General features: G+C 40.8%; 1 protein-coding gene and 1 pseudogene across 4 annotated transcripts; both read right to left on the bottom strand.

The window, feature by feature from the left end:
- Positions 1–12,925: 12,925 nt before the first annotated feature.
- On the bottom strand, positions 12,926–59,075 carry GPR160 (G protein-coupled receptor 160). 4 transcript variants are annotated; one of them, XM_017848796.1, is made up of 4 exons: positions 58,817–59,075; positions 57,955–58,083; positions 21,552–21,675; positions 12,926–17,644 (listed from the first exon to the last, which is right to left on the bottom strand). In XM_017848796.1, exon 4 carries the CDS (start codon positions 17,570–17,572, stop codon positions 16,556–16,558), a length of 1,017 nt encoding a protein of 338 aa, XP_017704285.1. In that variant the 5' UTR covers positions 17,573–17,644; positions 21,552–21,675; positions 57,955–58,083; positions 58,817–59,075; the 3' UTR covers positions 12,926–16,555. The 4 variants fall into 4 exon arrangements, with proteins under 4 accessions (XP_017704285.1, XP_017704286.1, XP_017704287.1 ...); XM_017848797.1 differs by lacking the exon at positions 58,817–59,075 and adding an exon at positions 58,562–58,650; XM_017848798.1 differs by lacking the exons at positions 21,552–21,675; positions 57,955–58,083; positions 58,817–59,075 and adding an exon at positions 18,714–18,757.
- Positions 32,126–61,336, bottom strand: LOC108513134 (N-lysine methyltransferase KMT5A-like; annotated as a pseudogene).
- Positions 61,337–72,089: the final 10,753 nt, after the last annotated feature.

Below are 72,089 nucleotides of genomic sequence, written 5' to 3'. Positions count from 1 at the left end.
TTATACCCACTTTCTCCAAGGGGCTGGCTACTAAAGACAGCTGCACCTTTGCTCATGATGAGACCCACACTAGTTATATATGTTAAGACTATATATGTGTATATATATATATTTTAAATCAGTAAATCTTGTCATTCACTTTGACCTTATGCATATGGAAAATGAGGAGACTAAAACAAAAAATTTATTTCCTTTTGGTTTTATTGCGAATCATATCATTTCTCTTGATACAAGCTTTCTAGAAGAATACATTCTGTTTGAACTTGTCTACTAACTTTTTACAGTTTAATAAGCTAATTAGCTGTTGTTGCTAATTAGTCTTTCTCTGATGGCAGCTAAGGTCTTAGAAGCATACTTAGAGCTCACATGCTATACAAGAAAATATATTTAGAAATGACAGTTGTAAAGAATCTGTCACCCACTTTACTTCATATACAGAATTCTGTGAGATTTTGTTAAATTAGTTTATCAATAGCTTGTTTTAGAAATGCTAAGTTTAAAAAAAATATGGCCGCTTCTAAAGAAAGATGGAATTGTTTAAAGTGGAGATACTCTATGGGAAGATTTTAAATGTGTATACGCCCACAAAACTTAGGTGTGAATTAATTGCTGACCATGTGGATTTAGAATCTGTTTTAAACTGGATGTATTTAGAAGATACTGAGTCTTTATTGGTTGTGGTTTTAGTAACTAAGGAAACCAATTTTAGTTTTTGACCAGTATAGCTATCTTGGGAATTAACTTCAGAGTCTATATGGATGCGTGGGGCTGGGCTTTGATTCTGTCATCTTCAGAAGTAGTCTCACTCTTCCAAGTGGGCCACATGATCTGTTTGTGAGCCTGATTTTCATTTGGGGAAGTTTTCTTTTCCTTTGTAGAAGAGAGTTGGTTTATATCCTGAGGAAAGTAGTTGCCCAAATAATTAACAAATAATAGATACTGCTGATTCTTCTTTCACTTCTTTTTTTATTTAGGCTAATTTTCCCCAGCATCCATTTGCCATGTGGCTACTTTACTAGAACGAAGGCAAATTCCTTTGTCTCATTCTTGCTTCATTTGAGTTAAACAGAAAAACATAAAACTTAATATTCCTTATAACCTAAAATGCTTGTCTTACAGAGCTCATCTAGACACTTAATTTTGTTGCTAGGTATTTAGAAAACATTATATGTCATAAAAAGGACACAGCTATTATATAATTTAGAATTGCTTATTACTGTTTTAGAGTCTGGTTAATATGACTCTTCTCTTTACTTATGAAATGGGAGTGTTTCCAAACTGCTTTGACAGGCCAAATAATAAGCTTATTTGTGTGGTTAGTTATATCACCTTTCTGAAAGTTTTCTCTGCATAATGCCTATAGTTTAAGGTAATCTCATACCAGAAAATGCCTTAATGATCATTTCTTTCTGCTTCTCTGGACTTTGTAAATACCGTTTTGAGCTTTTTTTAGCTCTCATTCAGTGCTGTTTGTTTTCCCTGAGTAGTCTACTCCCAAGCTTTTCTTAAATAGAATGAACAAACTTGTAAATTTTGTAATCTCTTTTGTATTTTGTTTCTTTCCAGTTGAGATAGGCTTCCTTCCCTCTTTAATCAGGGCATTTATATTTACTCCTCCAGTTTTCTCTTCTCTTTGTATATCATCTTGTTAACCATCCTGTTCAGACTATGTTAGAGCTTGTATGCAGTAGACCAGAATCTCAGAGCTGTTACCAGAAAGAAAAATTACCACCTTCTAATTTTTTCTGCATTAAAAAGTTATCTATGGGAACAATTCTTATTTTCAATTTACTGCAGGTTATCTTCTTTAACCCTTCCTGGCTGTGGTGAACTGCCTTTTGGAGAGATCAGTTTGTCCTCTATTTATTCAAGTGTGAATGCACAGTAGATTTGATTTTTCTGTAGGCATAAACTAGGAATCATTTTTAAAAACATGACTGTTTACTGGTTTTTGTAATATCAGTATTGGGACTTGTTTATTCTGTAGTATTGAGTGGTGCGTGATACCTTTTCACCAACCTTACTGTGGTCAATTTTTGTGCAGGGTGTTTTGTTTTGAGTTTAGCTGGAGAAGTGATGCCAGACACTTGCAAGGTCAGTTGGGACCCACGTGCAGAGGTCCTTGCCCGTACTAAGAGCTGCACTGCACTTGCTTCTGGTGAGGTGAAGCTAGCTCAGCTGACTGGCTAGCTCAGTGTCAGTTGGTGTTTGTTTTGTACACATCCCTGGGATCCAGGCATTTTACCAAAGTAGATGTTAATGTCAGAAACTCAGAACTTTATCTCAGTATACCTTGAGCACTTAAAATTGTTTCTAAAATATATTTTTCTGTAATGAGTTTCTGGAAGCATACTTGCTTCCAATTTTTCTAAGTCACTTTATTTTTTTATTTCTATACTGATGTAACTACTCTTTTTTTGTGGTTAGCTTAAGAAAGTTGTGATCTAAAATGCATTCCTATTTGATCGTGCTAATTCCCAAAACACTTTTTGTTCTTTATTATTTTGCTAATACATTTACTGTCCACCTACAAGAGGATATGTGAAGAGGAATCTCACAATACAGAGGAACAGGAATGTGCTACATATTTTCCTCATGGAGAACTCCTTGTTTCTATTCCCAAATGTAGCTCTTATAATTCTCATTACTTCTCATTGCTCCTGTTTTCTGAATCTAAGTAAGTCCCACCCTATCTTTCTCTCTCTTCTTTTCTTTCCTGTGTTCTTGTAAGTAAGACTGAAGAGAGAAGAACATTAGTTATTTCATAAAAAGAAGGATGAAGTCACAACTAGATGCAAGATTAGTCAGTTTTGTCTGCCCAGTTTTGTTGAGCTACCTCTGGGAAAAGAAAAGGGGCTTTTCTATGGTGAGTAATCCCATTTCAACTATAGTTTCTTTTATAAGATAAATGAGCAAAAGCATAAAAATTTTGTAGAGGGTATTGAAATGTGAATTTTTCAAAGTCTGAGAAATTATTAAAATAGAAATTGAAAAGCTAGTTGTTATATAGGAAACAGTAAAGATACAACTAACAGAGGACATGAGAAAAGAAATAAGCAAGAGAAAAAATGGACACACAGCTGTACACAGGAAAAAATGTTTATATTACTCTTACAGATAGCTCTTCTGTAGCAGATTATATTTTTGTTTATTGTGTATTTACTAATTCAGTCCTTATTGACAAATATTATGTATTCAGTACCTATAATGCTTTGTGCTTTGTGCTGGGTTGTAAGACATAATCTTACATAAACAAGAGGATGATACATTTGCAAGTAGAAAGGATAATTGAACTAGCAAAATTGTGGCATCCAAAAGTGTAATGTAACTATTTTCATTTTTCATTATCTTTTCTTTGTGTTTTCCCTTAGAATGCTGATTTGAATAAAATAGAAAACTTAAGCTGTCAGTTTTATGTGTATTCTTAAATTCATCTTAAAATTTTACTGTATCTCAAGAAAGCTTCCATGTTTTGTATTCTCTCTTGTCTCAGCTGCTTAATTCATTACCTTTCCTATTGGTTTCTTTACCCTTAATGGGTAAGTTTGTTGAGTAATCTGGAATTGAAAATTTGGTAGACAGTAAAAACATTTGAGTTTCAGGTAGATACTGGCATTGTTACCTGCTAAAGCACCTGGTTTAGACTGAGAGCTAAAATATTGGTTATATGGCAGGAAATTCACCAGCAAGCTCATAATTTCAGTGAGAATTGTTTTCTTAACAAAAGTGGAGACAAGCCCAGTGATACTAAGATTTGAAGTTGAAGTTACAAGTCAAGCAGTGTAATACATTTCAGCAGCATTGCAATAGATTGGTAATACAATCTTGAGAGATTTGATCTGTCCTGAGTGAACAATAAAAATATTTTAAATGTACTTGTCAAGTGAAGGTTATAAATTAGGATAAGGTACAAATGATAATGAAAGTGGTACTTACTTGAGAAAATATTTCTAGGTTATTTAAATGGCAAAACATTATATTTTTGTTTCCTCTTTACCTATATGTGAAGGATGTATTATACAGAGATAAGTTCATGAGGTATAACTAGTTAACCCAAACCTGTTATGTGGCATGCTTTGAGGTAACACCATAGTCCTTTTTGTGAAGGCAGTATTATATCTAGACTTTGTACATTTTTACCTCTTATGAATTATTTCTATAACATTATTTTAGAGCAAGAATTCCAAACAAATTGCTTTACCTGGATTTTGAATTAATTCTTATTTTCAGAATGCAAATACTCTATTCTTCAAGAGTGAACTCAAGACTACCATAAATAAATTTCATTTGTTTCTCAGCCTGTATTTCAGATTCTCAGACCCAGTGAGAGCATAACTGTGACTGTTAGGAGTAATGTCTAATTGTTGTATATTTAATTCTAACTTCCATCCTCTGGTCAAATTCCAGGCTGCCAGGATATTGCAGATGAATTCAGAGCACAGGAGATTGATGGACAGGCCCTTCTCTTGCTAAAAGAAGACCATCTCATGAGTGCAATGAATATCAAGCTAGGCCCAGCCCTGAAGATCTGTGCACGCATCAACTCTCTGAAGGAATCTTAACAGGAACATGAAGCCTTGATAAAACAGCAGTTTTACTCTTCTCACACAAACTTGTAAGGTAAAGGCCTAACTTGGTCTAGAATATGACACTTACTGTAGTGGATAGCCAAGCACATTGGGATCTCCACATCAAATACTGACATTTCTTCTACAGGTATAATAATTCATCATACATTTTCATAATTAACAAACATTGGTAAAATTAATTTTACAGGTTACATGAAACATTGAAAGACTTGTTATAGAGGGCCATGATATTTTTCAAAGAAATGTGTTATACTAGATAATTTTTTTAAAGGTGATGTTTATCATTAATATAAAGAATCCTTTTAAAAGTAATTTAATGATTTACATTTATCCTCTTTTGATTCGATTTTCTTATACATTTTTTTCTACCCTATTAGTTTTCTAAAGGTTGTCATGAGAGGTATGTTATGGAATAATTTAGTAGTCCAGTGACAGAATCATATGAAATCAGTGTACATTTTAAAAAATATGTCTTTTAGACATATGCTTTACCTATAAAAAAGGAATTGTGTTCTGGTATGAACAATACTGATCTGGAAGTGAGAAGACTTAGTTTCTATTCCAAACTTGACCAAGAATTTGGTTTGATTGAGAAAGTTTTCCTCTCAGTTTTTGTACATTTATTTAGAGCAGTGGTTCTCAGTGGAGGTCAGTTTTGATTGCCAGGGGACATTTGGCAATGCTGAGACATTTTGGTTGTCACAGCTTGGGGGTGGGTTTAGGGGAGGGTTGCTACTGGTATCTAGTAGGTAGAAGCCAGAGATGTTTCTAAATATCTTACAATGCACAGGACAGCACCCCTCCACTATCAAGAATTATCAGTTCAAAAATGTCGGTACTGCCAAGGTTGAGAAACTCTGATATAGAAGGAGTGATAAATACTGTTTTCACCCAAAGGAATACTTTTAAAAGATGGAGCATGCTAAATATAAATGATGAAAGTATTATTCACATAACATTCATATTCTGCTGAATAATTTTTTCTAGTTTAATCATATTAGAAAAAGAAAAAAAGATCTACAAATTGTCCTATAAAATAAGGACTAACATGGAAATAATTTAACTCTCAGAAAGTACTAATTCATTCTGATTATCTTTCATACCTCTGTGCTCCTCTGCAATGATGAAGGCATAATATGATTATACCTATGAACTAGTGCATAGCCTTTTCTGGCAAGAAAATAGTTTGTAGCAGATATGTGGTTGCTCTTTGGATTTTTTTCTAATGTTGAACATGCTGGGACTAGCTAGAATGTACATTCCTACTTCCTTTACCAAACGTTTGCATGCTTCCTGCAAAGCACTTACCAAGTGATTTCTTTTAAATCACCAGATATAATTTTGTATGTACATGTTTGAGGAAAAAAATTTAAAGCAAAACCTTTTACTGAACAGTGTTCTATAGAATTATGACACTAAAACAAAATTGTTTGTGGAAGCCCTGAAAGCTTTATAGTCCTGGACATCAAAAATTTTATTTGAGATGATGAATGTTTTGTTTTACTCTTTTCTTATATTACCACGATTGAGATATTTTAGTAATTGAAGGAACATACACAGATATTTGGCAGAAGTCGAGTAAGGAGGGGAAAATAAAGAGTCCGTGAGTTTCAGTCATTTTCACTGCTCTTTTCAAAAAGATTGTGTTGAGCTAGTAGAAGACTAAAGATGTCACTGAAGACATCACAGATATTATATTTATCTTTTGGCTTTGTGTACATTAGAGAATGTTGATTATTTTATACAAAATACAGCGGGTAATTTTTTTAATCTTTAGATGCCTCTTGTTTGAATGTATGCTTTGTGGAATTCTTTGTGTAGTAATGTTTTGAAAAAAGATGTTTACTGATAGTTACATGTAGGATTAGAATATGTAATGTAATATAAGGCTCATGTTCCAGACCTACGATAGCTTGTAGTCTATGTTACATATTTCTTTATATCACATTTTTAATCATTGGATTAAAGTTTCAAGGAAAGCTAGGTACTCTATAATCGGTTTTCATTTATTAGCAGTTAATCATCATGACAGAATTGTCATATGCTTGACTTTTCCCCTCTTTTTGGAATTTCAGAACAAAATACAGGCTAAGCATTAGTAAGAGACGGCTCACAGTATGAGGGAGGGAGGTGCAATGGAAAATCTTGCCTGGAATTAAAACTTCTCATAGATTATCCACAGTTAATACAAAATTTATTATTTGGGGATAGACTCCTCCAGCAATAATGATTACCTCCCATAACTATATTCCTATGGCCTTTAAGGTATCAATTTTGAACTGTGTTGTAGGCTCTCCTTTTATTTATTTGCTTTCCTACTAGCAGCCATTCTGTACTTATTGAAAGCCCCTGTGCCTACTGCTGTCTTAAAAGTATTCAGGAGGGGCTTACAGGAGGGTTTTCTATTGGAGAATACCTTATAATCTTAAATCTAGTCCAGATCTCTGTTGTCCCCACTCAAAACATACCCAGAAGATGCACTTGCTTTTTTCAAGTGAGTTTTTATTTAAAAATGGCTTGTTTGCTATCACATTGGTACAGCTGTTTCTTCCAAAGCTGTTTCTTAATTTCAAAGCTTCAACTATGTATAATGGATATATAGACAACACTGAGCATCCACCTCTCTCCTAAGTTTTAAAGCACAGTTTCAGTATGATATAGGTGGGGAGAGTATAATTGTTTTCATATCCTTTCATACTACTACTAAGAGTTTTAGGATTTTGACTGGGGAGAGGTAATGACAAACAGGGAACATGAAGGTTCTTCCTACTTTTGCTACCTAAGTTTGCATTTTCTGACTTCCTTAAAGTGTTGCACTCTTTGTCCCATTGGGATAAAAAACCGTTAAGTTTGAAATTTTGCTTTAAGCCTTGTGTTCCTAGGGAAGTTAAACAACTAAGAGAGCTGATTTGTGAAAATTATTTTTTATATGACATTAATATTCATCAAGCCTTGTGTAGGCATGTGTAAGACACAGCTATGCAGCTTTGAATATATAGTATGAGATAGAGTGTTCCAAATCCTGTCATTTTTTAAGTAGCATATTATTGCCCTGATGGTACTGTTACTTTGCTGTTGAATGCTCTAAACAGAACTTTTTTAAAAGGTGTGGTTTAAGAGCAGTCACGCAGGAGTAGACAAGGTGGAATGGGAGGAAAGAAATGGTAATGCAAAAGCTTGAGCATGGGAAGAGTCAGAGGAGGAGGCCATCATCCTTGTTAGCTTAGCCTGCTTCAACACTGAGCACATTTCTGCACTTTTGAAGTGAATATTCATGTTTTACTTAGAAGAAATAATTTCCTTTCATTAGGGATCCCAGTTGATTTTTGTTTCCTGATGTATCAAAATACTTAGAACTATGAAACAAGTATTATTGTGATCATGCCTTTGAATAATTTTTGACATAGCTTATCTTCATATATCAAGTATAAAATTATAACGAGACATCTATTCACAAATACAAGTCTTAGATTGAATTGAAATGTGTTATAGTGCCCTGTCTCCCACTGACTTGTTCAGTTAAATGTCTTAAAGTACATTATGTACATCTTCAGGCTTTTGGTTCCACAATGGCACAAGTATGGTAGGGAGGCAATATAGTCTTAGGCTATATGCCTATATTAAATGTGTATAAACGATTTTTGAAAGAATACACTATTATAGATGTATGTGAGTGATGCTGACCTGACAGCCATATCCAGTAGATGAAACTGACTGGACACACTGTTAAAATGTTTTAAAGATATATTTTCAACCAGAACAGCCTAGTTTGTGGTTTAAAGATTCTCACCTTGATGAATTGCAGGAACACATGCAGCCTACTGGCATTGAGCATTAGCTAATGGCATGAAAGGGCCTCATCTCACTACCTCTCTTAAGGCCTCTAGCTCAAAGAAAACTGCATGAAAACTTACTTCTTAGATCTTTGTCTCAAAATCTTTAGCGAGGATTTTGTATTGGGGCTAACTTGAGGAAGGGAGGCAGCTGGGGCAGGACTTTCTGATACCTGACAGTCATGTTCCAGAGCAACCTTTGGGCAGTGGAAACTGGCCCATCTATGCAAAATGATCGCTCAATCTGTTTCTTGTGTACCACATATGTAACTAGCTGGGCCCTAAGGAAGGTTTTCTAGGGGGAAGGATAGGGAAGTAGAGGAGGAGACAAGTAGGAGGAACAAAGCATTCCAGACCCAAGAGGATAGAAGTTATGTAGGATAGATATGGCCTTCATCCATAGTTCAAAATAATACATTTTAATTGTTAGATGCCAGTGATAAATAGGCTATAGTTTTTATATGTCAAGATTTACCTGTAATCAGACTCATTCTGTCACTCTCTATACCCACTGTCTCCATGCTTGGGAGCATGGATATTAATAGTTCCAATGATATATAAGTTAGTGATTTTTGATTTCCGAAAATTTGACAACCTTTTATTATAGTTGGAGAGTATTTGTCAAACATTCAAAGGTTGTTTTAATTGAGTTGCCAGAATTACAGAGAGTTTCCATTTTCAGGTACCACAGTTGAATCACCTCTGTAGATTGTTATAAAGAGGCATTTTAAGATAGTATTTTATTTGTTAGGTTGTATCTCAGTCTAAGAATTGGGAAAAGAAAAGCTATAGGTTTCTCTTTCCTAGTCTGGATTTCGGTAAACACAAGCCTACCTCTGCTTCTTTGGTTCACAGCAGTGTGGATCATGAAATGAACTGTTTACCCACATTCATCAATATTGGTATTTTATAAATCTGCTTAGAGCATTTAATTTCATCTCAAAGATTGTGATCCAGTTTAGATAAGCACAAATACAGTATTAGGAAAAGTAAATATGCAATCTTACTAAAATTTCAACTTGTTAAGCTGTATATCTTAAAGAAAAATTATTTGGGGCTGGGCATGGTGGCTCACACCTGTAATCCCAGCACGTTGGGAGACTGAGGCGGGTAGATCACCTGAGATCAGGAGTTCAAGACCAGCCTGACCAATATGGTGAAACCCCATCTCTACTAAAAACACAAAAATTAGCTGGGTGTGGTGGCGTGCACCTGTAATCCCGGCTACTTGGGAGGCTGAGACAGGAGAATTGCTTGAACCTAGGTGGCAGAGGTTGCAGTGAGCTGAGATCGTACCCCCACATTCCAGCCTGGGTGACAGAGCAAGACACCATCTCAAAAAGCAAAACAAAACAAAAAATTCTTTGGGAAGATAGGTCCTCTTTTGTTAGACGTTCATAAAATGTATCCTTGTATAGTTTTGTTCACAGTAGTTTTATAAGCTTTCTTCAAATAAAAAACGTTTAAAATTAGATTACCTTCTTTGGAAAATAATTTCCTAAATTTTAAGAATTTTCCAAGTTTTACATATTAGTTTTTAGAACCTAATCCATTTTCAAATTGTACTATGAGAATGCTTTAAAAAAAAAAAAAGTTGTAAAGCATTAATACAAATATAATCATTACCATCACATTCCAGAGAATATGGCTTTTTTTAAACTTTCAATTTAGAAAACATACATTAAGGGGGAATCTCTGCCCTCCTTTTCAGCTCTGAGGACCAGCTTTTCTACTCAGACACATGCACACACCCCTTCCAAGTGTCATGTTTATGGGAACGTTTGGGAAATGTTTTCCAGATGTTTTATTTTTTCCCTTTTATAGTTTGTTGACATTTAATTTTATTTAAAGATGACAATTTTAATCTGAAATGTTAAAGAAGAGGTACAACATAATGAGGTTCTAGCTAGCTTTCTACTTTTGAAAAATATTTTTTTTCTACTGCTTTTTACAAGTACTGGTCCTCTCAGTGATACTGGTGGTGTTCAGTATGAATCCATAGAAAGAAAACAAAATGTGTTGTTTAAAAGAAGCAGAGTAATGAATTTCAATTTGGAGAAAACCAATATAATTTTAAAACACTGTTATACTACATAGCAAGGTTTTAATTAAATATAAGAGTAAGGTAGTAAGTTCTTTTAGAGCACCTGTTTAAATTTACTCCAGGAATCATCTTAAGGATTGATAGTCACCATCATTTATTGACCTAAAAGTTACATTTCATGGAATGTTATCAGTGTTAAATCCAAGCTTTGTGGAGCTTTAAATGACGATGGTGAAAAAGTTGGTGTTCGTGAGAGTGGTGGGGTGTTTAGTCATCAGTGAAGTTAAACATCAACCTGTTTTAGAAAGAATTTTTTAGTCTTGCTTCAAGTAAACCAGAAGTGTCTAGTATTTAAATCTTTATTTAGAATGCTTCCCTTAAAAGTATTTTTTTGTTTTGGGTAGCATTAAATAATCAGTAAATAATCTATTTCAGTAGTAAATAATAGATGAATTAAGATGATGATGAGTTAGGATTAACACACTGGTCTGGAGACTGGGGTTTTATGTCAGTGGGTTAGCTGTGTGTGACATGTTGGGCAATTACTCAGCTTTTTTAACAGCTTCCAGATATGCAATATGGTTCCTGTACTACTCAGAAGTTGATTTTGGTTTAATTCATCTTTGAGGTACCTCCCAGCTCTAAAACTATGATTCTAGGCCATGTAATGGGGTTGCTCCTACTTCATTCTCTTTCCCTTTTTAAGGGTTCGGTTTAGCATCCATTTCTTGGGTCACCTACAGTCTTTGTTCTCCTAAGGATTAAAACAGAAAATTCATACGTAACAAGCAAATGAGGACATTTTCCTAAATGCTCCTTATTGGTTAACCACTGAATATATGAACACATATGAATATTGTCATTCATGTACTTATATTTAGCAAAACATTTGAACACTTATATGTGCAGTGTGTGGTGATCATGACATGAGGAACTAGTAATAAGTAAAATCTTCCCCCCAAAATTCATTGTGGCTTAAATAAAAATGAACATAATCATTACTACTTAATAAGCTGACTGAGAGGGAATCTTAATAAACTTGGAACTGGGAGGGAGTATTTTTATGCATTGGGTAAAGGGTTAGGCTAGATGACATCTAAGGGGTCTGAGTGAATCATATCATAATTTTTATAACACATTTCACATACTAAACATCAGTTGGCCCTACACCTGATTAAGTTACAAAATTTAGGAGACTTAACATTAAGAACTTACAGGTTGAGACAGCCCATATTTCACGGCATTATTTTAACACTTGAATCTGTTCCAGAGTTGTTGCTATACAAGGCATGTGGCAGAACAAAAAAAAGCTGGTGTTGATATAAGAGCTTTTTACCTAGTATTGACAGTGTAGCAACTTTTTTTTTTTTTTGAGACGGGGTCGCTCTGTCGCCCAGGCTGGAGTGCAGTGGTGTGATCTCAGCTCACTGCAACCTCGCCCGGGTTCAAGCGATTATCTTGCCTCTGCCTTCCAAGTAGCTGGGATTACAGGTGCCTGGCACGACACCCGGCTTATTTTTGTATTTTTAGTAGAGATGGGGTTTCACCATGTTGGCCAGGCTGGTCTCGAACTCCTGACCTCAAGTGATCCACCCACCTTGGCCTCCCTAAGTGCTGGGATTACAGGCATGAGCCACCACGCCTGACAGTGTAGCAACTTTCTAAAACTGAAAAATCTCAAAGGAGATCACTGGAACAGACTCGTTCATTTATATTTTGTTTTTAAATTAAGAAAGATGACACAAAATAAATGTTACTGTATTTTAAGCTATTACAAATATCCACCTTTTAAAGATACGTAAGAAGCAGAAATATTCTAGAAAGCAGATAATACAAAGGGCATCCTTTAAAATGCAGAACAGGTAAACATGAAACAGTTCCATGCTTGAATTGGTAAGTATTTGGGGGGTAAACATTGAATGGGAGATTTATTGGGTTAAGGTCCCTTCCTGGTCACTCTGGGATGCTGTGAATCACATTGTACTTCCTGTTGACACAGCTTTACATATCAACATCAGTTGATACTAACATTCTCCATAAAGATATAGAATGAAAATATCTATTAAAAATAGTTTATCATTCTTGTGGCTTTTTGTTTGTTTGTTTTGAGACAGAGTCTCGCTCTGTCACCCAGGCTGGAGTGCAGTGGTGCGATCTCGGCTCAATGCAACCTCCACCTCCCAGGTTCAAGCGATTCTCCCACTTTGGCCTCCCAAGTAGCTGGGATTACAGGCATGCGCCACTACGCTTGGCTAGTTTTTTGTATTTTTAGTAGAGACGGGGTTTCACCATGTTAGCCAGGCTGGACTCAAACTCCTGACCTCAAGTGATCCGCCCGTCTCAACCTCCCAGAGTGCTGGGATTATAGGCATGAGCCACTGCGCCTAGCCTGTTGCAGCTTTTTAAAGCAGGAAATATCCAAATAAAATGTTGGATTAGAATCTTTCAGACTAATTGAAAACGGGAAGACTATCATCTAAGTAGCCAGATAATCTGGGTTTCAAAAAATTATTCCATGGTACTAGTTTAAAAAATACTAAGTGTTTTAATTTTAAAGTATAACTAATTTTCAAATATTTTATGCTGTTAAAATATGTATTACATAAATCCTTTTGTATATGTATTCTTAAATTTCAAAAAGTCAACTGAATGTGCAAAGATGATATAATTTTGGATGCATACATTTAAACTAGATTCCCAGTCCTCTCCTTCAAAACTTGGTCTTTGTTTTCCTATAGGGGAAAAGTCAAAATAAGTTCCAAAATTATCCTCAAAGTAGTATTATGCTTGTAGTAAATGAAGGTTGGATAGATGGATACTGACAATGGTGGCAGGCATTTCAAGCCTTTTATTAAATTAGTACTTTTTGTCTTCTTCCTTATTAACATTTTGTTGTTAATTTTAGCAAAGACCAATTGTTGTGATAAACTGGTGTTTTTTGGAAGTTTAAGCACATGTTAACCAATTTTGTAATTCCTCCTTTTGGTTCCTCCCATTGTTCTAAAATAGGACTTTCGTATTATTAAAAACTCAAAAGATGATCCACCCAGGATGAACAAAGATCACCAAGGGGAAAGAAAACATTTTTTATCTTTACAGAAAACAAATGTTAAGATTATATATAGATGTATTCTTTACATTGGATATTGTATTAGAGTCCTCCTTACAAGAAATGAAATAGTTTTTAGCACTCTTAGCATTAGAGTTCCTAGATTGGTGTTGATAGCTACAGTTTTAAAATGTATAACCTGAAAATGAAGGTTAATTTTGCATTGTAAGAGCACATTTGATCTATGTAAAAAGTGTCCATTTGGTGTATTTTTTTAAAAAAGAGAAAGCACTTTCATATTAAGTAGCATGTGTATGAATTTAGATTTTCATATTTGTTGTGTCTGTATTCAGTGAAGTAAATTGAGCATTTAAATGTTTGTTGATGGCAACATTAACTATTAAATTAAAGCACCTTATACTCTGCTGCTTAACTTGCTTGTAATTGCACCTTTGTTACCTGCACATTTTCATATAGAATATTGTTGTAACATTGCTTCGTGTGGGTCTGGATGGAAGATTAGTGGGCCTACAGGATCATTTATTTATATTGTTTATATTATAATAATATATTGTAGACCAGTTGTAAGTTCATTTCTTTACAAATAAAAGCCTCTTCCATTTGGCTGGTCTATTGAATAATTTTTTTTCTTTAAGCTTGTGAGACATGGGGAATCCTGTGTTAAAAAGCTTAGTGAGGTTTGAAATGGTTTTAAAATCTCCTGATTTAAAATCTGCAAAGAGTGTAAGTCTTTACTGATTAATTTCAATATATTTAAACATATTTCAGTCCCATATTTGACCAACTAGAAGGCAATATATTTAGAGGGAAAAGCAACACAGAGTAGGAAAGAGGGCCGGATTTTAATGTTTTAAACTGTTTAAACATACCCTGATGTTCTCTTGAACATAGGATTATTTGTCCTAAACTTTCGATATAGTTGGTTCTCTATATGCATTTGGTTTTTATAGAATAATGTGATTTTATTTTATTTTATTTATTTTTTTAACACTGTAGCATCTATTATAGGGGTTATTTCTGTTCCCTACCATGTCTTCCGTTAACAGACCTGATCATAGAGAGGTGGACATATGATTGAAGTCAGGTTGAACAGTCATTCCCTGGGACTGTATATTTGAAGTTAGGAGATGTTTTAAGTTGGAATTATGAAAGCCCTGAGCTGCTGGCAGCCAGAATACCCACTTTGTTGGACACAAAGTGGAAACCAACAACTCAAGAGAGATTCTCCTAGTAGTTTACCGAGTTGTCTTTCCAGTATCCAGCTTGTTCTTAGAATGGCTCAGGTTGAGTTTGTATTACCTGCTACTCAAAGAATTCCTGACTGTCCAGGAGCATTTCCCAGCTTGTCTTTATAGATGGTTAATTAATTAGCTAATTAAAGAGACTTCTGTGCTCAAGTAAATGGGTTTCTTCTTCATTATAGCACTGTAAAGCCTCAAGATGTTCATGGGCATTGTACATTTTCAAGTGAAAAATAATTAAGAAACAACATTCTTCACATTTGACTCTGAAACAAACCATTCTTTTTGAGAACAGTCAGTGGCACCAATGAAAGGCAGTGTAATATAGTGGTAAGAGCAAGAACTCTGGACCAGAATTCTGGGTTTGCATCCCAGCTTCCCCAGTGTCTAGTTGTATCATAGTGAGTTTCTTACTTTCATTGTTTAAATTTCCTCATCTGTAAGAAGGGGATAATAGTTCCTGTCAGAGTTGCTGTGAGGATTAAATCAGTTGCTGCATGTAAAACACTTAAGATGGTACCTGGCACACAGGACACATTTCTTAAATCTCTTTGCCATTATTAGTGTTCCATAGCACTTGTTTTAGGACATTTTTTCAAATAATGGAAAGTAATCCATTTGTGGATCATGAACTCAATTTAGTGGATCAAAACCAGCATTTAAAAAATGACACTAAAAAACATATTTGCATGATATGTAAGGGTAAGTATTGCTATGACATGTAAACATAATACATACATGTCTATGGGTCATGATGTTAAAAAATATATCTTACTATAAATATAAAAAAAAAATCAAAAGCCACCAATTCAGGAAAAGCTGGGTTTAGATTTATGCAATATAGTATTTATAAATGGGTGACAAAAATACCTATGTAGCTTAATTCCTAAAGTAACATAAGATTATTCTGCCACTCATATTGTTTTACTCCAACGAAGCTACTCTGCCCATCCACTGGGGGAGGTTTGGCAATGTCTGGAGACATTTTTTATTGTTTCTACTGGGCATGGAGGTGCTACCAGTCAGCGGGCAGAGAGCAGGGATGCTGCTAAACTGTCCCCCAACAGAAAATTAACCAACCCCAAATGTCAAGAGTGCTGAGGATGAAAAACTCTACTTTTACATGTGATACATTGCTAATGTCATTATGATGTGACATGCAAGTATGTGACATACAAGTTATAATATGAAAACGAATCTGCTGAATCATGGAAAGGGACCTAGTCATTACTTCCAGTTCCATAAGGTGAGCAACCAAAACTCTCTTCTTCCAGGAATATTTGCATTAAGAACAGAGATATACTTTTTAAAATTAGCTACATTTAAAATAAGCTGATCTTCCTCTTACACTGAACTTTATACCGAATCATTTTAAGAACAATTTTTATTTTCTTGCTTTCATTTGAACATTTAATAAAAATGTTTTGGTTGATATCTTAAAGTTGTCAGTGAAAGATTTACATAACAGTTTGCATCCAGTAGTTTTTTTGGGTAACACAAACATCAGTATGGCCAAATGTTAACTCATTTCACTTTCTGTGTTAATAACAAAATAATATTTGTAATATACTGTCCCTGAACAACTATAAAAACTTCTTGGAATTATTTTGTTTTTAAAATAAAACACTATTTAATAAATAGTATCATAGCCCCAAAAGACACATTGTGAACAGTATCAAAGTTAAGGGGCAAAAGCTTTAGTTCAGTTTATTTTTTAATATATCCTGAGTTCTTTCTGTTTATAAAAAATGATCTTACTATAGTTGTAACTTTTAATATTAACAAATCATTATTGATATAGGCTTTTCAATTTGCTCAAGATTAGGAATTGTAAGTGGAATGAAGCAGCACTTCCAGTTGACAAATGGATCCAAAGGTAATCCAATGTCTCTTAAATTAAGCTTGTGACAATTAAACCAATACACTGTAGCAATGAGAAAACTATTGACAAAGTACAACCAGGGAACATTCATCTCAATATATGCTGGAACCTGAACTTTAAGTAAAAGAATGATTACCTGAAGTAGTACAAATGGTAACCAGGTACTGAGAAAACAGACAATGAGCTTGGATAAGAATATTTTTTTCGATCTCACAGTATAACTGGAGTGGGATGAAAAAGGAAAATACAAGATAGTTTCATTCATATAGGAAGTTATCCTGACAGCCTGTACCAAAGTAGTAACTTCTTCCCAAGAGGTTATGAAAGCTACAAATAAAATCATCACCATGAAAAATGACAGCCAGTAACTCTGAATGCTGACATAGAAAGGACAGTGATGAGAATAAGCATTCTGTGCCTTCAGGCTTTGGTAGATGGCTGGGTCTCCCAAAACATAAGCAAGGACTGAAATCCAAATTAAAATTACTGTAAAGAAATAAAATAATTTTTGACACTTAAATGAAAGCTTGGTTGTTTTAGAGAAATGGAGGCAATAATCTATACAAGCTATCAGGAAAACTGGATAATGCACAAAGCCATAAGTAAAGGAAATAATTTGAGTAAATAGGCAGATGTGGTATTTAGTAAACCTAATGCTTAAAATTACAAAATCCCTGAAATACAATATAATGGAAATGTTTACCAAAAGTAAAAGATCAATGAATGCTAGTGAAATGCAAAAATATTCCATAAAATTTTGACAGGTGTTTTTTCTTCTCATTCCTAGTGTAAGGATATTTAATAATATTTTCCCAAGTATGATCAAGAACAGCAGACAGTTAACATCTAGGGGCTGGCTGGTTTGACGTAACTGGTACTGAAAAGAGCAGTTCTCTGAAGAGAGGGCAGTCATATTTTTACTTAAATTTCAAGAAGACCTGCTGAAATACACATGATAAAACACTGCTTCCTTTATTTTCCGTCCCTGCAAAAAAAAGTGAAAGAAAACCTTAATGTTACCTATTTTGAAACTTTACAAAGCAAGCACCACTATTCTTAAAAGCCTAATGCAGTCATTTCCCCAAATAAATATATGAATAAGAATTATATGTCATATAATACAGAACATAAAAATTAACGTATATACTTTGGTCATTTTTTTGAGACCCAGATGGTCCAGAACGCAGAGATTTTTAAACGAAAATGTTAAATATAAATTACTAACTTCTATATGTAAGTACAGGTTTTAACAACTTACTTAGAGAAATGGTTTTATCTACCAGGGCCAAAACTCATGCCTAAAATAGAAGCTTGATAGCAATATGCAAAACAACTACATAGAGCTTTTAATCCCACCCCACTCTGACTCCATACTGCATGACCCCAGTCCCTTTTGTCAGTGAAGTTTAGAAGCTATGCTTATGGGGCCCCTTAACACAGTTTTCAAAGCTTTTTAGTTGCAGGATCCTTCAGATTGAATCTTTTCCTGAATCTCTGAAAACAGATGGTTTCAGTTAAAAATAATGGAAACATAGGTAAAGGAAAGAGAGAAGTGTTTATCTTCTGGATACGATCTTTCAGTTATGGCATGTGGAGAGACAAGATAATACAGGGAAGGAATAGGGACTGAGTATAGATAAATGAGAACATCAGGAAGCAGTAGGTAAAGGCAAAGGAACAGGAGTTGAGGCTTCAGTAATACATGCATTTGGAAGCAGGAAAAAGAGATGATGAAAGAAGTCAGAAGAAGAAATCAGGAAAGGATTGGAAGGAAAGGAAGGAGATCCAAGAAACACATCCTTAAAAAAAAAAAAATCAGAGTTGACCCAAACTTACTTCTATAATACTATTCAATCACAAATGTCAACAACTGGAGATGGGTTCAAAACCACACAGGTTGGTTGGGTGTGGTGGCTCTTGCCTGAAATCCCAGCATTTTGGGAGGCCAAGACAGGAAGATGGCTTGAGCCCAGGAGTTGGAGACCAACCTGAGCAACACACGGAGCTCCCTCTACCAAAATACATATATATAACCTGGGCATGGTGATGCACACCTGTGGTTCCAGCCACTGGAGAAGCTGAGGTGAGAGGATCGCTTGAGCCTGGGAGGTCACGGCTGCAGTGAGCCGCGATTGTGCCACTGCACTCCAAGCCTGGGTGACAGAGCAAGACCCTGTCTCAAAGAAAAAAAAGAAAGAAACAAAACAGGTTGAATATCCCTTATCAGAAATGCTTAGGACCAAAAGTGTTTTGAATTTTGAATGCGTCGCTAATCCAGAAACCCACACTTTGAGCATCAGGTCAGTGCTCAGAAAGTTTTGGATTTTAGAGCATTTCAGATTTCAGATTTTGGATTAGGGAGGCTCACCCAGGGATATGGTCATCTTATGATATGCAGCCATTAAAAATGTTTCTCAGGATAGGAGGAAGACTTGGTTTTCATAGTTTTCACTCTGCCTTCATTTGTTAAATTTTAAGCCTTGTGAATTTGGTACATGTTAAAAAAAGTCATGATAAATTTCCACAGTATGTTTAGTTAAGTGAAATGCAGGTTACAAAATTATGTAGCAACATGTCATGTAAGAAATTATACATGCATAGAAAAAGGCTAAAAAGGTACATATCAAGTTATCAATACAGTAGTGTTATACTTTGTTTCCCAAACTTTAAGGAAAAAAATGGAGTACTGAGTCTGCAAACTGGAAAAGTTAAATTTGCCTAAAAATAGGTCACTGATGATTAAATAATTTTGTCCGAAGGTAAAGAAAGCAGTGTGACAATAGTGAAAACATGGAATCAATCCAAATGCCCATCAGTGACAGATTGGATAAAGAAAATGTAGTACATATATACCATGGAATACTATGCAGCATAAGAAAGGAGATCATGTCTTTCACAGGAACATGGATGGTGCTGGAGGCCATCATCCTTAGCAAACTAACGCAGGAACAGAAAACCAAATACCACATGTTTTCACTTACAAGTGGGAGCTAAATGATGAGAACTGATGGACACAAAGAAGGGAACAACCGACACTGGGGTCTACTTCAGGGTGGAGAATGGGAGGAGGGAAAGGAGCAGAAAAAAATAACTATTAGGTACTAGACTTAGTACCTGGGTGACAAAATAATCTGTGCAAAAAACCACCATGATGTGAGTTTAACTGTAAAACAAACCTGCACCTGTACCCCTGAACCTAAAATAAAAATAAAAAAATCACTGTGAGAGAGTTTTGATGACAGTTTTGTCGACAGATTGAACCATTACTCTCATGGCCATAAATCAGTCATAAGATAACTTATTAAGGTATACAAATAATTAATCTACTTATAGAAATGTGTGTATGTGTAAAGGCAATTATAAAACAAAATCTATTTTCATAACTATAAAAGACCCAATCAAACAAGTACTTCCCACACTCGTTTTTTTCCCCTGTATTTAAACATAGTACAGTTTAATTTGATCCTATCCAAAAAAGTTGCATTCCAGATTTAATATACAAGGGCAGAGAAACGTAGCTGCCGTCTTGACAAATGCCATTGGTCTTGTAAGTGGTGTTGCTTGGATAAAGAAGCCAAGATGAGTAAGACCGTAGGAAGTCCCCCTTGTGCCAAAAACAGAAACAAAAAAGGCTTAGTTGAGGGTGAGGAAATCGTGTGGATTCATATTTATAAAGACCCATTTTTCAGAAATGTAACTTTAAAATAAAAGAATAGAATCATCTGTCTCACATAATTTTAACTTTTATAACTCCTATTCTAAAGTAAGGAAAGCCAAGTCAGGCTGGGGGCTGTGGCTCATGCCTGTAATCCTAGCACTTTTGGGAGGCCAAAGTGGGTAGATCACTTGAGCTCAGAGGTTCAAGACCAGCCTGGGCAACATGGTGAAACCTAGTCTCTACAAAAAATAACAAAAATTAGTTGGGTATGATGGTAGGACCTATAGTTCCAGCTACTTGGGAGGCAGAGGCGGGAGGATCACCTAAGCCCAGGAAGTCGAGGCTGTGGTGAGCCAAGATCATGCTACTACATTCCAGCCTGGGTGCCAGATTGAGACTGTTGCAAAAAGAAAAGAAAAGAAAAGCTAGGTAGGCAACATCCAAGGGATGTTTTCCAAGTTCCTGTTTCATCACTGACTCTGACCTGTGGAGGCACCTGGAAGATGACAAAAGCAGGGAGGAGGAGAACCTGGAAGAGGACCCTTGTGTCTCCTAGGGGATAAGGAAGGTCCACCGAGGAGGAAGAGAATCAGTTACAGCCACCAAGGCAGGAACCAAGAACCTCTTCAGAAGATGACTGGAATAAAGAAGACAAGTTCCACATGGAATATGTAAGAGAATCATAAAGCTAGAAGAAAAATAAGAGCAGGGAAGACAGGCAACTTGAAGCAATAAAAAGCGAAAGGAAGAAACTGGAAAACAAGATTTTGGCCAATTTACAATAGTTCCTGAATACCACGATCATGGAAACCAATCAGAGCTTTCTTAGATGAGACCAATTTTATATACTCTACCCTAGTTACCCCATAAACCAATATAAGTGTTCAAAATTCCAATATTTTGTTTTTAAAACAACTCCCTGGAAAAGTCAGAAATCCTTTGATAAGCTACCTAATTTTCCCTAGAAAAATGTTCACAGTAAATATAGGGACTCAGAGATTTACAAGATCTGGTCCTTTTCCTGCATGATTCTTTAAACTACTTGTGAATCAACTCATATGCAATGCGAAAAGTTAATGCGAAAGTCCTTTTCAAGGTATCTTGCTTTGCGATCTGGCCCAGTTTGGAGGTATTAGCAGGGCCTCAGGGAAGCAAACCATGATTTCGTATCACTGACCCAATCTCTGTTTTTCCCTTTGTAACCCAATTAATTCTTAACAACTTGCATACTTACTCTCCAGTGGGTCTTCCTTGACTGATGATCTTCCTATTTAATTTCGCTTTTACTGCCTTCAATTATGTTATTTTTGGTTCCTTGCATTTCATTTTGATATACCAAAATGCTATGTGAGTAAGCTCTGTGTGAAAGATAGAAAAGAAAACGAAACATTAAGAGCTATCTTAATAGCAAGAGTCCAGTTAAACTGGTTCCAGATCACTGCTTAGAAAATTGTAGCTTTTGTGGGACTGAAGCCAGTAATTATACTTAACATTCTTAGTTTCTTTCTTGCAAAAGGAAGAAAGGGGATACTTGGATTGAAAGCACATCAAAAATGAAGAGATTGATGCATATACCACATTTACTTAAAGGAATCTTACTTTATAGTTTTCAGCCACAAGATAAAGCAGCTGCCTCAAAGTGTTTGGTTGCAGGACCCTTTGACCCTTGTTGCATGTTAACATCAATAACATTTTTTAAATGTTATTTAAATAATATGGTTAAAAAATACTATATTTTACCAAACAATAATTTAGTGAGCACAGTGGCATTATTTCACATTTCACAACTTGCTTTAGTGTCTGGTTTAATAGCAGACAGCTGAATTCTCATCTACGCTGGGTCTGTCGCGCAGACCCTGGCCAAGCAACAGATGAAAGGAGTACTCAGACACAGATATGCAGTGTTACAGCAGCTAGGGGGCTGCCCCAGCACTAGTGGCCGAAGAAGAGAGCAGCCTCAAACAGCTGGAGCTGCTTGCTTTTATTCAGTACAGACATAATGCCAAAAGCCTGGAGCAAACATAATCTGTAGGTAATTCACATTATTATTCCCCCTTCCAGAGAGCAGTCATGCGTGTGGATGAGCAAAGGTCGGTTTCTGGACAACACAAGTGAACAAGCCTATTTAAGATAAATCCCCCTACACGTCCTTGTACCTAACTCCTTGCCCTCTGCCTCAAGGTCAGAAAACAGCTGCCTTCAGCTTATTCTCCCCCAAAGCTATGCAGAGCCTTCCAACCTTCCAGAAGGTCTGCTCCTTTCCCTACAGTTTCTCCCACCACTCTGACCAATCTACATCTCTCCCTTTTGTTTTTTTGCATCAGATTGTGTTGAAGAGTACAGATGTGTGCAGCAACAGGTTTGACAAGCGCAGCAGTTACAGCTCGTGTTCTGTCTGGCTTTGCATAAAGGGGTTTGCGGCACATAACTCATCAAATTCTGCCCTCTAGAGAAGGTATTGACTGGCCTCTCAAGTTGTTTTAGCTAGCACTGACCAGTCTCATGGGGTCATACAGAAGTTGTCTGCTATGGCCTCAGTTAATCCTTTCATAAATGGGCTAGTGGCTCCATTTTCTATTTTCTTTTTTTTTTTTTTTTTTTTTTTTTTTTTTTTTTTGAGACGGAGTCTCGCTCTGTCGCCCGGGCTGGAGTGCAGTGGCCGGATCTCCGCTCACTGCAAACTCCGCCTCCCGGGTTCACGCCATTCTCCTGCCTCAGCCTCCCGAGTAGCTGGGACTACAGGCGCCCGCCACCTCGCCCGGCTAGCTTTTGTATTTTTTAGTAGAGACGGGGTTTCACCGTGTTAGCCAGGATGGTCTCGATCTCCTGACCTCGTGATCCGCCCGTCTCGGCCTCCCAAAGTGCTGGGATTACAGGCTTGAGCCACCGCGCCCGGCCCCATTTTCTATTTTCTTATCTCTTTATAAGTGTTGAAAGTAATGGGTTCATGTACCCGATTGCCTTGTTGATCTTGCATTACCAGGCAGACCAAGATCTCCCCTTCTAATGCTGCTTAAGACAGGGTCCCATAACTAGTGTATCCCTTGTCCTTTTTCCAATTTATTGGGGAAGGGGGCTCAGGGAAAATCTCTGTCTCCTCCATGGCACCTTTACCCAGTAACGGTGGGACTGAGTGAGGAGAAGGCGGCAGTAGGGTATATAACGGTTCTTCCTCCCTTCCCTTTTTAGGCTCTTCTGTGTAGAGTGGGGTCAAAGCAGCCCTAACTAAGATGTTAAAGATGTTACTGGGACCCCATTGCCCTTATGCATGATTGTCATTTAAGATTTCTTCCCACTTGCTCCCGGAGCTCTAGGTCTAACGTGCCTTCTGGGAACTATGGGTTATGGAAAACAAGTTTGCATTAGGTCCCTTAATTGGGCCTCTGAAACTGAGGCTCCACTAGCTTTAAGCAGTCGTTTCAATACTTTTATATGCTGTTTCTGTTGAGCAAATAAGTGTTGTCCCATGATGAAACCCTAACTTGAAAATTCCCTCGAACTTGGAAATCCCAAGAGGGCTCCAATTCCAATTACTTGCTTACTGCACAGTCTCTTCACTTTCGTTTTCGAGGGTTCCGTCGCAATCCATTGCAGTGTTCCTCACAAAGGGCACCAGCTGCTGGGTCTGTCCCACAGACCCTGGCCAAGCAACGGATGAAAGGAGTACTCAGACACAGATATGCAGTGTAACAGCAGCTAGTGGGCTGCCCGGCACTAATGGCCAAAAAAGAAAGCAGCCTCAAACAGCTGGAGCTGCTTGCTTTTATTCAGTATAGACATAATGCCGAAAGCCTGGAGCAAACACAATCTGTGGGTAATTAACATTATTGTTCCCTCTTTCAGGGGGACGCGGGATGGGGAGGTTGCAGTGAGCTGAGACTGCATCACTACACTCTAGCCTGAGCAACAGTGAGACAGAGTTGTCTCAAAAAAAAAAAAATACTAATTTAAGAAAATAAAAAATAAAAAAGCAACATTCAAATAACAGCAACTGTATTGATTACTGATATCCATAGGATTGTGACTTGACTATCCATTTGGATAATGAAATTTTGTCCCTCCAAAAGGTAAATATAAACTTTGAAGAGTTTGTATTTGAAATGTGGTCTTTGCTTGACATGTATCCAAATTCAGTGGAAAAAAATAAAATGTCACTCAACTCTGATAATGTTTTGCATTCATTCATTTGCATAGTACAGTTATATTCAATAAGTAAGAAAATATGGAAATGTTTTATTTTACTTATTTTAAAATAGGTGATATAATTTACATGATACAAAAATTGGGTGACAGATGTGTATTACAGTGAAAGTTACCTGTCCCACCCAATCCTCCAACACCCCTACTCTGCCCAGCATTGTCTAGCCAGTTCCCCTCCCTAGATACAACCACTATAACCAGTTATTTGTATATATTTCCAGAGATATTCTAAAGCAAAGTTTTAAAAAGAAATATGAAATTTCCTTATTAAGACAACTAGTGAGAGATCCTTGATTTGTCCTTTCCTGTCTTATGTATACACTGATAAAATCTGATAAAAGAGGCACAAAGGTAGAACACAACCAAGAATTATCAGTGATCTGCCAGAAGCAGGAGTAATTCCCACCAACCCAAACATAAGGTTGGCGATAAGGAACGCCAGTGAGGCCAGGCAGAAGACAGCAAGCAGGGGTTATCTCAGGGTAGGGGACAGGTGATTTTTATTTTTCTCCTTCATTGTAGAATTAGTGCTCACCCACAGGCCTGCTTTGTCTCTGCTTCTGCCCATGGAGGATTTTTGTTCTTTGATCCCTACAGTTAATGAGCTACCACGCCAAAACATTTCATTGCAGATGAGTTGCCCTTCAGTGTTGTCTTCCCTGTCGTGGGCTGGGGAGCGGGGGAGGCAATGCATTCCAGATGGTACATTACAAGATGGTGGAGCCTCTGTCAACCTGGGTCCTTGAGTGATCGTGTGAAGCAAAGCCCCTGGCGATTCACAATGGGTGTATAGTATGAGCAAGAAATACACCTTTATTGCATTAAGTCAATGGGATTTGGCCTATCCTGACTAATGCCATTCCTTATTATTCTCTATATCCTTTGAAATTTTTTTAACAGGATGTATTATTTATATTAGAAAAAAAAGCTACAGTAGAAAAAATACCTTTAAAAAGACACAATACAAATGTAAGAGTATCAGTAAAACTCAAAATTCAATTTTAATTTGTAATATATTTGTAAAAGTCATTATACTTTTGAGTTTTTTTCTTCTGATATTCTTTTTGTTTTGTTTTGTTTGAGTTGGAGTTTCGCTCTTGTTGGCCAGGCCGGAGTGCAATAGCACAATCCCACCTCACTATAACCTCTGCCTCTTAGGCTCAAGTGATTCTCCTGCTTCAGCCTGCCAAGTAGCAGGGATTTCAGGCATACACCACCATGCCTGGCTGATTTTTGTTATTAGTAGAGATGGGGTTTCCATCATGTTGGCCAGGCTGGTCTCGAACTCCTGACTTAAAGTGATCTGCCCACCTTGGCCTCCCAAAGTGCTGGGATTACGGGTGTGAGCCACTGTGCCCGGCCCTCTTCTGATTTTCTTATATTTGCCTGTTTTCAAAAAGAAGGGCTCAATTCAATAACCTAAACTTAAATTTTAAGTTTACTTAAAAAAGTGAACTAAACCCAAAGTAGGTTAAAGGGAAGATATAAAAAAAGAGCAAGAAATCGGGCCGGGCGCGGTGGCCTCAAGCCTGTAATCCCAGCACTTGGGAGGCCGAGAGCGGGCGGATCACGAGTCAGGAGATTGCGAGACCATCCTGGTAAGCACGGTGAAACCCCCGTCTCTAGCTAATAAATACAAAAACTAGCCGGGCCGTGGTGGGGCGGGCGGCCTGTAGTCCGCCAGCTACTCGGCGAAGGCCCATGAGGGGCCCAGGAGAATGGCGGGAACCCGGGAGATGGAGCTTGGGCAGTGAGCCGAGATTGCGCCACTGGCACTCCAGCACTGGGGCAAGCAGAGGCGAGACTCCGTCTCAGAAAAAAAAAAAAAAAAAAAAAAAAAAAGAGCAGAAATCATGATGAAAACAGAAAAAAAATAAGGCTGAGGCATGGTGGCTGAGCATGGTGGCTCATGCCTGTAATCCCAGCACTTTGAGAGGCCGAGGCAGGAGGATCACTTGATCCCAGGAGTTTGAGACCAGCCTGGGCAACATGGCAAAACCTCGTCTCTATCAAAAAATATAAAACTTAGTTGGGTGTGGTGGTGGCCACCTGTGGTCCTAGCTACTTGCAAGGCTGAGGTGGGAGGATTGCTTGAGCCCAGGAGGTGGAGGTTGTGGGCTGAGACTCTGCCACTGCACTCCAGCCTGGGGGACAGGGGAAGACCCTGTCTCAGATAAATAAATAAATAAGCAAATCAATCAAAACAACGACAACAACCCCAAAACAACAGAAAGAAAATCAATGATACAAAACTGGTTCTTTAGGGGAAAAAAAGAACCAATAAAATTAATAAATCTCTAGCCAAATTAAGAAAGAAATTGCCAAAATAAGGAAAGGGAATACCTAAAAACATTAAAAGAATAAGGAACTATTTTGAACATCTTTATTCCAATAAATCTGTATGATGAAACAAACAAATTTCTGGAAAGATACTACTGAACCTCCATCCAAAATATCCCTAAATATCTCTATTAAAGAAACTGGCCGGGTGCGGTGGCTCATGCCTGTAATCCCAGCATTTCGGGAGGCTGAGGCCAGCAGATCACCTGAGGTCAGGAGTTTAAGAACAGCCTGGCCAATATGGTGAAATCCCTGTCTCTACTAAAAATACAAAAATTAGCTGGGCATGGTGGCTCGGCCTGTAAACCCTGCTGCTCCGGAGACTGAGGCAGGAGAATTGCTTGCACCCAGGAGGCGGAGCTTGCAGTGAGCTGAGATTGTGCCACTGCACTCCAGCCTAAGTGACAGAGTGAGATTCCATCTCCGACAAAAAAATAATAATAATAAAAAATAAAAAAACTGATTATGTATTTAAAACCTACCCACAAAGAAAATACAGGCTCAGAGGCTCAGATGTCTTCATTGACAGATTCTATCAAGCATTTAGGGAAAAAATACCAAACTTAAAGAGTACCTCCCAGCTCAATTCACAAGGAGTAGAAATGCCTTGATACCAAAGACATTTCAAGAAAACCAGTATAGACCAGCATCCCTCATGAACATGGAAGCTGAAATTGTTAACAAATTATCAGCAACTTGAATCCATCAATACATCATGGTCAATAGAAACTTATTTTAACATTAGAAAGTCAATCAATGTAACTCACCACATTAACAGAATAAAGGAGAAAGACTATAAGATCACCTGAAGAGATGCAGATACAGCATTTAACAAAATCTAATATGATAAAAACAAACAACAGAAGGACACGTCCCCAACCAGATAAGAAGTCTCTATGAAAAACCAAGATCAATCTCATGGTGCTGAAAGCGGATATCCATATGGGGGAAAATGAACTTTCACTCTTACCTTACACCATACACAACAATAAACTAAAAAAGGATTCATATGACTAAATGTATAAGTAAAACTAAAATTTCTTTTTTTTTTTTTGAGACGGAGTCTCGCTCTGTTGCCCAGGCTGGGAGGCAGTGGCCGGATCTCAGCTCACTGTAAGCTCCGCCTCCCGGGTTCACGCCATTCTCCTGCCTCAGCCTCCTGAGTAGCTGGGACTACAGGCGCCTGCCACCTCGCCCGGCTAGTTTTTTGTATTTTTTAGTAGAGACGGGGTTTCACCATGTTAGCCAGGATGGTCTCGATCTCCTGACCTCGTGATCCGCCCGTCTCGGCCTCCCAAAGTGCTGGGATTACAGGCTTGAGCCACCGCGCCCGGCCAAACTAAAATTTCTAGAAGAAATTGTTTGCAATCCTGTTGCCCAGGCTGGAGTACTGTGGTGCAATCAAAGCTCACTGTAAACCTGAACTCCTAGGCTCAAGTAATGCTCCTGCCTCCACCTCCCAAGTAGCTGGGACCACAGGCTTGTGCCACCATGCTGGGCTAAGTTTTAAAAATTTTTATTTGTAGAGATAGGGTCTCGTTTTGTTGTCCAGGTTGGTCTCAAACTCCTGGCTTCAAGCATTCCTCCTGCCTTGGCCTCCTAAATTGCTGGGATTACAAGCATGAGCTACCGTGCCCAGATGACTGGTGGTAAATTTAAACTGAATGGCTCATGATATTATTTGGATGTCTGTCCCCTTCAAATCTCATGTTGAAATATGATCTCCAAGGCTGAAGGTGGGGCCTAGTGGGAGGTATTTGGTTCATGGGGGTGGATCCCTCATGAATGGCTTGGTGTCCTCCCCACAGTAATGAGTAAGTCCTCACTCTTATTTGTTCACGAGAGAGCTGACTGGTTAAAAAGAGTCTGGGACTTTCCCTCTCTTCTTGTTGCTCCCTGTCTCACCATGTAACACACTTGCTCCCTCTTTGCCTTCCACCATGACTGGAAGCTTCCTGAGGCCTCAACAGAAACAAATGCTGGTGCCCTGCTTCCTGTACAGTCTACAGAACCAGGAGCCAAATAAACCTCTTTTCTTTATAAATTACCCAGTCTCAGGTATTCCTTTATAATGACACAAAACAGACTAACACAACTTAAAACAACAGAAATTTAATCTCTCACATTCAGGAGGCCAGAAGTCTGAAATTCAATTGTCAGTAGAGGCTGGGCACGCTGGCTCATGCCTGGAATCCCAGCACATTGGAAGGCCGAGGCAGGTGAATCACTTGAGGTCAGGAGTTCAAGACCAGCCTGGCCAACGTGGTGAAACCTCATATCTACTAAAAATACAAAAATTAGCTGGGCATGGTGGCAGACACCTGTAGTCCCAGCTACTTGGGAGGATGAGGAAGGAGAATCGCTCGAACCCGGGAGGCGGAGGTTGCAATAAGCCATGATCATGCCACTGCACTCCAGCCTGACAGAGTAAGACCCCACCTCAAAAAAAAAAAAGGGGGGGGGCTTGTAGCTTGTATACAAATATATGTAGGAGCTTTATTCACCAATGGCCCCAGAGTGGAAATATCCCAAATATTCATCCACAGGAAAATGGATAAACAAATTATAGTGTATCTAGACAACGGAATACTTCTCAGCAATAAAAATTAATATATGCTCCACACAGGGAAAAGCCTCAAAAACATGCTATGTTAGGCCTTTCTTCTCTTGCTATAAGGAAATACCTGAGGCTGGGTAATTAATTTATAAAGAGGTATTTTTGTTTGTGAGACAGAGTCTTGCTCTGTTGCCCAGGCTGGAGGGCAGTGGCACAATCTCAGCTCACTGCAACCTCTGCCTTCTGGGTTTGTGCGATTCTCCTACCTCAGCCTCCCAAGTAGCTGGGACCACAGGCACGCACCACCATACCCAGCTAATTGTTTTTGTATTTTTAGTAGAGACAGGGCTTTGCCATGTTGGCCAGGCTGGTCTTGAACTCCTGACCTCAAGTGATCCACCCACCTCAGCCTCCCAAAGTGCTGGGATTACAGGCGTGAGTCACTGTGCCTGACCTATAAAGAGGTTGAATTGGCTCACAGTTCTGCAGGCTACACAGGAAGCATGGTGCTGGCATCTGCTTGGCTTCTGGTGAGGCCTCAGGAAGTTTACAACCATAGCGGAAGGCAAAAGGGGAACAGGCATCTCACATGGCGAGAGTAGGAGCCAGAGAGAAGGGGGAGGCCCCACATGCTTTTAAATGACCAGCTGTTGCGTGAACTCAGAGGGAGAGTTCGCTTACCATCAAGGGGATGGCACCAAGCCGTTCATGAGGGATCTGCCCCCATGAGCCAGAAAAGTCTTAACAGGCCCCATCTCCAACATGGGAGAGCACATTTTAACATGAGACTTGGAGGGAACACATATCTAAACCATATCGCTGCCAAACAAAAAAAGCCTAGCAAAAAAGGGTATAGAGTGTGTGGTTCCAATTATATGGGATTCAAAACAGAAAAATGAATCCCTATGGCCAGAGAGACCATCGGTAGAAATCTGAAGCCAGGGGCAAAGGTGAACCAGGCAACGTTCTGTAGAGATAAAATGTTCTATATTTGGATTGGAGTCCAAGTATATACATTTTTCAAAATTCAAACTATACACTAAAATGAGTGTTTTAACTTATTTTAAAGAATATTCATCTCACAGAATTAGATATAAAAGTAAAAACCTGGAATTAATGTAAATCTCCAACAGCGGGAAATTGGCTACATAAATTATAACTTCCAACGAACAGTGCCTTCTTTAAACAAATGCTCCTTCTCATAACTCCACTAACATAACAGTAAATTAAATTTTACTGAATTCTAAAATGAGTAAGAAAACCTCATTGTGATACTGAGGAACACTAGAGAACCTAGTGTCTAGTTTTCAAACTGGTAAGTACTGGCCAAGAAGCCTGTCTCCTGCCGTTCCTGTGCTAACTGTACCACCTGGTGACAGAATAGTCAGTGAGGGGATGTTTACATTTTTTGGAAGTACTATAGCTAATATGAGTGAATAAGGAATGATAAAATTTGGAAACTGCCCAGTTTGCCACCTCTGATGTACTAAATGGAGGCAGCCAAACATCATCAACAATACTAATACCCAAAGTTGGAAACTGAAGAGTACCCTGCTATCTACAAAGTGGGCTTGCCAAAAAATTAGAACCCGATCAAACCTGTAGATTCAACTACTGATGTTCAAGAAAGATGACAAAAGAACTTGTTTAATGACCCCACAGGATGCAGTAAAGAAAATCCACATGATGGTATGCTCTATAGGATTATAATTTGTTACTTCAATAAATTGTTTCAACAACAATCCAAAAAATTAAGAGACTTAGGATATATCAACTAAGTGCAAATGTAAAATTTGTCTGAATTCAAGGCAACAAAGAATTATATATATAAGACAATGGGAAATTATGGTGTGATGGGCTGAGTTCTACCCCCCCAAATTCATATGTTGAAACCCTTAATTCCCACTACCTCCGAATGTGACTATATTTGGAGATAGAACCTTTGAAGAGGTAATTTGGACGCACACCCAAGATACTAGCGACGCTGGTGCACGGAGAAAAGGCTGTGGGAGGGCACGGGGAGAAGACAGCCATCTACAGGCTGCAAAAGGCCCCAGGAGAAACTGCCCCTGGGAACCTCGATCTCACACTCTAGCCCCCAGAGCTGTCGTTTCAGTCACCCAGTCTGTGGTGGTTTGTTATGGCAGCCCTAACAAATTAATATGTGTGGTTATATTTAAACGTCACTATTGTTTTAAATAAATACTAAAATATTTACAGATGAAATAGGTTGTCTGGCATTTGCTTCAACATAATGCAGTGGGTGTGCTGGGGGCTGAGTGGATGAAAGTGTAGATGAGGCAGGATCGACCACTGGTTAATGGTTATTCTAACTATTTGTATGTATGTTTGAAAATTTTCGTAACTTTATTTATTATTTATTTATTTATTTATTTTATTTTTTTTTGAGAGGGAGTCTCGCTCTGTCACCCAGGCTGGAGTGCAGTGGCCGGATCTCAGCTCAGTGCAAGCTCCACCTCCGGGGTTTACGCTATTCTCCTGCCTCAGCCTCCCGAGTAGCTGGGACTACAAGCGCCCGCCACCTCGCCCGGCTAGTTTTTTGTATTTTTTAGTAGAGACGGGGTTTCACCGTGTTAGCCAGGATGGTCTCGATCTCCTGACCTCGTGATCCACTCGCCTCGGCCTCCCAAAGTGCTGGGATTACAGGCGTGAGCCACCGCGCCCGGCCTATGCTGAGTTTTTGACTGCGTGCATGGGAAGCACAAAACATTCAACTTGTAAAAAAAAAAGCACAAAAACAACTAGAATGTAAAAGTTTTGGTAATATAAAGCCATCTGTTTCAGCCCACCTTGGAAACCTGTAACATTCATTCATTCGTTCGTTCATTCATTCAGTCAGTCATCTACTTAATTTGAACTGGAGTCTCGCTCTGCCTCCCAGGATGGAGTGCAGTGGCGTGATCTCAGTTCACTGCAGAGATCCACGGGGATCCACCGTGGAGGGGTCCCGTGGTGTCGGTGATCTCCGTGAGGCTCCCGTGCTTTTCTACCACAAAGGCGCCACGGGAGAGCTGCCTCTGGTGTTCACACTCAGCCTTTGTCATCGATGAGGTCAGTCTTCACTCCTTCTTTCCTTCCTGCTTTCAATCAATTCATCTATTCTTTCCCTTTCTTCAAACTGCAGCTCCGCTTTGCTCTTTCTGGAGCTCCTTGAGACAAGGTAGAAATCCGTGAGTTTGCAATTTTTCCTTGAGCTTTTTTTTCAGGGGCCTGTTTGCCCTTGATGGGCTATTTCAAGGCTTGCTTGGCGACAGCTGCATTGGTGGAATCACAAGACGAGGCCGGAGGTTTTGGAAGTTCTGCTGCTTCACATTTTTGGTTTGGAAAAGGTGCGAGGGGTCCTCTCCTGGCGTCTTTGATCTTCTGTGCTTGGGCTTCGTGTTCCATGTTGCGTTTGTTTCCTGTGGATTCCAGCTAATGGCTTCCCCTGGCATTTGACTTCGTGACATGTAACGGAGTTCTCCTGAAGGCTGGGACGCATTCCAGAGTATTTGTTAGGCTCGCGTAGGAAAAGATGTTTGATTGCCACGACATACATTCTCCCTAACGTCGGTGCAGCACCTCCCTGGACCCCTGTGCTCCACTATCTGCAGGCCCGGGGCCGTCACTGTCACCCCGCTGCTGCCTCCGCCGCACGGGGCTTGAACATCTTCCTGCCTGGAGAGGGGGACCCCAGGGATGTGGGGAGGGGGCGCTCACGGCGCAGAGCTGTTTGGAAGGCTGTGGTGGGAGCCGACGTCCCCCTCCTGCCGCTAGGCCCAGCAGGGCCCGACACACCCACCTCAGGATCATTTTCTTTTTAGTGACACATAAAATAATGATGTCTTAAAATGGATGGCAGGTTGATTGAATAAAATATCGTAAACTAAACCTCATAAAATAAAAAAATTGGAATTTCTTTTTATTTATTTATTCTAAAATCATAGAGACGATGTCTCCGTATGTTGCCCAGACTGGTCTCAAACTCCCCGCCTCAAGCGATGCTCCCACCTCCACCTCCCAAAGTGCTGGGATTCCAGGCAGGAGCCACCGCGCATGGCCTTGAAATTTAAAAATATGAAAATAGACAGAGATAGTATATAACCATTTAAAAGAATATCTTTGAGGACTATTTAATGGAGACTTGCCAATAATTATAATATGGAACAAGTAGAAGGAACATAAAAACCATGTAGAGTACAATTCAATTTTGTTTAAATATATGTAGATTAGATGGAAATATACCAAAGTGTTAATGATGGTTATCTTAGTGTGGTGAGGCAGAGTCTCACTCTGTCGCCGGGGCTGGAGTGTAGTGGCCGGATCTCAGCTCACTGCAGGCTCCGCCTCCCGGGTTTACGCCATTCTCCTGCCTCAGCCTCCCGAGTAGCTGGGACTACAGGCGCCCGCCACTTCGCCCGGCTAGTTTTGTATTTTAGTAGAGACAGGGTTTCACCGTGTTAGCCAGGATGGTCTCGATCTCCTGACCTCGTGATCTGCCCGTCTCGGCCTCCCAAAGTGCTGGGATTACAGGCTTGAGCCACCGCGCCCGGCCCTTAGTGTGGTCTTACAAGACTTTATTTTATCTCTATATTTTCAAACTTTTCCTATGATGATTTATCTTATAATTGGATAGCCATTTTTATAACTATGATATCATTTTATCTATGAAATTAAATTATATAGTATTTAGTACATAGTCCATATTAAAACTGTCCCATTAATTAAAAGCTGTCCCATAAATATTAATTTAATGAAATTAAATTAAATGGTATAGTATCTAATACATTGTCCATATTAAAACTGTCCCAATGTTGTTAAGAGTTTTTTTTTTTTTATACAAAATCCAATCAAGGATCACATATTTGTCATGTCTTGTTAGTCTCTTTTAATTTTGGATAATGTGTTGTTGTTGTTGCTTATCTTTCATGATACTGACTTTTTTTTTTTTTTTTTTTTTGAGACAGAGTCTCACTCTGTCACCCAGGCTGGAGTGCAGTGGCGCCATCTAGACTCACTGCAACCTCCGCCTCCCAGGTTCAAGTGATTCTCCTACCTCAGCCTCCGGATAGCTGGGATTACAGGTGCCTGTCACCATGCCTGGGTAATTTTTGTATTATTAGTAGAGTTGGGGTTTCACTATGTTGTCAGGCTGGTCTCGAACTCCTGACCTCAAGCAATCCACCCCCCCACCCCCGGGCCTCCCAAAGTGCTGGGATTACAAATGTGAGCCACCATGCCCAGCAATACTGACATTTTTGAAGAGTCCAGGTCAGTTATCTTGTAAAATATCACATAATCTCGATTTATTTAATTGTTTTCTCAATATTAAACATTTCTGGCAAGAAAACTATCTAAATGATACATCCCATTATGTCATATCTCATTACTGGTCATGTGAAGTTAGGTCACTTGATTAAGGAGGTGTTTGCCATATTTTTCTTTTTCTTATTAGTATTTTGAGACAGGGTCTCACTGTGTTGCTGAAGCTGGAGTGCAGTAGTACAGTCATAGCTCACTGTAACCTGGAACTCCTGGGCTCAAGTGATCTTCCCACCTCAGCCTCCTGAGTAGCTAGGTCTATAGAGGTGTGTACAACCATGCCCCAGTTAATTTTTTTTTTAAATACTGTTTTGTAGAGATGGGGTCTTGCTGTTGCCCAGGCTGGTCTTGAACTCCTAGCCTCAAGCAATTATCCTCCCAAAGTGGTGGGATTAACAGGCATGAGCCACCTCGCCTTGTCCATTTTCCTATTGTGGAGGACCTCTTCCCTTTGTAATTAATACTTTGAGACTGTTAGACTAATCTGTTCCATAACAAAGTTTCACCTGATAGTTTTAGCATCCATTTATCATCCTTGCCTGAATTAATCACCACACTGGGAGTTGTAAAATAGTAATTTTCTAATTCTAAGATTCATTTGGCTTTCATGAGGTGGCAGTTGTTTCTAGAAATACATTATGGATTCATCGATTTTTTTTTTTTTTTTTTTTTTCTGAGACGGAGTCTCACTCTGTCGCCCAGGCTGGGGAGAAGGGGCTGGATCTCAGCTAACTGCAAGCTCCGCCTCCCAGGTTTACGCCATTCTCCTGCCTCAGCCTCCCAAGTAGCTGGGACTACAGGCGCCCGCCACCTTGCCCGGCTAGTTTTTTGTATTTTTTAGTAGAGACGGGGTTTCACAGGGTTAGCCAGGATGGTCTCGATCTCCTGACCTCGTGATCCGCTTGTCTCGGCCTCCCAAAGTGCTGGGATTACAGGCTTGAGCCACCGCGCCCGGCCTGATTTATTTTTATTAAATGTGTTATAATTCACTGACATCATTCTTCTTTTGAATGCTTGAAATTTTCCAAATCATCTTGTCAGGCAGGGTTCCTTTAGGCTGGCTCCCATATATATCATTTACCTTCCCAGCTGCTGAGCACGTGACTGCTTTGGCACGTTGTACTTCTGGGGGTCATTTTTTTCATGGAGCCCTGTTTTTTTAGTAAAATATGGTATTTTGAAACTAGAATCTGGGTGGCACACTGATACCTCCAAAGCAAAGCTACCATCACAGGATTCTTCCTCACCTTATTTCAGTGTTTGTGAAATAGTGAAATACATACTTGAAAGATCATCTCCCACAGCAAGAATCTGGTTCCCACATGGACAAATGGTGAGAACCACCACACACTTGGGCCTGCTAGAGTGGAGAGTGGAGGGAGGAAAAGCATCAGGAAGAACAGCTGATGGATGCTGGGCTTAATACCTAGACGATGGGATGATCTATACAGCAAACCACCATGGCACTTGTTTCCCTGTGTAACAAACCTCCACATCCTGCACATGTACCCCTGAACTTAAAAGATGAAGAAAATAAAAGGGCAGGAAGCAACATTAATAGCAAATTAGAGATTAACTTAAAGGATCAGGAAGGGTCCCAGCAGGAAGCCGACTCCAACTCCTGTGATTGAATGTAGAATTTCAATGAAGAAATTAACAACAAAAAAGAACCTGGTCCCAATGACATTAGTATATTGATTCAACCTACAATACATATTAAGTAGTTTCAGAGTTACTACACTGATAGCATTGCCAACAATTAACCATGTAAATAAAGCCTAACATTTTTCCATATTTTTTGTCCCTTGACTATATTCCACTAAGCTTGTATAGTCTGAGTACTCTGCTAAAAAGTTACCTGAATTCTTTTCTTTGTATCTATGTAATCAATTTTATATAGTGTTTTATTAGTTTCTCTTTGTACATTCAATGACAGGATTTCCTTTGTTTTCATTATTTTTATTTTATTTTAATTTTGCATAATTGAATATATAAAATATTTACATGGTTCAAAATCAAAACTATATTAAAAAGGTACGCTCAGAAAAGTCTCATTTCCATACTTATTTCCTCCACTAATATCCACCCACCCCCTATCATTTATTTCTGGTTTATGGTTCCTGTGCATCTTTCTGCAAAAATAAGTGTGTGTGTGTGTGTGTGTGTGTGTGTACATGTGTGGTTATTTCCCTTTACATCTTAAATACAAGGTAGCACATTAGATATGCTTTTTGTGACTCTTTATTGCCCCTTAAAATATCCTAGAAAGCACTTCATCTTTGTTAATAGCTATCTTCCTTTTAATTTTCAAAATTGTTTTATGGCTGTATTATGTAGATATATTACAGTTTATTCAGCCAGAATTCTATGAGTGGACATATACGTTGTTTCCAAATTTGTTCTATCTGCAAATAATGTAGCGATGAACAACCTTCTGTACATATTCTTGTTATTTTGTGAAGGTGTTTCCTCTGGAATAATTACTAGAAGTGGGGCCATTAGGTCAAAGGGCGAATGCTTATATAATTTTTTTAGATATTGCCAAGTTTTCTTTCATAGGGACTGCTGATCACCATTTTTGAATGATGGTTTAACTGGTATTGAATTCTAAGTTGAAGATAATACTCTCTTGTGTTTTCAGTTCTATTGCTGATGAGAAATCTGTTGTTTCTCATCACTGTTTCTTCGAGGTATGGCAGAAACTTATTCTCCATTTTATCTTCCCTTCTTTTTCCCAGGCACGTGGCTGACTTCTATTTCCCAGGCTCCCCAGCAATTAGGTATGGCAGGTGGGGCGTGCGCAGACACAAGGGAGACCATTTCTGGCCTAGCTTATTCCCCACCACCCGCTTCCTGTGGGAAAGCAGAGCAACTCTGAAACCCATGTGGGTGCCGTCAGCTGGGTCCCTGAGGGTACAGCTACCTAGTGGCCTGAAATACCCACCCAGGCCTGCTACACAAGAGAAGTAAGCTCATACTGGATTTGACCCATCGCATTTTTGATCTTTTTAAAGCATTTTAGCCCATTTTACTTAATACAAAACTGTTCTAACTGGTTCTTTTCCTATCCCTCCCCCTTGCTTCTACTTCATAATTTTTATCTACTGCAAGACTTCATTCATCTTAAGAATTCTAAACATACTTATTTTATTGTCATTTCCAGGAATTCCAACTGCTAATTTCACTTTTAGTAAATTCGTGTCTTGCTTGAACAAATTTTCAACTCTACGTCTATGTCTTCATGTATTTTAAAGTTTTGCTTTGCAAGCTTACTTTGAGTAAGAGTTTTCGATTGCTGTATCTTTCCCACTCTCTCCCTTCCCAGACAGCTTTCAATCCCTTCACCTGGCCTCTCAGGACTTCTTCCAAACTAGGTCTCAAAATGCCACTTGGTGTTCCTGCTCAGTTGTGGTATCAGCGATACTGCGGATCCAGGCCCTGGGCCAAGAAAGCAGCATGGCTCAGCTTCTGGTTCTGAAGCTGCGTCTTTGTCTCTGAAACTTCCAGAAGCCCATTCCTTTCAGGTAAACCATCTTTTCCAGCCTTCTTTCTTAGGTTTGGAAGGGAGGGCACTGCGATCTCTGATTTCAGTGTAGCCAGTGTTTCTTAGAGGTATGGGAGAAACTTGGTCATTCTCCCAATTTACATTCCCTGGAGCCTGGCTCCAACTCCTTGGTCTCAGCTCATGTGGATACTTTTACATCCCCATCTTCTCTTTTTTTAAATGTTTTTAGTTTTAAGTTCAGCCTCCACAGAGTCTCAAAAATTGCCAGTGCCAACCATATTTCACCATGGCAGGGTACTGAGAAAAGTTTTCCATTAGGAAGTGTCTCAGATAAACTTCACTGGCTATGAAATGGCCACTGCACAAAGCTATATCCCCTTATTCTAAAAAACCTGAGTTCCTGGTTGCCTCTGCTGGAGAGGCCTGCAGCTTGAGCCTGCTTACCTCTTTGTATTTCAACTTACATTCTAGGTAGCCAGAATGACCATAGCCCAGTTATACTCATTTGGTTACCCTTTTTATATTATAACTACCTTTGCTAGGTGTTTGGAGCCTGAACCCCTGTGCCATCTTGACCAGATGTCTCAACTTAAATAATTGTTTTGCTCTCCTGCAGCTCCTGTATACATTTTGTAAGGCCGTCTTTACATAGTGAATGTACTTAATGCCACACACACATAGTATGCACTCAAGCTAACCATAGTTCTCAGAAGTCTTGGTATTGCCAGTTATGAAATGACTTCACTGTATCATTTGCCTGCTTTCAGTCTCATACAAGTATTAACTAGAGCACTGATGTATGAAATGTGGTATTCTGCATATACCCACATTATAGTTACTGTGATGGTTCAACCACCTTGTGATTCACCACGGCCCATGGGCTTTTTCTGCCAAAAATAGGCACGATGCCAATCATTCTCCAATTTGAACCTCTTACTTACAAAATTAATTCACCTTCATTTGATTTTATCCAGTATTTTATAAATACTGTACCCCATTAATATAGGTTATTTTGACTTCTGTTTCTAATATTTCTCACAAACATATACACTAATATGCCACCAGTTATGGATTAAAACTGATTAAACAGAACGGTTCCCAGACTGACCTCTAAAAGGTTAAATGACTTATCCTGCACTGGAACCATATCCTTGATAATGTCTCTGTGTCACCTTCTCACCATCTAACTGTGGTATCATGTGAGCTAACCTGTTTCCCCGGGTTGCTGTTGATTATGTCATTCATAATGAAATCAATAGCATGAGAAAGTGAAGACTATGTCCCTTGCTTCCTCCAGATCCTTAAAATGTTCTTGAAAACAAATCAGGTTACACTGACACGATTCATTTCTCTATAAAGCTACCATGAATTTTTACTCAATGCCCTATGTTTGCTTATAAATTAGTATTCTGGTGATGTATATTTTCACATAACCTTCCCTGACAATGTGACTGTATTTTATTGACTGCAAATTCTACACATATATTCACCTCGTCATCATTTTGATGGAAACAGATAATTAATACAAGTATAAGGTTCAGAATTAAGGAGAAAGGAGTTGCATACCTTGTACTACTCATCCAGGTACTGAGTTTTAAGAACAATATCAATAAATAGAAATATATCTAAAAAAATCAACAAATATGGGAATGGGATTAATAAGAGTGATAAAGGATTATAAGAACAGAAGTTATTCAGATACTTATGGGCTGACTGCTTAGCAAACATGCTTACAGAAGAGGTTTAAAAATATAAGTTTTTTTTGTTTTTTTTTATTTTGAGATGGAGTCTTGCTCTGTCACCCAGGCTGGAGTGCAGTGGTGCGATCTCGGCTCACTGCAAGCTCTGCCTCCCGGGTTCACGCTATTCTCCTGCCTCAGCCTCCCTAGTAGCTGGGACTACAGGCGCACACCACCACGCCAGGCTAATTTTTTTGTATTTTTTAGGAGAGACGGGGTTTCACCGTGTTACCCAGGATCGTCTCGATCTCCTGACCTCATGATCCACCTGCCTCGGGCTCCCAAAGTGCTGGGATTATAGGTGTGAGCCACTGTGCCTGGCCTAAAAAGAGTTTTTAAAAGAACATCTGAACTAGAGATTGCCTCCTGGTTCTCAATCATTATCATGTCCTTTAGCTTGCTTTCTTAAGCAAAATAAAGGGCTTAAGCATACAATGATCTGGAAAGTAGACATCAGAAATCTGTGCTCAATAGTCCCTGAGACCCCACTCTCCATTCCTGGCTTCTGAATGTGGCTCCTTGTATGACTCAACCACCAGAGAGGTTATGACATTCTTCACGCTTAGTTGTTCATGCTTTCTGAAACCATGGTTATTCATCATTGCTGAGAAACTGAACCAGACCAACCACCTAAGGGAGACCCTTTATTCACCATCACACTGTCAGGGGTAGCCTGCCCAATCAGCCAGGGTCCAGTACTCCTATAAGTCTTTGATAACAGTATCCCAGACCTATGCCAGCTTGCCCCACTACCATTCTACCTGTTTTGTTTCCATTCTCTCAGGATTCAGAAATATAACATACACATTTCCTAAGATTGACTTTATAGCCATACAGTAGAATATTATTCAGTCTTAAAAGGAAATGAAATCCTGGCCGGGCATGGTGGCTCACACCTGTAATCCCAACACTTTGGGAGGCCAAGGTGGGCAGATCACCTGAGGTCAGGAGTTCGAGACCAGCCTGGCCAACATGGCAAAACCCTGTCTCTACTAAAAATACAAAAAATAGCTGGGCATGGTGGCAGATGCCGGTAATCCCAGCTACTAGGGAGGCTGAGGCAGGAGAATCCCTTGAATTTGGGAGGCAGAGGTTGCAGTGAGCCGAGATCAGACCACTGCATTCCACCCTGGGTGACAGAGCAAGACTTCATCTCAAAAAAAAAAAAAATTCTGATACATGCTAAAGGTATGAACCCCTAAGACATTATACTAAGTGAATAAGTAGACAGAAAATGATAAATATCATATGATTCCATATATATGAGGTACCTAGAGTAATCAAATTCATAGACAAAAAGTAAATAGTAGCCAGCAGCTAGGAGAAGGGGAGAATGAGGAGTTACTGTTTAATGGGTGCAGGTTTTCAGCACAGGATGAAAAAGTTCTGAAGATGCATAGATAGTAGTATCAGTTGCACAACAATGTGAATGAACTTAATGCCATTGACCTGTACACTTCAAAATGGTAAAGATGGTAAATTTTAGGTATATTTTACTACAATGATTTGACCTGAGCAGCTCAGTCCTTCTATTCAGCCAGAAGGTGATGATGTTTTCTTAGCCTCTGCTGTCTGCTTCAATGTCAGGCAAAAGCAATTTTGAAGAGACAGTTTTCTGGATACCTCTGGGACCTCAGGGCCTTTGAACTTGTGTCTCAGAAGACCATTGTGTCTGGGATGGTCTTCTTTCTTACACTCACGTAGCTTGCTCCCTCAACCGCCTCAAGTCTCTACGTAAATGAGACTTTTTTTTTTTTTTTTTTTTTTGGCATGAGACTAATGATGAGAGTTTAAGATAAGTTTGTTAGGCAGGCAGGGCTCTCAAACCAAATAATTCTACACACATACACACACACACACACACACACACATTGCTTTTTAGTTTATAAAATATTCTATGGAAATTGCCTGATTCAAACTGTCTAAATCATGTTCCTGAACCTATATTCCATGAACAATGCCAAGATATTCAAGTGTTAAAGCTGAGTAATTAAAAAAAAAAAAAAAAAAAGGGTAACTGTGGTCTTTTCCCCAATTTGAGGTGAGGAGAAAGTGCCAACAGATGACAAATAAATTCATTCACATTCCCAAATACAGAAAACAAGCATATGGCCATCTTGAGAGATGCAGAAAATCTTTGGACAAAATTCAACAACCATTCATGATAAAAACCTCTCAGCAAAGTAGGAAACTGATGGTTTCCTCAACCTGATAAGGAACATCTGTGAAAAATCTATAGCTATGATTATACTTAAGTGTGAAAGACTGACCATTTTACCCCTAAAATTGGAAACAAGGTAAGGATATCTGCCCTTACCACTTCTACTCAACATTTTAGGATATCCTAGCCCATTCAGTAAGGCAAGAAAATAAAAGAAAGGCATACAGATTAGAAAGGATAAGATAAAACTATTTGTAGATGACATTTATGTATATTGATAATCCCAAGGTACTTATAAAAAATCTACTGGAATTAATAAATGAATTTAGTAAGACCACAGGTCAATATTTAAAACCACATTGCTATATATAGCAACAAAACTGAAAAATGAAGGAAAATATATCATTTCCAATAGACTCAAAACATAAAATAAGAATAAATTTTATAAATTTATAAATTTTTACAAAATGTCAATGCTAAAAGCTACAAAACACTGCCAAAGAAAACTGAAGACCTTAATAGAAATATGCCATGTTCATGGATAAGAAGATTAACATTATTAACATGTCATCCTCCTCAGATTAGTTGATTCAATGTAGTTCTGATCAAAATCCAGGCCTTTTTCTTTTTTAAAGATATTGACAAGCTGATGCTAAAATGTATATGAAAACACAAAGGGTCAGAATAGTCAAAGTTGGACGACTTACACTACCTGATTTCAAGACTTATAAATTACAGAACTCAAGACAATGAGCTTAAGAACAAACATGTTGACAGAAGAGAGTTCAAACCAGTCCACTTGATTTATAAGAAAGTACCAATGCAGTTCAATGCAGGAAAGGAAAGTCTTTTCAAAACATTGTGCTGGACTAACTGGATAACCGTATGAAAAAAAAAAAAAGGACCTTAACCCCACTTCACACCATTAACACAAATTAACTCAGGAGAGATCACAGGCCTAACTATAAAATGTAAGACTCTATAAGGAAAACAAAGGAGAATATGTTTGCAACCTCGGAGCAAAGAATTCTCAAGCAAAACACAAAAAGCACCAAATATAAAAGAAAAAAAATTGATAAAGTGAACTCATTAAAATTAGATTCTTCTGTTCATCATAAGAAAATGAAAAGGCAATAACAGATGGGGAGAAAATGCTTACAACACATATCTCTAACAAAAGACTTGTGCCCAGACTACCAGACTACATATATAAAGAGTGCCTACAAATGAATAGCAAAAAGTCAAACTACTCAAAACAAAAATGGGCAAAATACTTGAAAAGACGTTCCAAAAAGAATATGTACAAATGGTCAATAGCACACAAAAAGGTATTCAACATCATTAGTTATCAGGAGAAAGCTAATTAAAATGACAATGACATACAATTTCATCAGAATGACTAAAATCAGAAAGACCAACAATACCAAATATTGGAAAAGATGTAGAGTAACGAGAACTCTCATACACTGCTGTTTGAGGTGTAAAATGGTATATCCCCTTGGAAAATAGTGTGGCATTTCAACATACGCTTATCCTATGATCCAGTACTTCTACTACTAGATATTTACCTAGGAGTAATTAAAACATGTTAGCCAGGCGTAGAGGTTCATGCCTGTAATCCCAACACTTTGGGAGGCCAACGTGGGCGGATCACTTGAGGTCAGGAGTTCGAGATCAGCCTGGTCAACATTGTGAAACCGCGTCTCTCCCAAATATACAAAAATTAGCCGGGCACGGTGGCGTGCACCTGTAATCCCAGCTACTTAGGAGGCTGAGGCAGGGGATCCACTGGAGCCTGGGAGGTGGAGGTTGCAGTGAGCCGAGAATGTGCCATTACACTCCAGCCTGGGTGACAGAGTGAGACTCCACCTCAAAAACAAAACAAAACATGTCCACAAGACTTGTATAAGGTTCCGCAAGTATTTATTAGATATGAGATTAAAAACACAAACCATAAAAGAAATCAACAACTTAGGCTTCATCAAAATTTAAAACTTTTCTTTAAAAGGCACCATTAGGGAAATGTCATGGGTTTGGGGAAAATATTTTCAAACTATATATTTGTTTTTTATTTTTTTATTTTTTGAGACAGAGTTTCACCCTGTCTCCCAAGCTGGAGTGCAGTGGTGAGATCCTGGCTCACTGCAACCTCCGCCTCCCAGGTTCAAGCAATTCTTCTGCCTCAGCTTCCGGAGTAGCTGGAATTACGGGTGCATGCCATCAGGCCCACCTAATTTTTGTATTTTTAGTAGAGACGGGGTTTCGCCATGTTGGCAGGCTGATTTTGAACTCCTGACCTCAGGTGATCTGCTGGCCTCGGCCTCCCAAAGTGCTAGGATTACAGGTGTGAGCCACTGTGCCCAGCCCCAAACCATATATTTGATACAGAATTTGCATCTAGATATATATCTTAAAATTCTTGAACCTCAGTAAGAGGGTGGTGAGAAATAACCCAATTTAAAAATGGGGCAGCACTTTGGGAGGCCGAGGCGGGCGGATCACGAGGTCAGGAGATCGAGACCATCCTGGCAAACACGGTGAAACCCCGTCTCTACTAAAAATGCAAAAAAACTAGCCGGGCGTGGTGGCGGGCGCCCGTAGTCCCAGCTGCTGGGGAGGCTGAGGCAGGAGAATGGCGTGAGTCCGGGAGGCGGAGGTTGCAGTGAGCTGAGGTCGCACCACTGCACTCCAGCCTGGGCGATAGAGCCAGACTCCGTCTCAAAAAAAAAAAAAAAAAAAAAAAAAAGGGGGCAAAAGATGTAACTAGACATGTCATCGAAGATGATATATATCTATAACAATATCAATATAGATCAAATATCCAATAAAAAAGAAGACATACAAGTAACTAATAAGCACATGAAAAGGAACTCAACATCATTAGTCATTAGGGAAATGCAAATTAAAACTGCAATGAGACACCGTTATGCACCCTTTGAAATATCTATAATAAGAACGAGTAACAATTACAAACGTCGGCAAGAATGTAGAGAACCCTCGAACACTGTTAGTGGGACTCTAACACCGTACAGCCGCTTTTGGAAAATAGTTCGGCAGTTTCTTAAAAAGTTAAACATAAACTTACCACATGACTCCACAATTATACCCATACAAATCTACTCAAGAGAAATACAAATAAGGTCCATATTAACACTTGTAGATAGCAACATTACCTCGTTCATAGCATCATTATTCATAACAGCCAAGCCCTGGGAACAATTCAAATGTTCATCAACTGCTGAGTGGATAAATAAAATGTAGTATATTTATACAAAGCAGCAAGCTACTGATACATGCTGCAACACGGATGAACCTCAAAAATGTGCTAAGTGAGAGATGTCTGACACAAAAAACTATATAATCCAAGATTCCTCTAATTTGAATTTCCCAGACAAGGCAAGAGACAGAAGTTCAATGGCTGTCTGGGGCTACAGGTGGGAACTGATTGTATACTGGCAGAGAGAAATTTGGGGTGACAAAAGCAAAACTGGGTTATGGTGATGGCTGCACAAACCTATAAATTACTAAAAACCATAGAATTGTACATAATGAGTAGGTTTTATGGCATATAAATTATACCTCAATAAAGCTGTTTTTTAAAAAAGACTTATACAAGAATATTCATAGCAGCTATTTTTTTAAACAATTTTTTTTTTTTTTTTTTTTTGAGACAAGGTCTCGCTGTTTTGCCCAGGCTGAAGTGCAGTGGCGCGATCTCAGCTTACTGCAACCTCTGCCTCCCAGGTTCACGTAATTCTCATGCCTCAGCCTCCCTAGCAGCTGGGATTACAGGTGCCTGCCATGATACCCAGCTAATAACAATTTTTTTTTTTTTTTAAGGTACAGAATCTTGCTATGTTGCCCAGGCTGGTCTCGAAATCCTGGACTCAACTGACCTTCCCACCTTGACTTCCCAAAGCGCTGCTATTACAGGTGCGAGCTGCCATGCTCAGCCATGGCAGCTTTATTCACAACAGCCCAAAACTGGAAACAACCCAAGTGATCATCAAAGGAGAATGGCTGCATTAGAGTATATTCAAAGAATGTAATATTAGTTACCAATAAAGAATTACAGAGTCACGCATGTATAAATCTCAAAAGCATTATGTTGAACAAAAGCAGCTACTTTTGTTTGTCTACTATATATCACAATCCATTTATATGAAGTTGAAGAACAGACAAAGCTCATTTATGATGCTGGAAATCAGAACAGCAAGTGCCTCTGGACTGATTGCAAAGTAGCATGAGAGAACTGCCTGAAGCATGAAAATGTTCTGTGTCTTGACAGGAATGTTGTTTACATAGGTGCACATATTTATCAAAACTAAACACTTAAGATCTGTGCATTTTACTGTATGTACCTCCAAAATTTTTAAATACTTAAAAATGCCCCCCAAAAGACATACTACTGGACAAATTCAGCATCAATTACTCACATGAATTTTCAGGAGGTACAGCAGTGTGCGTTTCTGTTGCCCATGTCAAATAGTTAATATAAATGGCTAAGAGTTTGATACTCATTTTAAAATGTTTTAATTATGTCATGATACAAACAAAAATACATTTAACATATGTAAATAATGCAACAGAATCAAACTCATTGTATATTAATTCACTTATTTACTTCAAAATCTTTTAAGGAGGATGAAAAATTTATTCCAGGCATCAAAGTTCAAATTATGACTTAATCACATATACAATGCTGATGTTTCAATTTTTAAAAATTTAATTGTCAACTGAGCACTGTGGCTCACGCCTGTAATCCCAGCACTTTGGGAAGCTGAGGCAGGTGGATTGCCTGAGGTCCAGAGTTCAAGACCAGCCTGACCAATATGGAGAAACCCCATCTCTACTAAAAATACAAAAAAATTAGGTGGGCATGGTGGTGCATGCCTGTAATCCCAGCTACTTGGGAGGCTGAGGCAGGAGAATCACTTGAACCTGGCAGGTGAAGGTTATGGTGAGACGAGATCGCGCCATTGTACTCCAGCCTGGGCAACAAGAGCAAAACTCCATCTCAAAAAAAAAAAAAAAAAAAAAAAAAATTAGCTGAGCATGGTGACAGGCACCCGTAATCCCAGTTACTCAGGAGGCCAAGGCAGGAGAATCACTTGAACCTGGGAGGTGGAGGTGGTGGTGAGCTGAGATGGCACCATTGCACTCCAGCCTGGGCTACAAGAGCGAAACTCCATCTCAACAACAACAACAACAAAAAAGAAGACGAAGAAAATTAGGTGGGTGTGGTGGTGGCAGGCACCTGTAATCCCAGCTACTTGGGAGGCTGAGGCAGGAGAATCACTTAAACCTGAGAGGTGGGAGTTTGCACCGAGCCGAGAACACACCATTGCATTCCAGCCTGGTCAACAAGAGTGAAACTCAGTCTCAAAAAAAAAAAAAAAAAAAGGAATTGTTTGTGTACCTTTCAGAATAAAGTTTACTTAATATCAGGTTCTTCGTCTGCTGGTGAGAGGAAAAAAGTATGAGAGAACCTAACAGTCTCAGACTCATGAAGCAAAAACAAGCTTGGCAGCAATCAGGTCCAGCAGGTTCCAGACTCACCGAGTAGTCATTTCAGGCCTCCACCGCCGGCTCCAGCTCCCAAGCCACTGGAAGATGGGCGCCAGGAGGAAAGGCTAAACTTTGTGGACACACCCTGAGGAAGGCTGCTGCCTGGTCCGTGACATCTACTGTGACAGAGGACTCAGGCCAGGAGGAAAGGAGCACCACCACCACGGGCAGCTTGCCCATCCTTCTGTCACTTCCTTTCCATTCCCCGAGGTCCCCTTAGAGTGACCCTCAGAGTTGGCGCTACACCAGCCCTGGAGGCGTGATGCGAATGAGACATGACCCTGCTCCCTGGAGTCTGTCTACAGACCACACTACCCAGTGTCTGGGAGGGCACAATGTCAGGGCACTTCCTATACTCCTGGGGCATTTTAAGGAGGGTTTAAAATGTTCACTCCTTTTGACCCAGTGTCTGCACTCTGGTAATTCATCATAAGAAAATAATCTGGGTTGAAGGAAATAATTACTGCGTAAATTCGGCATACTTATAATAGCCCACAGTACACCCTCCCCTGTCTCCAAAACAACTTAATGTCTAACATTAGGGAATGAGTCAAATGAATTATGAGACAGTCATAAGATGGACTACCACCTGCAGCCATGAAAGATAAAATTTGTTATTATTGAGAGAAAAGCTAAGTAACAGGAAAATGCTGATGGTATTATGTTAAATGACAGATGCAAGATAAAGCTGTGTGTAGCAGGGCTTCTCACAGGGGGATGAGATGGGATCCTGCTGATCTCTGAACCGGTGTTACTGAGGGGAGCCTGCTGTTGTCCTTAGATAGTCTTATGTTAAGGGAGATACGAGGATGCAAACCACTGGTACATCCCAATATCAGGGAAATAGGAAAAATGTATGGAAATAGGAAAAATGTAGGAAATAGACATAGCGGTACATCCTAATATCAGGGAAATAGGAAAAATGTATGTATATTCACAGATCAGAGGTAATTAATGCCAGCCCACCGTGACTGGTAAGGTGGTGGCCCTGGGGACTAAGACTTCTGAAACTTGAATATGGATCTTGTTAAAAGACAGATGTCTGGGGTGAGCCTGAGATTTTGCATTTCTAACAAGCTCCCAGGTGATGCCATGCTGCCAGCGCACAGGCCACGCCACACATGGAGCAAGCCTGAAGAGGACACGTATCCTGGAGGGGTAGAACCCGATGACACAAACAGCAACTGGTTGGTGAGAACAGAGGTACATGTTTACTTTTTACACTGTCCTGTATCTTCCACAATACAAATTTGTTGCTTTTGTGATAAGAAAGAAAACTTTCCATGTTGAAAACCTTTGACTCAGTAATTATTTTTATAGGAATCCATCTCAAATAATGTGAAATGGGCTCCAAGGTTTATGTGCATTCAAATTGGAATGATGTACAACATCAAAAAATGAGCAACGACTTAGTTCTCTAATATTTTAAGAGAATGGCTAAAAAAGACTAAAACAGCATGCAGTCATTAAAAATATTTATAAAGACATAGGAGAATACAGTGACACTTTTTATTTTAAAAAAAATTTTAATAGCTTTAGGTGTACAAGTGGGTTTGTTACATAGATGAACTGTATAGTGGTAAAGTCTAGGATTTTAGAGTGCTCATCACCCAGGTAGTGTACATTGTACCTAATAGGTTGTTTTTCATCCCTCATCCCCTTCCCATCCTCCCCTTCTGAGTCTCCATAGTCCATTATATCACTCTGTATGCCTCTGTGTACCCATAGCTTAGCTTCCACTTACTTATAAGTGAGAACATACGGCATTATGTTTTCGATTCCTGAGTTACTTCACTTAGAATAATGGCCTTCATGGGCATGGCAGCTCACGCCTGTAATCCCAGTACTTTGGGAGGCCAAGGCAGATGGATCACCTGAGGTCAGGAGTTCGAGACCAGCCTGGCCAACATGGTGAAACCCTGCTCTACAAAAATTACCTGGACATGATGGCGGGTGCCTGCAATCCCAGCTACTCGGGAGGCTGAGGCAGGAGAATCGCTTGGGAGGTGGAGGTTACAGTGAGCCGACATTGGGCCACTGCATTCCAGCCTGGGTGACTAAGCAAGACTCCATCTCAAAAAAAAAAAAAAAAAAAGAATAACGGCCTTCAGTTCCATCCAAGTTGCTGCAAAAGACATTATTTTGTTCTTTTTATAGCCGACTAGTATTCCATGGTATGTGTGTGTATATATGTGATATGTGTATATGTATCACATTTTCTTTATCCACTCATTGGTTGATGGACACTTAGGTTGATTCCATATCTTTGCAATTGTGAATTGTGCTATGATAAACATATGCATGCAGGTGTCTTTTTGATATCATCATAATGATAAATTGTAATTATAGTATGGCAACTATGTTAAAATTCTAACATAAAATGAATTGTTTATAAAATGTTAAAATTTTTTAAATTTATAAAAAAACAAAATAAAACAAAATAGAAAGGAAATATACCCAAATGTCAATGCCTTCAGATCCTTGGATTGCGGGTCATAAAGGACTCCTCCCTTTAAACCTTTCAGAATACAGTAAAGCTGAAGGCAGGCAGGATCAGGAGGCAAGGGCAGCAATGGAAAGCCCCAGAGGCCATGGGAAGAAGAGAAAACCTTGCAGGTGTTGAGCAGGAGAGTGCAGGCTTGGGGCCTATCCACTGAGGATGCGGTGAGGGTGTGGTGGGTATAGACTTCTCACCGGAACACCTGGCTGGAGCGCAGGAGAAGGACGAAGGGTTAGGTGAAGGTAGAATGGACTCTGAAGCTTTGGGTCTGCACCTGGGGCAGGAGGGAGAATCTAAAGCCTACTGCCTCTCTTCTTCCCACCTGTCCCTGCTGGAGGGGACTGGGCAAGGGCTATCAACAGGGGAGACCTCTGCCCTGCTGCTTGGAGGGGAATCACTGGCCCTCCATTCAGCTTCCCTGGACACCATGGATGCTTTCAGCTTCCCAGGAACACCTTAGCTATCAATCTCTAAAGTGCTCCCTCCTCAGAATTACTTACGGGCATAAAGAATCAGAACTCATGTTACCTCTCTGATAAAGTAAAATGAAGGCCATTCCATGTTCTCATTTCTGGCCTGAACCTGGGTTCACTTCTGTACCTCTCCTGACAGGCAGCCAAAAGGCAATAGAAACAAATGTAAACAAACAGAAACCTGCATTGCTAGTTTAAAGATCAAACCAGATAAGAACTACAAAATATTAAATAAACAGTAGTTAACAGCATCTATATTACTTTTCCAAGTTAAAGAGTAAGCCTCTCAATGTATCTGTTCTATGATTTTACTACTAAGGTGCAAGTTAGGCATTGTACTTCACTGTGTCTCTGTCAGGATTTCATAAAATGTTGTTAGCCCCTCACAACATTCCTATTAGATATGCTTGTTCCCAGGTGACAGAAGAGGCACTGGCTGCCCAGAAGACCTAGCCTTAAACCCCTGTCAGGCGGTGGCACAGCTGAGGCTGGGACTCCTGTGTCGCAGCTAACCCTAGTCCGCTCTCTTGTAAGGGGGTGGAGTTTGTATCCACGCGAATGCTAGGGGATTCCAACTCCTTTCCACAGTCAGTCACAGATTAAAAAAGAAGATTTTAATCCCCGAACAACAAAGCCAAAGCCTTGGTTCAAAGTCACAAGTTGTGTCCCAGTTCTCATCAATTCCAAAGCTGCTGCTGCACCAAACACCCTGTTAGCATTTGTCATGGAGAACATTTCCCTACGGCCACGTGGCAACCCAGATGCGCAGCCCATGGCTCACTCCACGAACAGAGGTCAGAGCTCACATGCATTTCTTCCCTGTGGTCTTTCTTCTAACATTATGTGGGGGAAATTCTCCCCAATAAAACTGAAAGTAAAGGAAGCAGGGCTCTAACAACAACAACAATAATAGCTAACTCACAGTCCATCCTGCTCCATGCCAGGCACTGCTACAAGCACTTGACGTGCCAGTGAATCCTCGCAGCCCTAGGACATAGGTACTGTTATTACTCCTAGCTTACACAGGGGAAACTGAGGGACAAAGAGGTTTTAAAAAATGAGGTCACACAGGTGGTGGAAGAACAGAAATGAAACCCAGGGATCTGGCTGAGTCCATACTCAAACTGCTCGGCCTCTCCCTGTTGGCTCTGGCTAATAACCAATTACCCCACTCTTCCTTGACACGGGGGTTCATCATCACCTGAGGGAACACACACCCACAAACCTGATTCCAGAGTTATCCAGAAAGGATCCCCTCAAGCAGCTGGTTGGGCATTCATAAAACGTGTGGGCCTCTGAACTCACTTTTTTCTTTCTCTCTCTCTCTTTTTTTTTTTTTTTTTTTGAGACAGAATCTTACTCTGTCACCCAGGCTGGAGTGCAGTGGCATGATCTCGGCTCACTGCAACCTCCGCCTCCCCGTTCAAGCGATTCTCCTGCTTCAGCCTCCCAAGTAGCTGGGACTACAGGTGAGCGCCACCACCCCTGGCTAATTTTTTTTTTTTTTGGTATTTTTAGTAGAGACAGGGTTTCACCGTGTTAGCCAGGATGGTCTCCATTTCCTGACCTCATGATCCACCCACCTCAGCCTCCCAAAGTGCTGAGATTACAGGTATGAGCCACCACGCCCGGTCTGAATTCACTTCTTTTGGCCAAAACAAGTTGTTCCACTTGGAGCCTTTGTTTATTCCATGTCTGTTTACACACACACCTAAACTGACAACTCGAGTGACAAAGGCCCACAACAGCACCTCAGATTTCCTCAAAGCCACCCAACAAGGTTCACTTTTGTGCCATTTCCTCTTTTCATTCTCCTCCACAGCACACACACAGGGGAAGAAAATGCAGAACTCAGGGGAAGGAAACAAAGATTTAAAGAGAAACTTCAACAGTCATGAAACTCCAGCTATTCACAGAGGCGAGAATGTTTGCCCCATGACCCTTAACCGAAAGTTTGAAGGCAAGGAAATTAAGCCACCCTTGGACTTCCGCCACAGAAACCCCTTGAAGGCTGCACTATGCGGGCGCCTCAGCTCCTCATCCCTATAGAGCTTTCTGGGGGTGCTGTGCCTAAACAGCGTGTAGAAGTGGACTTATCAGCAGGAGAGTGGTGGGCAGAGAAGGATGGGGGAGAGAGGCCATTTGCAAGTCCTAGGAACCCCTCAGAGTGGCTGGGGTCCAGTTCAAAGCAGCTACAGAGAGCTGACACACAACCTCAGGATCCACATGGGTCCCAGAGTCAGGCTGTTTAAAGGGGAATGGTTAAGGGCTTTTTTGTGCCCCATCCCGGTAGGACACCCTGGGGAACCCCCAAGGTGTACAAGACCCACCTGCCTACTCACAAAGACCCACTGGTGTGGGAGTTTGGAGCCATTCCTTTTCCCTACTGAGGCCTGCCCACACCTATTCCATTCTTGTCAAACTGCAGGGGGTAGCAAACAAGTTCCTTGTAAGTGAGAAAAATAGACAGCATGAGAGAAAAATGACAACACAACTTGTATTTGTCTGACAGAGAAGCACTGGAACTAAACACAAGACTCTCATTTCCTCAAAGGAATATGATCTTTCCCATTTTTCTCTTATTTTCTTTTTTTGAGATGGAGTTTCGCTCTTGTTCCCCAGGCTGGAGTGCAATGGCGCAATCTCGGCTCACTGCAACCTCCGCTCCCTGAGTTCAAGTGATTCTCCAGCCTTAGCCTCCCAAGTGGCGTATGCCACCACGCCAGGCTAATTTTGTATTTTTTGTAGAGATGGGGTTTCTTCATGTTGGTTAGGCTGGTCTCGAACTCCCGACCTCAGGTGATTCCCACACCTCGGCCTCCCAAAGTGTCTTTCCCATTTTTCTTGCAACAAGAGCCTCTCAACCTATATTTTGTCATTCCATTTGGGGTAGAAAGACACACATAGAAAGATTTCTTACCATAAAAAAAAAAAAGTACAATCTCAGGGCTGGGGACTATTTTAGGGATTGCTGGGGGCTGAGGGGACTGGTATGTACTACACTTCCTTAAAGAGGCGGCTGCTCTAGTATTGCCTTTGGGAATCGTTAGGGCAGAATGTTTGAAATTTCCCAATTTTCAACACTGACTCAGTGTTTTTTTTAAGCTCTATGCTGGCCCGAGAGAACATCTGTTGGTCAGATGTGACCCATGCCCCCCGCCTGTCACCAGGACAGTAGGGTGTGGTAAGAAGACAGTTTGCCTAGACTACCCAATTCTTGGGCATGTTGCTCTGCTTCCTGCTAAAGGTAGTGTGAAACTGCCAGAAATAATGCAGACTGTCAAATCTGAAGGAGCTGAGTTTGCATCTTAGCTCTACTTTTACTAGCTACAAGACCTCAGGCAAAAACTATTAACCTCTAGCCTCAACTTCCATTTGCAAAATGGACTGATAATACCCAACCTAGAGACATTTGTCAGAATTAAAAACGTGTGGGCCGGGCATGGTGGCTCATACCTGTAATCCCAGCACTTTGGGAGACCGAGGTGGGTGGATCACCTGAGGTCAAGACTTCGAGACTAGCCTGGCCAACATGGTGAAACCTCGTCTCTACTAACTATACAAAAACTGGCCAGGCATGGTGGCTGGCACCTGTAATCCCAGCTACCTGGGAGGCTGATGCAGGAGAATTGCTTGAACCCAGGAGGCGGAGGTTGTGGTGAACCAAAATCGCACAATTGCACTCCAGCCTGGGCAACAGAGCGAAAACTCTGTCTCAAAACAAAACAAAAAACAAAACCGTGTGTGAAGACTACCATGAATTCTTTTTTTTTTTTTTTTTTTTGAGACAGAGTCTTGCCCTGTTGTCCAGGCTGGCGTGCAATGGTGCAAACATAGCTTACTACAGCCTGGAACTGCTGGGCTCAAGCCATCCTCCCCACCTCAGCCACCACACTGGCCAATTTTATTATTATTATTATTATTATTATTATTTTTGTAGAGATGGGGGTCTCACTATGTTGCCCAGGCTGGTCTTGAACTCTTGGCCTCAAGCAAACCTTCCTCCCCTCAGCCTCCCAAAGAGCTGGGATTACAGGTGTGAGCCACCACACCCAGCCAATGAACTCTTTTTTTTAGCCAATGAACTCTTGATCAATGTTAAATTTCCTTCCCTATCTCCCTAAAGAAGTGATTTAAAGCAATCTTCTTTAGATTTCTTTTTCGAGGCAATATCTTGCTCTGTCACCCAGGCTGAAGTACAGTGGTGTGATCATGGCTCACTGCAGCCTCGACCTCTCAGGCTCACGCAATCCTCCCACCTCAGCCTCCAGAGTAACTGGGACTACAGGCATGTACCACCATACCTGGCTAATTTTTATTTATTTATTTTTATTTTTTGTGGAGTAAAGGTCTCACTATGTTGCCCAGGCTGACTTCCTTATATTTCAATGTTCCCATCTGTTAAAAACCAAAATTACCCTCTATCACCACTGCTCCGCCTCACAGGATGGGATGAGGTGCTGTACATGAAAGCTAAGTGTTTATGAATCTAGAAGAATACCGTTGACTAGATTGCCAACACCCTTTCCTATCATTTCTAGCCCAACAGGGGAGCAATTTGCTTTTCTAATGCGTTTATATCCTTAATAATGCGAATCAGGGCGAAATGGTGTCACATTTGTGGTAAGTCCTTAAAATAGCTATTAGCAATCAACTCTCCAGAGTCCAAATCTACCACCCTCCTACAGAGGAGAGTAAACATTAGTTTGGTCACTAAAGGGACTGGCAAGTTTCTTTTCTCTTTCCATGCTCTTTTAGGGAACTAGAGAGGAAACTGAGGTATAAAATAAAGTTATGTGACAGTTGTACACTTCTTTCATTCATACCAAGAAAACAGAGCCACAAACCAAACAATTTCACTTCATTTAAGTACCATGATTAATTCACTGTGGTATTTCCCCCTATTATAAAGGGAATTTTGTTGGTTGTCTCATTAGTTTCCCATCACAGCAGTGAAACTAGGATATGCTTCAGCATTCCTCAACTGAATCTTAAAACATCTTTACATCCTTTAGATTAGTGAATCTACACGAGCAAGGTCTAGGCTAAGGAGAGTCATTGAACACTTCAACTTTTAACTGTCCCAGATCTCATCTCTTTGACTTGTTTTATCCTTAAATCCAAAGGCATTACATTCAGTTATACTGAAGCTACTAAAAAATGTGGATTTGCCTTTCGGGAATATACCTCCTCTTCCTCCCTCTATTAACTTCAACAGCTCCCTCTCAGAATCACCACTTTTCCAAATTACTGACCAAGCATGACAGAATGAGTAGGAATTATAGGCTAAATCTGGAGGAAAAAAATTTAGAGCAAGCCTGATGAAGATATAGCTATTACTCCTTCCTTACCCTTCTACAAGCATGGTTCTTGAAAAAAATGTGTTAAATGCCATGCAGAACTTTTAGGAGTCAGTGCTTTGCTAAATATTTACATGTCATGATCCCTAAAGCAAACAAGGTAACGATGAAACAGGCAACACAACACAGCAACAAGCAGCCCTCCACTCATTTTGTGCTTTGTTTTTATCATGTACGCTTTTTATTGATGAATACAGTGCTTCCAGAAGTGTATATAAATCCTAAGTGTATACAGACATGTGTGTTCACTACTCTGAACTCTGTTTTTTGATGAGCATAACTTGGAAGGGATTTGGGCAATTAGGCAAAACTGCTAACACACTTTATACAATCCGCCCAACTGGAGGCAATCAACCCCCAGGCTTGCTAATGCCCTTTGTATAAAAAAAGCTGACCTAGCCTCCACCTGCATCAACTTGATCCGCTCAGCTTTGTCACACTCAGCAAACACCCTCTGCCTTCTGAGCAAAATAAATCAGCACCTCCCTTAGGGAGAAAAAAACTTTTGATGACCGAGTCTGGAGAAGCAGCCTTGACACCCAATTTACAAAAAACGAGGGACTGTGGAAGACCTCGCATCTAAACTCAGCTGCAGTGCCAAACCTACTTTATGCAAAAAAGCTCCACAGGTGGTGGTGTTCTGTTTAAAGGAAAATGCCAAACACACACAAATACTTAAACAATAGTGTAAGGACTTCCATAACCATCATCCAGCTTCAACTATTTTTATTTCTGTTTTACTTTAAGTTCTGGGATACATGTGCTGAATGTGCAGGTTTGTTAATAGGTATACACGTATACATGTGCCATGGGGGTTTGCTGCACCTATCAACCCGTCATCTAGGTTTTAAGCCCTACATGCATTAGGTATTTGTCCTAATGCTCTCCCTCTCCTTTGCCCCCATCCTCCGACAGCCCCCCCCCCCCCCCCTGCGTGATGTTCCCCTCCCTGTGTCCATGTGTTCTCTCCAGCTTCAACTATTAACAATCCATGAACAATCTCCTCTCATCTTGTTCCCCTCACTTCTCTGCTAGCATCTAAAACTGAATAATTCTGAAGCAAATCCTAAAGCTGTGTTTCAACTTCAGTCTGTGTCTCTACAGGGATTTTTAAAACCTTAGTCATGATACCATTACCAAAAGTAACTAAACAGAACTATTATAATTTCCTTGATATTATCAAATAATCAGTAGAAATTTCCTTCATCGTCTCCTTATTTATTTATTTATTTATTTATTTATTTAGAGACAGAGTCTCGCTCTGCCTCCCAGGCTGGAATGCAGTGGCACGATCTCGGCTTACTGCAATCTCTGCCTTTGGCGTTGAAGCGATTCTCCTACCTCAGCCTTCCCGAGTAGCTGGGATTACAGGCGCGTGCCACCACACCCTGATAATTTTTGTATTTTTAGTAGAGAAGGGTTTCACTATGTTGGCCAGGCTGGTCTCGAACTCCTGACCTCAGATGATCCACCCACCTCGGCCTCCCAAAGTGCTGGGATTACAGGTGTGAGCCACCGCAATCGGCCATCATCTCCATTTTAAAAAACATTCATCAAATCAGGATCTAACCAACGTCCACACCTTGTATTGCCACTGAACGTCTCTTAAATCGTTTTGAAATTGCACACAGGTCCTCCTCCCTGTAATTCTCATACCAGCCAGGCTGATTCCCACTGACAATTTCCAAATAACTATAATAACTCTGTTCTGGAGATATCACAAGTGCCGGTCTTAGAGTTTGTCAAACGTATACATATATATGTTTATATTTATATATAAATGCACAAAGTACATACGAAACCATTTCACTGGAAGCAATAACAATACTGAGAGCTAAACACTCGTTCATATGTCTTGGCGATGCTTCTCGACGGGGGTTATCTCCGGGATTTAAGCAACACTTCCCCTTACCGGAGACATTTGCGCAAGTGTAGGACGAAGCCGGAGCGGTTCCTCCCAGGCGAACCTGCCTCCGGAGGTCGGGTAAGTGCGTTCGCCTCCGGACTGCAGGGGGCAGCCCTGCCACCACCTCGAGGCCACCTGCGCAGATGAGAAAAGGAGTTTCAGCCGCTGGGTTCTTGCGGGTGGACGCAGGTAATCTAGAGGAAATTTTGAGCCAGCCAGGATGGTCATCCAAAAACCCACTGGGACGCAACGGCTTCGAAAAACAAACAGCCGGGCAAGGCCCTGGGGCTTAATCCCATTGGCCAGCGCGGGCGGGGGCGCAGTCCCCAACGCCCGAGGCCAGGGGAGGGGACGCAAAGTCGGCCCCAATGAATGCGCGCGCGCGTGTGCGTGCGTGTGTGTGTGTGTTTGTGACTATTCATCTCTGGGCGCCAGGAAAGAGCGAAGAGTCGCATACACCCACTTCTGTAACCTTGCTGGGTTTGTCATGCTTAAAAAGCATCTCCCCTGGAAACAGGGTGGCGAGTCATCTCCCCTGGAGAGAGGGTGGCGAGTCTCTGGGTGCGGGACACGCCCATTCCCCGGACCCCATGCCCTCAAACCCACGACGGACCTCAGTTGCTAAGGCTCCTCTGTAATTCCCATTCCGAAGGTGGAAGGCTCGGGCGTCCGCGCCCCACTCCTGGATCTCTTAAGTAGCAGAGAACCCCCAACCCCTGAGTTCCTGCAAAGGAAATTCCTTCCCCTCCCAGACGCGCTGAGCGCCCGGCCAGGGAGACCGGGAGCGGCGCGGGGACAGTTGGCCGCCCCGCGGCTGGGACGCCGGTGGCGAGAGCGCCGGGCGCCTTCCACCCGCGCCCGCACTCACCCGAGGATCGATGGCTGTCGGCTCCGCAAGGTTGAGGGCCCGGCACCTGCGGCGCCCGTGCCCAGGTGACTGCCCGAGGGAGGGGCGAGGGCCCAGCGTGCCGGCCTGGTCCCGCCCCACCCCGCGCGCTCCTGGGAGGGGCGAGGGAGTATGGCCCCGGGACCCCGCGGCGACCCCGCTGTGGCTCAGCCGGCTCCAGGCCAGGAAATGCGGGCGACAGAGCCGGGCAACCTTTGAGCGCGCACGCCCCGTCCGGGCCCGACGAAACAAGGGCCGGAGGGCGCCGCCTGCCGGCGGGACGGAAAGATATCACGGAGACTGCCACCGCCCGCCGGCTAGGAGGTGGCTGGGTTGAGGCTGGCAGGGGGACGCCCCAGGGGTGCGCAGTGCGGGAGCCGCTGGGGCTTAATGCGACCCCCTTCCTCGTGCCACGTCTTGAGGACCCAGCCCCTGTCCTAGGAGCTCCCCATCTCCCCAGCAGGCAGGGCAAGCGGGGGCCACTGGGTCAAGGCTTCTCCTTCCCTTACCTCTGTCTGCAAATTTAGACTTGGCAGCTGTCTCCAGATACACAGGGTGGCCAGGTGATGGCTCATGCCTGTAATCCTAGCACTTTGGAAGGCCAAGGTGGGCGGATCACTTGAGGTCAGGAGTTCGAGACCAGCCTGGCCAACATGGTCCACATTGGTCCTCATCTCTACTAAAAATACACAAATCAGCCGGGCGTGGTGGCACGCACCTGTAATCCCAGCCATTCGGGAGCCTGGTGGATGAGAATCGCTTGAACCCGGGAGGCGGAGGTTGAGGTGAGCTAAGACCGCACCATTGCACTCCAGCCTGGGCAGCAAGAGCAAGACTCCGTCTCAAAAAAAAAAAAAAAGTATACACAGGGTGACAGAACTTAAAACTTGTGTCTAAGCAACCACCTGCAGTGCACTGTGAATTCAGATTTTTAAATAAAAATCTGCAAATATTAAATAGCACATATATTGCATTGCCCTTTTTGTGTCAACCGTGCTAATTTGTTGTCATTCAACAAATATTTGTTGAGCACCTATGACTTGCTGGCATTTAAACATTTAAAATATTGAACAATTAGGCTGGCTCAGTGGCTCAAGCCTGTAATCCCAGCACTTTGGGAGACTGAGGCGGGTGGATCACTTGAGGTCAAGAGTTCGAGACCAGCCTGGCCAACATAGTGAAACCCCATCTCTACTAACAATACAAAAATTAGCCAGGCATGATGGCACATGCCTATAGTCCCAGCTGCTGTGAGGCTGAGGCAGGAGAATGGCTTGAACAAAGGAGGCAGAGGTTGCAGTGAACCAAGATCACGCCATTGCACTCCAGCCCGGGCAACAGAGAGAGACTTCATCTGAAAAAATAAATAAATAAAATATTGCACAATTTCTTCCTTCTCTTCATGCAGAGCCTTGAACAAGGAGAGTGTTCTGGGCCTCTCAACCTCTCTGAGTGTCATAGCAGTTCGAGATTAGAGATGACCAGGTCCATACACGTTTATATCTCTCCACAATGTCAGTCTTTTTTTTTTTTTTTTTAATGCTATTTCAATCACAAAATCCAGAAGCTAGATGGAGTTCCCAAGGAGGCAATTCTCCTTAGTCCTTCCTGTTCACTCTGTAGTCAGAGCACATAGGTTCAAGCCACTCCGTAAGTCAGTAAATATTACAAACCATACATACTAGTATACTTAATCACTATATGAATGTTGTAAACATTCCACAACAAACAAAGTAATATTTAACATCAAGAGAAAAAAGAGACAGGTGAAAGGGCTAATGAACCAGTCCAAAGGGAGCAAAGAAGACAAAGGGAGTCCTGGTCTGGGCCTGGTGGTCATGCAAGGAAGAGTCTTTGATGTGGCAGAGCTTTCAGCGGCAGCTTCTGAGTTCTTATCACGAGTGACTGCAAGATGGTGTTAGTGAAGACAGACAAGCTGAAGGCTTGGCTCTTTTACAGTCAGAGGGTCCTCTGGTGAGAACTGATAGTGGATGAGTGCTTGTTTGTGTTCTTTTTTAAAACCTGTTCATTAAGCAAAACATCTTATCCTTGTTAGCAAAGTGCTTATGAAATATAAAATGGAGGGTTTTTCTAAGATGGAATTAATTATGTCAAGGGTGGTTTATACACTGAGGGTCTGGACTAGCCTTGGAAGGAACTCAGTAATTGCTTAAGGGTGCAATAAGAACCCTGATATAATTGTGGGTTGCTAGGGAAACTGAGGAGCAGCTTCACCCAGCGTGGAGTGGCAGAGAGAATTTCCTGGAGAAGTGCAGAGGCCAACTGAATCACAGGGGACTAGACTACCAGGTTCACCAGGATGTGAGGTGCTTCCACCAAGATTCCACCGTGTGCAGAGTGAGAATTGGAAAGCCAGGCAGAGAGTGCATGTTCTAATAAGGGAATGGCAAGTGGGTCAGTATACCTGACAGGGAGAAGATGGGAGTTGAGTTAGAGCAGAGGGCATGGGGGCCAAATCATACTCATAACAAAAATAACCATCGTCTATGGAGTGGATAGTATAGAACAGGAGCTGAACATACATCACTTCAAACGAGCCTCACACCAACCCTACAAGGTAGGGTTATTACTCTCCTTTATAGAAGAGGAAAATGAGAGCTGGGCGCGGTGGCTCACACCTGTAATCCCAGCACTTTGGGAGGCTGATGTGGGCGGATTGCCTGAGGTCAGAAGTTCAAGGCCAGCCTGGCCAACGTGGTAAAACCCAGTCTCTACTAAAAATACAAAAATTAGCCAGGCATGGTGGCAGGTGCCTGTAATCCCAGCTATTCAGGAGGCTGAGGCAAGAGAATCGCTTGAACCCGGGAGGCGGAGGTTGCAGTGAGCCGAGATCATACCACTGCACTCCAGTCTGGGTGACAAGAGTGAGATTCTGTCTCAAAAAAAAAAAAAGAAAAAAGAAAAAAGAAAAAAAAAGAAGAGGAAAATGAGACCCCAGGAAGGAGAGATATCTTGCTAGTGACAAGGCTGGGATAAGGTAGCTCTGAGCAGCCAGGCTGCCCTGTCAATGCCTCTCTCCAGGCAGATCTGGGAGGCTGGATTTATCTTCAAATACTTTCAACATCCTCAAGTGCCTGCCACTCTCCCACCATTTCCTAAGCCCATGTCAACAATTACCCTAAAGTCCCTCTGTCTGGAGATGATGTGTACTTGGGTCCGCACACTAGACTCCTCCTGAGGGGAACTCTGTCTCAGGGGCTGGTGGAGGAACTGTGGCAGACAGAGACCTTGGTTGCTCCCCACTGTCCATTCTTTCCTTCTTCTGTAATAAAGTCATGTGCTGCAGTGACGTTCTGGTTAACAATGGAGCACATCTACAACAGTGGCCTCACAAGGTTAGAATGGAGCTGAGAAATTCCTATCACCTAGTGATATCTTGATGATCCTGACCCTGTGTAGGCCTGCATCTTCGTTTTTAAGAAAAAAAGTTTAAAAGGTAAATAAATACATTTTCAAAATGGGAAAATAAGCTTATAGAATAAGAATAGAAGAAAATTTTTTGTACAGCTGCAATGTATTTGTGTTTTAAGGTGTTATTATTACAAAAGAGTCAAAAAGTTTAAAAAAATGTAAAGTTTACATAGTAAAAAAGTTACAGTAAGCCAAGATTCACTTATTATTGAAGAAAGAACTTAAAAAATAAATTTAGTGTAGCCTAAATGTAGCGTTTATAAAGTCTGCGGTAGTGGACAGTAATATCCTAGGCCTTTTCATGCACTCACCCACAGCAGCTTCCAGCCCTGCAAGCTCCGTTCATAGTAGATGCTCTATACGGGTATAGCATTTTTATCTTTTATATTGTATTTTTACTGTGCCTTTTCTATGTTGAGAGACACAAATTCTTACCATTGTCTGCAGTATTCAGTACAGTTGTCTACAGTATTCAGTATAGTCACAGGCTGTACAAGGAGCAATAGGCTATACCGTACAACTTAGGTGTGTAGTAGGCTATACCATCTAAGTTTGTGTAAGTACACTCCATGTTCACAAAATGAAATTGCCTAAAGACGCATTTCTCAGAATGTATCCCTGCCATTAAGGGACAGTAATAGAACTAAGCTAAGCCCAGAGCTTCCTGGAACAAAGACTATCTTTCCCTGCCTCCTTGTAGCAAAACGCATCAACAGTGGATGCATTTTTTCCTAGAAATCCAGAGTCCAGTAGTACTTCCGAGGCGGCTTCTCCTCTCCCAACATCCCTGATCCGTCAGTTCTTTACGGGACACTGCTAACTGCCTCCTCAAATCCATTCTCGCCTTCTTGACTTCTAAGAGAACCTAGATTTTGTTCAGGGAGGCAATGTGCCAAGCTAAGATGCCCACCTTCGTAGAGGTCATCGCAGGGGTGATCACGTGACATGGTTCTGGCCAATGAGATGTAGGAGGAAATGGTCACATGACACAATTCTGGCCATTGAGCTATAGGAGGACGTCAGCTGGCAAGTCCTGGGAAGGTTTTTGCTTTCCTGTTGCAGGTACCACCCCTTTTCTCAGCCTCCTGTTTCCTTCCTGCTTTGAGATTGCTGTGAGGTTACCCTGAGGCAGGAGGCGGAGCAGTAGTCTTAGACTCTGGGGCAACCCACAATAAAGGTGGAGCCGCACCTACCCTGTGTCTAGCTCCAGATGTCTTACTACCTGAGGAAAGCAACCCACTTACTTAAGTTCAGGGTTTGTTCTGTGGAATTGAATATAATCCCACTAGATACAGTATTCTTTCCAAAGAAAAGCCTTGTCAACTAAAAATAAAATCCTAAGCCCCCCACCGACTGAAATAAACCTCTCTTGGCCAAAGGGACCCCAGAAAAACCTTAAACTGAGTTCCTGGCCATGACAAGATGGGAGGTCAACCACATCTCGTTATACCCCTCTCTTTTATGGTTTAGACACAACTGACCAGCATTAATGTTAAAATAGAGATCATAAGGCTGACAGAATAGACTCTTTGTGGCAATAAGATACCAAATTATAAACAGGACGTAGGCCTATGTTCTAACTATATTATGTGAAAGGAAAATATCTTGGTACCCCCAGATCACTAAGTTAAAGGGAAAAGTCCAGCTGGGAACTGCTTAGGGTAAACCTGCTTCCCATTCTATTCAGAGTCACCCATTAGTTATTGGCTAGTATAAATGGAAGAGGCTAATCAGAGGCTAATCAGAAACTCAAAAGAATGCAATCATTTGTTTCTTCTCTACCTATGACCAGGAAGCCTCCTCCCTGCTTCAAGTTGTCCTGCCTTTCCAGACCGAACCAAAGTTCATCTTGCATGTGTTGATTGATGTTGTCTCATGTCTTCCTAAAAGGTATTGTAGCAGGACCAGATGCAGACAAAACTCCTCAGACACCGACTTAAAGAAGAAAGGAGTTTTGGCCAGGGGCATCGGCAAGACTCCTGTTTCAAGAGCCGAGCTCCCTGAGTGAGCAATTCCTGCCCCTTTTAAGGGCTTACAACTCTAAGGGAGTGCGCGTGAGAGCGTCGTGATCAATTGAGCAAGCAGGGCGTAGGTGACTGGGGGCTGCATGCACTGGTAGTTAGATCAGAACAAAACAGGATAGGGATTTTCACAGTGCATTTCTATACAATGTCTGTAATCTATAGATAACATAACCAATTGGGTCAGGGGTCAGTCTTTAACTACCAGGCCCAGGGTGCGGCGCAGAGCTGTCTGCCTGTGGATTTAATTTCTGCATTTTAGTTTTTACTTCTTCTTTCTTTGGAGGCGGAAATTGGGCATAAGACAATATGAGGGGTGGTCACCTCCCTTAGTATAAAACCAAACTGTACTCTGACCCCCTAGGGCACATGTGGTGAGGACCTTCTGAGTCTGTGTCATGGGCACGCATCCTCAATCTTGGCAAAATAAGCTTTCTAAATTAACTGAGACCTGTCTCAGATTTTTGGGGTTCACAATTATAAGGGTTTTCTTTTTCTGTAGCAGCTAAACAAGCACTGACCTTGAGATAAGCAATATTAAAACAATTTGCAGCTCCCTCAGATGCTAATTGACCCTGAGCTCCTGTCCCATCAGCCATAAAACCACAACTTTGACTGGACAAGAGGCTGATTTCAGTAACTTTCTCTTGATAAGACCACTGACCATGGACTGGTTCTGGCTGGTTTACAGAAGTCATGCTCTTTTTTGTATCCTGAAAAGACATTTTGATGTGTGTGTCCGAACTGTAATACATTTAAGTGTTAAGTCTCCACTCCAGAGTGAACATATGTTGTATGTATGTTTGTTCAGAATGCATGCATCGGGACTACCATGAATATTCATAGCTCCTCCTGTAACCTGTTGAATATGTATGTGTAGCCAACTCTTTCAGCATAAAGCTCCTACCCTAATCCCTCCTTCAAAGTGCCTGTCTCTGGTCTTGGCAGGAGGCATGCTTCCCAGCCTGCACGATGGTCACCTTGAAGGCTGTAATCCTTAAAAAAAAAAAAAAAAAAAAAAAAGAGTCTACTCCTTTTCTAAATTTATAAATCGTGTGATTTTTTTTCAGTTAACAACCTTAAAAGTCAATCTAGCCAACCTTACTTAATACAGGGCATTATAGCAGGAAAAGGGTGTGTTTCCGTATAAGACAACTCAAGCTCGAGTTTCAGACCTTCTGTTTATACTAGCCAATGACTAATGGGCAAGTTTGTGGAATTAAGGTATGTATTCTAAAATTAGACGTTGTAGAAACAAGAAATAACGCCTGGCATTTGGCAAGTGATTAATAAAGAATCATTGAGATAATTCTTATCTACCAGTTTCTAGCCTCCACCAAATTGTTCCCTGACCTATTTGTAGGTTCTGAATCACATATTCATGTCCTGGTTTCACCTCTTAGCCAAATCTTTTTGCCTATTCAGATCTTAGATGCTTCGTCACAGCAAACTCAATCTAAAAGTTTCGTTAAAAACCACTATTTGACTCGCATCTTGTTTCTGCGTTTCCTAAACTATATCTGCTCTATCAAAAATGTTTCAAAGGAAAAGAATAGAAGTACATACTTCGTTATATCTAGTAATGAATTATTACTGGTACGCTAGTTTCAGAGGTATAGGTGCGTATTTCTATTTGGCTCATAACTCTTGTTTTTTTGTTTTGTTTTGGTTTGATTTGCGTTTTTTTTTAGATGAAGTCTCGTTTTGTCACCCAGGATGGAGTACAGTGGCATGATCTTGGCTCACTGCAACCTCTGCTTCCCGGGTTCAAGCGATTCTCCTGCCTCAGCCTCCCAATAAGCTGGGATTACAGGCGCCCGCCGCCATGCCCGGCTAATTTTTTGTATTTTTAGTAAAGATGGGGTTTCGCCATGTTGGCCAGGCTGGTCTTGAACTCCTCACCTCAGGTGATCCACCTGCCTCAGGTATGAGCTGCTGCGCCTGGCCCCTCATAGTTCTTTTTGAAATAAGAAACTTTAATGTCAATGCTTCTAGGTTTGTATTTTTAATTGCCAAACAAGATATTTTAATGGTCCAGAAACATGCTTTTGTTGAAGTTGAGTAACATTAAAAATTAATATTATTCACTTGGCTTTTTAATTTAAAAGTTAATCCATGCTTTCAATCACTACAGAAGCTTTTAAGTAATAAAAAAATGGATGTATCACAATATATTTAACTTGTCTTCTATTATTGGATATTTAGGTTATGTCTAGCTTATCTCAATTATAAACAACATCTCTTGAACATGTTTGTCTCTGCACTTTTGCCTCTTCATGTAATCTAGCCACTTATCCCCACTCCACTGTTTTCCCCCTGGGTCCAAGTCACCATCCATCTCTTGACTGGATAACTGGATTAGCCTCCTAAATGCCTTCTGTGTTCGCCTTGCCCTTCTTCAACCCATTTGCAAATGCAGCACATTTTAATATGTTAATATTTCTCTCTTTTCTCTCTGCTTAAAGCCTTTCAATGTGACTGGGCTCAGTAGCTCAAACTTGTAATCTCAGCACTTTGGGAGGCTGAGGAGGGTGGATCACTTGAGCCCAGGAGTTCAAGAAGAGCAACATGGCGAAACCTTGTCTCTACAAAAAATACAAAAATTAGCCGGGCAAAGTGGTACATGCCTGTAGACTCAGCTACTTGGGAAGCTGAGGTGGGAGGATTGCTTGAACCCAGGAGGTTGAGGCTGCAGTGAGCCATGAGTGTGTCACTGCACTCCAGCCTGGGTGACAGAATGAGACTGTCTCAAACAACAATAGCATTAAAAATTAATGGCTTCCCACTCATTCAAAGTTAAAAACCAAAGTCCTTATAATGGCCAACAAAGCTACACTGTCTACCCCCAGTGCTATTATTCTCTGAACCATCTCCTTCCATACTCCAATCTTCACTCTTCTCCAGCCACACTAGTTTCCTTGGCAATTGTTCTAATATGTTCAGTAGGCTTTTGCCTTAGGGCCTTTGCACTTGCTGTTTCTTCTTTTTGGAATTCTCTTCTTTCAAATATGATGTTACTTAATCCCCAACCTCCATGAGTCTTCCCTGACCACTGATCTCAAATTAAAAAGTGCCTCATACCTCCTAGATCCCTTCCTTGCTTTCTCCTTGCAAATAGCACTTCTCATCTTCTCACATACTGTCTCTTATGTTTTACTTTCCTCACTGACTGTCTGCCCTCCACTCTTCCATTCAGAATGTAAGCCTCATGAAGGCAGGAATTTTTGCTTGTTTTGCTTATTGCAGGGTGTCCAGCCTGTAGCACAGTGTTTAATACATACTTGTTGAACAGATTAAAATGACTTTAAATATGTAAGATAATTTCCTTTAGAAGCAGAATTTCTGGGTCACCGAGATTCATGTTTAGTATTTTAATTGATAGAAATTGCCCTTTCAAAGGTTGGGACAACATTCCTACCAACTGTGTATAAGCATCCATACACTTAATACTTTGACCACATACATCTTTCTTAATTTTTTTTTTAAAGATGGGATCTCACTGTATTGGCCAGGCTGGTCTCAAACTCCTAGCCTCAAGCAATTCTCCCGCCTCAGCGTCCGTAAATGCTGGGCTTACAGGCATGAACCACTGTGCTTGGCCTCTTTCTTAAATTTCATTTGAATGGTTTATCAGTCAGAGTCTTAATGACAAACAACAGAATCCACAGAAAAACAGAATCTGCAGAAAATTCTTTTAACAAGGAAGCTCACAGAGTCTCTGGAAGAAAGAGAAAGCCAGGCTTGCCTCTGCAGAGGGGAGCAATGTTGAGCCATGCTTTGGTGGTTGCTTCAGTGAAGGCCCCACTGTTAGTGACTGTTGGCCCAAAGGCCTGGCATGCCTTCCTAGACTACCTGACTGTGTTTACATTGACAATGTTGACCGTGCAACTCATTCTGCTCTTCAGTTTATAATTCTTGCTATGGTTTACCTCAGTTTTGTCAGGGGAGTTCAAACCAGAGCAACTCCATCTTGAATAGGGGCTGGGTAAAATGAGGCTGAGACCACTGGGCTGCATTCCCACAAGATCAGGCATTCATAGTCACAGGATGAGACAGGAAGTCACAAGATACAAGTCATAACAACCTGTATCTCAACCGGATAACAGGATGCGGTAAAGAAGATGGCCAAAACCCACCAAAACCAAGATGGTGATGAAAGCGACATCTGATCATCCCCACTGCTCATTATACATAAATTATAATACATTTGCCTGCTAAAAGACACTCCCAACAGTGCCATGACAGTTTACAAATGCCATGGCAATGTCCAGAAGCTACCCAATATGGTCTGAAAGGGGGAGGGACCCTCAGTTTCGGGAATTGCCTGCCCCTTTCCTGGAAAGCTCGTAAATAATCCACCACTTGTTCAGCATATAGTCAAGAGATAACCATAAAAATAGCCAACCAGCAGCCCTCAGGGCTGCTCTGTCTATGGAATAGCCATTGTTTTGTTTCTTTACTTCTCCAGTAAACTTGCTTTCTCTTTACTCTGTGGACTAACCCCAAATTCTTTCTTCATGAGATCCAGGAACCCTTTAGGAGTCTGGATCAGGACCCCTTTCCAGTAACCTCTTGATATTTAAATGGAGTCAGTAATCACTAACAATCCATTTAAGCAAAATCTTTTCCATCCTTGAATTCTTTATCTTGAACTGTCTCTTGATTGTCTAGATTTTGCAAGTAACTTTTCCAAAAAGGGTTGATCAGTGCCATATTTCCTGAGTACTCTTTTTCTCATATCTATCTATATTATATATTATTCTATTATAATCTAATATATTGTTCTTCCATATTATGGATAACCACTCTCTTTTCCTTTATCTCTGCCTCTATGTTTTCTTAACCCTGTCTTCCATGTCATGGATTCTTTTTCAGCATATCTATGCTGCTTACTGCTTCTATTGTGATTTTCATTTCCAAAATAACTTTAATGTTATGTATCATTTTTTTTCCTTACTGAAGCCAGTTACCTATCATCTTCCTCTCTGATCTCTCATATTTCCTCCTGAAGTTCTTTGGCAAAGAATATACATATATTTTTTTGAGACAGGGTCTTGCTCTATTGCCTAGGCTGGAGTGCAGGGACGTGATCTCGGCTCACTGCAACCTCCACCTCCCAGGTTCAAGCTATTCTCCTGCCTTAGCCTCCTGAGTAGCTGAGATTACAGGCATGTGCCACCACACTCAGATGATTTTTTTGTGTGTTTTTAGTAGAGACAGGGTTTCACCATGTTGGCCAGGCTGGTTTTGAACTCCTGACCTCAAGTGATCCACCCTTCTCAGCCGCCCAAGGGTTGGGGTTACAGCGTGAGCCACCGCTCATAGCCCCTTTGGCAAAGATTTTATAGGTTCCTTTTAAATTGAGAGTGAAATCTTTTTCTTAAATATTCTTCTGTATCTGTCACTTTTTAAAATTGTACTATGCATACAACTTAAATTGCATTTTTTTTCTGTGTTTAACTCATATCTACATGCAAACAATTGTATCTGGTTCTTTTGCTCTTTTGTTGAAAAACAGTTTGGAGAGGGTTAGTTTATTGAGCTGGAGTAGCTGACAACTTCAAAATGAAAATGTTGCCTTAGAACACTCTCCCCAAGTTATGTTGTCTTTTTTATTTTTAGTGGGACAATTTCTTTCCAGTTGAGCAAGCTGCCCAGGTAGGATGTTGTTGTGGACAACTATAAAGATTCCTAGATAATAGGCCAGGTGCGGTGGCTCTCGCCTGTAATCCCAGCACTTTGGGAGGCCAAGGCAGGTGGATAGCTTGAGGTCAGGAGTTTGAGACCAGCTTGGCCAACATGGTGAAACCCTGTTTCTACTAAAATACAAAATTGGCTGGGCGTGGTGGCTCACGCCTGTAATCCTAGCACTTTGGGAGGCCGAGGCAGGTGGATCACAAGATCAGGAGATCAAGACCATTCTGGCTAACACGGTGAAACACCATCTCTGCTAAAATACAAAAAATGAGCCAGGCGTCATGGCTCATGTCTGTAATCCCAGCCACTTGGGAGGCTGAGGCAGGAGAATCGCTTGANTCGCCTGTAATCCCAGCACTTTGGGAGGCCAAGGCAGGTGGATAGCTTGAGGTCAGGAGTTTGAGACCAGCTTGGCCAACATGGTGAAACCCTGTTTCTACTAAAAATACAAAAATTGGCTGGGCGTGGTGGCTCACGCCTGTAATCCTAGCACTTTGGGAGGCCGAGGCAGGTGGATCACAAGATCAGGAGATCAAGACCATTCTGGCTAACACGGTGAAACACCATCTCTGCTAAAAATACAAAAAATGAGCCAGGCGTCATGGCTCATGTCTGTAATCCCAGCCACTTGGGAGGCTGAGGCAGGAGAATCGCTTGAACCTAGGAGGCAGAGGTTGCAGTGAGCCAAGATCGCGCCATTGTACTCAGGCCTGTGCAACAGGAGTGAAACTCTGTCGCAAAAAAAAAAAAAAAAAAAAGTCCTAGGTGAGAGATGTTTTGTCTAGGGATTTTATGTTTAACTCTGCTTAATGGGCTGGTCAGCACCAGCAAAGCCAGTTTTGATTTCTTCTCTCTTCTTATTCCTGTCTCCAAGCACCTTTGTTAAGTTAGAATCCAGAGCACAGAGAAAAATTACTGATGAATTCAATTGTATCATCAGCCCCACCTTCCTCATCCTTAGTTTTCATTTTCCTGTCGGTCTCCCCACAATTCTGTTGCTGATGGGTTTGTTTTGTTTTTGTTTTGAATAGTGATCATTTATGAAAGGTTAACATGGGCCAGGCATGGTTCTAACATGTTTTACATGTATTTCTCATTCAGTCCTGAAAACTATCCCAGAATTTATGATGCTCATTTTTATAGATGAGGAACCTGAGGCACAGAGAAACTGAATAACTTGCTCAAGTCACACAGCTTGTAAATAGCAGAACCAGGTATTGAGTGTCTAGAGCCACTGTGTCTAGAGTTTACAACTTATTGTAACCTCCCAGGAAGTGCTAACATACTTTCTACTCACTATAACCTTGCTCAAGATCTGGAAAGCCACATTTCATCATAGTCTGGGGTTTGGAGGTTGCATTAATAGGTATTTCCTTTTTTGTAGAAGCACTTGTCTAACTTTTTTTTTTTTTTTTTGAGACGGAGTCTCGCTCTGTCGTCCATGCCGAAGTGTACTGGTGCGATATCGGCTCACTGCAACCTCCACCTCCCGGGTTCAAGCAATTCTCCTGCCTCAGCCTCCTGACTAACTTTTTAATTATTGTTGTTGGTCTTCTTTTGTTGGAGATTTCATGGAGAAGCCCAGTATGTATGCACTGTACTTCAACTTTTGCCAGAAACCTTTAGTAGCATTATTTTCGGGGAAATTGCAAAATAGCTGTTTACTCCTGTCGATGGAAAGAGTCAAACTCTGTAAAATATTCTAAGAGATTTATTCTGAGCCAAATATGAGTGGCCGGGGCCTGCGACACAGGTCTCAGGAGGTCCTGAGAACATGTGCTTAAGGTGGTGGGGGTACAGCCTGGTTTTATATATTTTAGGGAAGTATGAGACATCAATAGAATACATTTAAGAAACACATTGGTTTGGTTTGGAAAATTGGGACAATTCAAAGCGGTGGGGCTTCCAGGCTGTAGGTAAATTGAAACATTTTCTGGTTGACGGTTGAGTTTATCTGAAGACCTGGGATCAATAGAAAAGAAATGCTTAGGTTAAGATAAAGGGTTGTGGAGACCGACTTAGCAGACTACAGAGAGAGCAGGTTGTAAACTGTTTCATATTGGACCTAAAAGGGTACCTGGCTCTTAGTTGATTATCTCCTGGAT

Source organism: Rhinopithecus bieti, unplaced genomic scaffold, assembly GCF_001698545.2.
Source record: "Rhinopithecus bieti isolate Rb0 unplaced genomic scaffold, ASM169854v2 scaffold_32014, whole genome shotgun sequence".
NCBI classification, from domain to species: Eukaryota; Metazoa; Chordata; class Mammalia; order Primates; family Cercopithecidae; genus Rhinopithecus; species Rhinopithecus bieti.
Note: the sequence above shows the minus strand (reverse complement) of the source record. Positions and strands in the feature narration are given on the sequence as shown.

Excerpts from the sequence above, each read along its gene's own strand:
- GPR160 (XM_017848796.1), bottom strand. The coding sequence starts at position 17,572 with ATGACTGCCCTCTCTTCAGAGAACTGCTCTTTTCAGTACCAGTTACGT.